Source organism: Poecile atricapillus, chromosome 1, assembly GCF_030490865.1.
Source record: "Poecile atricapillus isolate bPoeAtr1 chromosome 1, bPoeAtr1.hap1, whole genome shotgun sequence".
NCBI lineage: Eukaryota > Metazoa > Chordata > Aves > Passeriformes > Paridae > Poecile > Poecile atricapillus.
This window is the reverse complement of record NC_081249.1, coordinates 48,316,819-48,388,512: the sequence shown is the minus strand read 5'-3', so window position 1 is coordinate 48,388,512 and position 71,694 is coordinate 48,316,819. Positions and strand designations below refer to the sequence as shown.

Below are 71,694 nucleotides of genomic sequence, written 5' to 3'. Positions count from 1 at the left end.
AACTAAACTTGCACATGGTCTTGTTGTGTTTGATAACAAAGGGAAAACAGAGAGAGGGCTCTGGAGGCTCCTATCACACAATTTAAAAAAAAAAAAAAGTAGCAGACAGATGTGCTGAATCTTAAAGTCCAGTGCAAATGCATTTAGGTCAGGAAAAGTATAAAGAAAAAGAAAGAAAAAAAATCCTTAAGATGAACATCAGCAGATTTATAATTTCTTGAGACTGTGAAAAACAACAGCAGTCACTAATTTTTCCCTCTTGTCCATTTCTTCTCACTGTATCTCAATGGTCAATGTAAATAACCATCTATGTGTGCACACAAATACTGTATTTTGGAAACGTGTCTCTTTTTATTCTACTTTGAATTTTTTTTCTTCTTTTCAATCAAAAATAAAATAAAGACAGGCTATTATGCCAAACTGGACAGTATACAAATTAATATTTCCCAAATTCTTCAGCCTGGCTGCTTTTATATCATTTATAGTTTCATTTTTTCTGTGACAATGAACTACGGATTTTGGCTTTCATTCTCAAAACTAAGAGCCTCATTAGTGTAGGCTGCAAATCTTTTCACATCTTAGAAACTTTAGAAACAAAGTAATTTGCTGTTAATTTCACTGATGTTTTTCATTAATTTTGAGTAGTACTTGGCAGGGTGAATTCTGAAAGGATTCTGAAGGGATGGTGATGGCATTTCAACAAATCTTTTCTCAAAACCAGTGACTTTAAAGGTATCTAGAAGAGGTGATTGGCTGGCATAACTTGTAGCCTTCATTTTATTAGAAATGGCCTGTAAAACTACAGTTACCTATACCTCCTCCCTTTTTTCCCACCATAAAAACTGTTTGGAATTTTTCAGTATTTCAGGAGTGTCACCAGAGTATCAGGAGCTCTGACTAGGCTATAGTGACTAATGCCTTAAGTGCTATTAAGAAAATTACCAGAAGAAAAATAAATGTCATGCAGTTTCAAGATTGGCTTCAGTTTTCAGATTTTTCTGGATTTCAATTGTTTAAATTTAGATTTTTTTAGAATTAACAGTGTGTGAGTTTCTTAAATGCTTATAAGATAGTATAGCATTAGAGCAGTATAACACCGCTAGGTGTATTAAGTCACCTTCTTTACTGGGTTTTTTGATTTTGTTGGTTTCTATGTGAGATTGGGGTTTTTTTGTTTTGTTTTGGGTTTTTTGTAGCTGGGATGGCTTTTTAGAATGCATCTTTCTGTCTATCAGCATTTCAGAATCCTAATAGGAGAGAGAAGTTCCCAGAAGAACCTGATTTGCTAGATATCTTCAGTCCGACCTTTAATTGTTTGGGCTCTTCTGAGTATGACATCACTGTGATTCCCAACTATTACACACTAGTCTCGTGGTTAAAACACTTAACCAGGTTATACAATAATTCTGGTCCTAAACTACTCACCCAGGTGTGTAACAGCCAGGTTCTATGTCTACACAAGCCTGTGGTCTCACCCTGAGATCTTCCCCTCTGTAGGTGTATAGTCAGTGTGTGTGCTCACACCTTTCCTCCTGAAGTTGGTCCAAAGGGCACAGTTAGAGCATGCATATCTATAAATTCTTACGAACAGACTGAGAAGGCTGTGGAATACTTGCTTTTCTTCTTTGTGAAGAGCTTTAAACACCCAGTTTTGTTGCTGATTGAAGATCTGATACATTTCTAAGAGAAAGCAATCAGATACATAATTGCCCCTTGTTGCCCCTTTCCTACTGATTGTCGCTGACATCACAGAAATCAGCATGAAGTCTCTCTTGAACCCCTAGATAAGTGTCTCATTATTTTTCTTTGGCCACCGTGCATGCCAGAGTAGGACACCTTACCCAGCCTGCTCGCACTCAAGCTCCTTTTTTTTGACAGACCGACTTTGCTGACTGCCTGTCCTAGTGACACTGCAGATGAGCAGTAGCATTTCTTTTGATGCTGGACTCGGTGCCAGAAACAGAAACATAGAAACAGAAGTGGTATCTCTGGCACTTTAAAGTTCCTGATGGATTTTTCTTCTCTACAATTGCATTGGCTGCACACATACAGGAATGGTCTGACATTAATAAATTAATTTAGAGTGACTCCTTTAAAATGACCATCAGCATGTCATGTGGTGGGAACCAGGCTTTTTTTTTGCAAGGTGAGAGACTTGTCTCTGATTCCTTAGAAGAGAGAGGTTTAGTGAAGAGGAATAGGGACAATAGTAAAACAGTTACAAATAAAATTGTTTTATGAACTTCCCAATGTGCTCCAAGAATCTTTTGGATTTTAATTAAAATGTGACCTAGCAGCATCCCTGAGTACTTCCCAGTTTAAGGGCTAATTGGAACATGAATCTCAGATGCCAGGGCAGGAGGGGAACACCGGCTAACACAGTACTGGCTGCCCCCCCAGGGGTGAGCCAGCTGCTCCAGCACTTCTGAGCCACACCAAGGAGCACACTTGCTGGCTTCTCATTTCTTTACTTCCTTTCTCTTAACATGACTCAATTTGGAATTATTTAAAATGTCTTCTGTGCTTTTACTTTTTAGAAAGGCAGGTAGTGCAGAGAGCTGCTGGCACGTTGAAGCTAAAAAAGGTTATTAACAGCAAGCAGACAAGTACAGAGCCTTTAGGGAGAATTTCCATATCTCTTGCCTCAACCTATCCACATCTCATCCTTAATCTTGCTCTTTCAGTCTGGAAGAGCACACACTAGCTTAGTGTAACCTAATAGTTTTCCTTTCTAGTCCCCTCTTTCTCCTTTGTGCTTTCAATAGAAAGGATCAAGGCCCAGATATTTCTTTTAGCTTGTTGAACTTTAGCGAATAAGAACAAAAATGAACAAAGCCAACAGTTTTTTATAAGTGATAGCCAACAGAAAACTTCCTCTGGCTGAAAAGTTCAAAGACTATTTTCAGAAACAGAGGATCCTAGCTTTCCTATCATGCCTTTCTGGATAAATATTTTGTTCTATTGGGAAAGAAAAAAGTAGCTATGAATGAGTTTGCAGCCAAATCCTCCATTTAAGGAGGATTTTAAGGATTATGCTGGGCAAGTGAGTCTGGAATGCCCGTGGTTGGATAGAGGGATGAGTGCAGGAAGAAAGCAAAAACGGCAGAAGTGAAAGAGAGAAAAAATCAAAAGAAAAGGAAACAGTAAAAGATTAATGGTAGACAGGAAGGAGAGAGAGAGAGAAAGGAGAAAATACAAAACATGAGAAGGTGTTATTTAAGTCTACTTTGTTATATCTTTATGCAAAAATCAATCAAGTCCTCTCTTTTTTCTGAATAACTTCTTCCATCTTCTTTCTGAGGCAAGAAAAACCAGTTGTTTATTTTTTCAGGTGAAAATTTACATCTGGTTCATACTGTGACATGGAAAAGATTTGTCTGGTTGTTTTTTTAAATTATTTTTCAATGTGTTCTACAAGGAAGTCAATATTTATTTTTCTTTTCATTCTCTCTACTGCCTAATGCCAGAATTTTTCAGTGTCCAATGGGTGTTTTCTTGGGCAGGTATTTGTAATTCAGGTCTTGAATTAGCAAGTTCATAGACATAATTTAATGCTCAGATTTACCCCTGAAACTTCCTAGGTCATTTGTTGATAAATGAGAGACACATCTCCATCAGGCATAGTAGAAGTTCAAATTATTCACAACAATATACATAACTTTATATTTCAGCATAGAAACATATATGTTTAAAAAATCAAAGAAAGAAATCCATGATCTTTCTATCAAGAATTAAATTATAATGGAAACTTTTGTTTAACAGGGTATATACTCCTTTTCTTTTGAAATTGCACGGGGAAAATGAGGCATAAAAGACACGTCTGCTGGTACAGATCTGCCCCTTCTTAAGTCTGTGGTAAAATTGACACTGACTTCAGCAAAGCAAAATGTCTTTGAGAATTTTACCTTAAAGGATAGATCTGCAAGGGATTTTAGTTAAATATCATAGTACAGACATAATTTTGCAGCAAAATCCATAGTCCTAAGTTAGAAGCCTGTTTCCTTACAGATTGTACTGAAAAGATGGAATCCACAAAGACATTCTAGGCAAGGAAGCACTCAAGGAAATGTCAATATTTAGCATATGCCTTAAACCTTCTCCCTGTGCTGCAACTTACTTTTGAATTAGAGGATATGCTGTCTTCCACTTGGAATTCCATGATTCTGAAGTCCTGAATTACAGCATTTACTCCCCAATGAAAGGGTGTTCTGTTCCTCTTCTATCTTTTGGATATTAAAAGGACGTAAAAACAGACATTTAGTTTTCCTTGCCACATTGAACTACAATCTCCCACCTCTTAGAGAAGTGCTTGCTCTTCCCAACCACAGCTTTCCTGGATAATTAAGTAATCACTGGAACAGACAGAAAGCATGAAGTACTTGATAGCCAACCCCTACCCCACGAGAAAAAAGAAGCTGGGTTCCAGTTCGTGAACGAGTGTATGTATTTAATACTAAGTAATCATTACAGCAGTGACTGGAATCCAGATCTCCCTTTTTCCCAGGTGACTGCCTTAAGTACCAGACTCTTTCTGTCTTCTGAGAAGCTTGTTCTTTCACTAGCTTAATGAATATTTAATCACTCTCTGTGAAGTGGAACATCACATCTTGCAAGGAGAGGCTGTGAGCAGCCAACCCCAGAAAATCTACTAGCCTGATGCTTAGAACATTTTGGTGAGAGATGCAGTTTCAAATCCTTGACAAAACAGAATGAATTGGATCAGAATTTTCTACCTTTAAATGAAAACAAGTTCACACTAAACTTAAAGCATATGCTCTATTCTACTTTCATGCAACAAATCCTGAAGGGCTTGGCATCCCCCATCCATTTACAGGGCCACAGAACTTGGCAAGGTACATCATGTATTTTTACAGAACTACATATACAATAAAGGTGTTGGATAAAATAATTAAATCCAAAGATTGTATAGGCATGTGTTACATATCTGGAGGACCAGGATTTAGGCAGTTAGCAGATTGTCCAGAAGCAGGTTTTTGACTCTTGGATAATTTCAATAATGAAGTGCTGGCTGCTTGGGCACAGTCTCAAAAGAGTTATATCATCTCCTAATTCCCTTTTAGGAGTTAGGAAAATTAAGAACATTAATTAGGTAGTCACAGACTGCCTAAATTGGGTGCTTAGGCTTCCTAATTGATTAGTGGAGTGAACTATGCACCAAAGAGTTTGCCTACTGGGAGCACACTCGTGTAAAGAGAGCAGTTATTGAACGTCAGCCACAGAATTTGGCTATACCACTGCCTCCCTCTGAAGTTTATACACTTACGTTCAGAGATTCATCCAGTTGCCTATACATAGGTATTTGGAGTTGTAAATGTGTGCAGAGTAGAACTCCAGCTGCCCTTTTGTTGACACCCCAGGTTTACTTAGCTCCCGTGTTATGTCCACCAGCTCTGCAGACAGATAAACGTGGGGTGTTTGAAATAGCACTAGGGGCTTATTCATGGTCAACTGAATTAAACCTCTAGTCTTTTGAAGCTGAAACAAGTCTTGAACCCAATTCTTAAAAAAAGTATCCTAATGATAAGACTTTCTTAGAGAAAACAGGATCAATTTTGGTTGTGTTTTGACAGATACATTTAACAACTGTAAGGCATGAAGGCTCCTTGTTTCCATGGTATGACACCAATACACGTTGGAGCTGGAGATCTAACAACTTATGGTCCTAAATGCTAACTTGGTTACCCAGCTTTTCTATGTAATTCAGGGGAAGAATAGAAATTAGAAACTTAAATATTTTATGGGCCTCCCAGGATGAACTGAGAGTCTGAACAGAAGACTAGAGCAGTACATTTTGGACTTGGATCTCCAAAGCAAAATTCAGCTCACCTAACTTTATTTCTAAATCTTAAATGCCCATGACTGGACGAGTCACTCTACATTCCCTTTATCATTGACAAAGGCAACTTCAAGGGTGCAAGTCATCTCTCCATAAAATCGATGTCTCCTTAGGTCAGTGAGGGACTCCTTTTCCTAAATATAGCATCTAGTGCCATTCCAGACAGCATTAGATATTGCTCCTGGCCCTGTTAAGTATATAGGTCCTGGTTTGTATCTGTCAGTTCAAAACACAATGTAGATATCTTGGTTACCCTACCACCTCTCCAGTGGCACTTGGCACCTCAGCAAGAAACGTAACCAAGATCTTTGAGTCTCCTGATCCAATGAACAGAATCACATCTCACTTGTCTGTCTGAAACTTCCACATCATCACTTATGAAAGTCACTTGAAGGTCTGCAATAGAAAAAATTTTAGTCGTACCATTTAATGTGACTAAAGACCATTCTTATGAAAAATGAAGCCATCTGTATTTCATCAACATCAACAAACCATTTTACAGTTAAACACCTAAAAAGTAAACTACTAAAAACTCTAGTAATTTTCATATGTAGCTATCATATAAAGCTCCTTTAAAGGGGGAACAAAATCATCTGTATACTCATTAATTATTAATACTGAAATGTAAACCATAAAAACACATAGTTTTGTCTTAAGCCAACAATGTTGTACTTCTTCCATCTTTGTGTTAAATATACAACATTATTATGGAGAAACAACTACTATAAATATTCTATCACAAACCAGTTATAAAACAATATCTTTTTAGGTACATTATTTGTTCACACCTTCAAAAATAGGTGGAAATAAAAATGTATATTATTCATTAAAGTGATGTGTAAAGGAACCTCAAGGATAACTAGCTCAATATTAAGGTTTATATGCTGTATCTTTCTTGTTTAATACAATTGTTCATTACACAGGGAAAGCAAAACAAAAGGTACTCCTTATTGCCCTTGTCCCTGTTTTTATGAGCATGGTGTTTATGTATGATGGGTAGGAACATGTTTTTAAACTTGAACTCCTTTTCAAAGTGTTTATTTCTGAAGATATTTTCATTGCTTTCATTGTTAAAACTCTTTCTATCCATACTTCCTAAATATTTTTTACAGTTTGGTTCAACCAATAGTCATAATAACTGCTGTTTACAATAGCAGTCTGTCAGGGGTTAATAAAGGCTCACCCTTAACTACCACCCTCTCCAAACTGTTTCTCAAAAGTCTGAAAAAGTAGCCTTCCCAGCTTCAACAGGGTTAATAAACTGGAAATCTCCAACAGAAGAGGCAGGTTTTGCCTTTACATTTTCTCCACTGGAGCTGTTTCATAGTGTTGCTTCCCTAAATGAAGACCCTGTACTACTCGTGGCTCCTGTAGCCATACGAATGCACAAATATGTATATTGGTGTATGCATAAAACACATCTGTGTTGTACAGTGTGCTCCTGCCTGCCTTTTTTATGGTCAGATGACTATTGAAATCACATAAATATTTTATAGGAGGAAAAGGATTGAGTCTCCCTAGCTGTAACCCTTTAAAAATGAAGAGAAATAGGTACCTCCAAGGAGTGATTCATCTATCCTGCATGAGATACTTGTTCAGAGGTGGACTGAATTCCCACGAGGTGTTATATCTTTACATTGACTCCAAAGAGACCTTGAACAAACAGTTCAGGTTCAATGCCTATTTTTTGAATGTCTAAAGCCAGCTGAAGGGAATCTCACCCTAATTAATTGGTCTGTCCCAAAGGAAGAAATCAGTATTACTGTAACTACACAAAAGGAATTGATGATATCCATGTAGCTAGCATGGTATAACAGAAGATTAATACTGCTCTTACACCCACTCTCTGTTGTTGTTTCCCTGCCACCTCTGTGTGGGAGCTGCTTATCACAGCTGACTATCTCAGTTACTTTTCCTTTCCTATCTGTACCTTTGCCAGATAATCACCTCAAGCTCTCAGGCCCAATGGTGCAGCACCATCCTGACCTGACCAGGACCAGTGCCCTCACACTGGCAGCACATGCACTACACTGTGCTCAGCCACTGATCTTACCAGGCCTTATGCTGGGATCATGCAGCCCTAGATCAAGTTCAGGGATGGGAAGGGGGAGAGGAGAAAAAGGCAGACGGTATTTAAATATCTGAGATATCACAAGGGATGCCCACTACATTAATTTTTAAGAGTAGAAGCAAGTAACAGAAATTAAAAACATCTAAATATACAGTCATACAAAATACATTTTGCTATTGACCCTAGGAGAAGGGCATACTTCCTCTTTTTATCCTACTCTCCATCCCACTTAAGGCAAAGAAATCAAGCTGGATCTCTGAGAAGGCAAGGGAAGTTTCTAGCCCAACCAACCAACCTGCTGTTGCTCCTTCCACATGAATGACTTTGGAGTCATTCTCATGTTCTCACAACTTCAGCCAAAACAAATTCATGACTGAAAAGACTCCCTGTTTCCCCATGCTCATTCTCAGACCTACCTAAAATTCATACAGACCTGGGCCACAAGGACTGAGATGAGGAGGTACAGCTCTCCAAGGCTGGTTAATTGCTGAGGCTGTACATCTGTACTAGTGCCACCGAAAGAATAGGCACCTCCAGAGAGCTGTTCAGTTCAGCTGTCACAGTCAGTTGTTCTCAGGTGAGATAAATCTCCATCCAGAAAAGCCTACCTCTCTATTCATGAGCAGTATCAGAAACCTAACTGTTAGCTTAGACTAGGCAATTTGTCTCTTTTATGGTTAAAAGTAGGTGAGATGAACATACAGCTCATTGACCGTTTTCTTTGGTCACAAGGTTCACTCTGTGATGACTGATAAATACAGGGATGCCACCCGTCATGACAGATGTGCATATGAAATCAGCCAGTACATGAATTTCATCAGATTCACTTTCAAACCATTAATTACAGCAGGTACCTTGGCCTCTGCCCCCTGCAGGTGCCTTGGTACTGGTGGTAATCACATTTATTTTGAGAGTAAGGAATGCCTACAAAGCCACACACAAAGCATAGTGCCAAGTAGTGCCAAACCTAACGGGCACACCACAGAAGAATGGGAAAAGATATAGACAAAATGATGTGTGGGAAGATAGAAAGTACAATGTTTCTTGTATGAAGAAGGGAGAGGTGGGATGGGAAGATTGAGCTCAGGTAAATGGAGTATGCTATGCAGAAAGACATGGCTAGGTGAAGGGACTGACGGTCAGATGGGGAGAGGGAGCATTTTCTTTATATCATATCTCAGCAGTAGCACAGAAATCTTTTTCTTGGGATCAGTGGGCATTCCATGTCCATGTACAGCTTTTAATATGAGTATGGAAGAAAACTACCACTTGGTGGTTGTGATGATAATTGCCCATTAGAGATTGGGTGGAAACCATCAAGCTCATTCCACTTCAGATTATGGAATGAACTAAAACTGGCATCCTCCAATTGAAAAGCTAGGTTTTTATCCACTATACTAAAGAAGTTTGGGGGATTTATATCTATTGAGCAACTGTGAAAGGAAAGATTGTGCAACAACTAGAAGTACACTGTAAATATCAAGGTCACCAAAAGTCACAGAGCAACCTTTCCAGTAATCCGAAGTGGTGATAAGAAGAGTAACACAGAGAATTTTTATTGATGCAGAAATCATTAACCCTATACCCTCACTTGGATTTGCAATAAAGAATCAGCTGACTGTTTTTTCATGCTCATTGCTTCTACCAAAACTGTTTAAGTGGGTCAGCAAGTTTACTGTCTTTGAGTATATGTGTGCATATGTGTGTCCACCTATGTGTCTGTGAAAGTTTGTTGAGAAACATAAAATACCCCGAGTTCCTTATGTTACAAAATAGTGTGCACATATTATTCTAATATTTTAAACATGCACTCTTAAAGACCACTTAAGGTGACTCAATTATGTGAATACAGATTCTGCCAGTTTAGCAGCTGTTAAGGAATATTACTTTGGGCAGACCTACTGAAATATGTAACATATTTCTTGGGAAATGAGGTAGTCATGCAGAATCTGACCCAAACTGTTATTTCCACAGATCATTGTAAACAACCATTTGTGTTCTTAGTCATACTCAGTCTGTTGTCATTCCTGTATACTACAGCTTGTCATATCCTTTATAGATTAGCCCTTGCAAAGCAAGAGTTCATTGGGATGCCTGAGTCCCTTATTCACATAAAACAGCAACTATTCACATTATTTTTCAGTGTCAATGAATTGAAACCCTACAGTGAGCAAGCAATTTTAACTGGAAAACCAGGAAAGGCTATTTAATAGTAAAATAAGTAATCAGGAAGCAAGTAACAGTGAATCATTAGGATGGTTAAGAAAAAATAAACAGAAAAAAGTAACTGAAAAAGCAAGGATAAAATTAAACAGTAATGATGATTTATAGTAAGATACTCTGAGACATGACAGAAGTCTCAGTACACCAAAAGGAAAATCTTGTTTGCTCAAATTATTTGTTTCTTCTGTCTAATGAATGTAATTCTAATATACAAGTGATAACACTGGCATTTCTTTGAAATGTTGATTCAGTTTAATTATGAAAATCACCAAGGTATTTTCTGGCTGCTGCATCACTCCCTGTACTAAGATTAATCACATCAACATCATTCATTTAATCTTCAAAGAGTAAGCAGTTGTCCACAAAAGCCTTCAAATAGCTTCATTAGTGCAATTTTTCAGACTCAAACACTTATCTGGCAGCATATGATTGAGTGTAAGGAAGGTCGTTATATTCATCTGTTTCCTAATCCAGTTTATTTTTTAATGTTTCTACTTTTGTGTGTGTGTGTGTGTGGATAACTTTAAGCTCTACTTTCTTGTCTTTTATTATGGACAACCAAGCCATGTGCAGTTCAAATACCGATAAAATTATTGGGGCCGTCATGATTTACTCTGTTTGGGACAGACAAATTTGAGCCAAAATGTGCTCCTCTCCCAAGCCCAGCACTGACTTAACATACATGTTGTTTTTGTCAATAATCACAAAAAAACTTTAAAATATGTTTACTTAAACATGCAAACAAGGTTAAAAAGGTGAGGCGCACAGTAATGTGCCTAATGTTTTCAATGCCAGACTGAGACTTATTAACAATGTTTTAGAGAATAAAAATAAGTCCAACCTCTCCCTGCTATTAATATTTAACTACATGCTAAGAGCATCATCCTCTTCAGTCTCCCATGGATGCTGAAAAGACATTCCCTTATTACATATTACTTAGAAACTTCTCTAGCATGACCCTGGGTATTTTCAAAAAATCTTGGTGCCCAATGTCCAATTAGCTGATACTGTGATACAATCTTTGAACAGTTAATTTTTTAAACATAGAATTGTAACCAAACATATTAGCTGTGTGACAGCTCACTATCACGATCACAATGACAACCTGGTCAGACACAATTATCTTACCTGCATAGCACTAAAACGGCCACTGATCAAAACATACTTAGTTCTATTATTGAAAACTAAAGCCTCCAGGTTTAGTTTTGAAGCTTTAAAAAACAAAGACTTTATTAAAGTTTCTGCTAACATATTTGCCTGCAGCTGTCAGTGAATTTTGTAAAAAAATCCATCTATCAGAAAAGGGGAAGCCTTGAAAAGCCAGTCAGCAAATGTATTTTTTAAAAATATAGACTATTTAAATAACCATAAACTATAAAAATAACTATTAAAAATTAATTAAAATTGTCTTTTTATTTAATTTTAGGTAAGGAAAAAAATAAATTTTACATTTAACAGAAAAACTTGAACAAAAATTTGCAAAAATTAATCTTAAGACTCTGGTGAATTACTACTGTTGCAAATATGCCAATCATTCAGAAGGTCTCCAAAAGCATGCAAAGATGTGTTTGAACCAGTAAGGTATTTGTTTTATTACCAACTGGATTTAGTTTAGAGAGAGGAGAACAGGATAGTTCTGTAGCTAGAAAGCAATATATTTGTTTCAGTTGTCAGTATATCTCACAGAGAGATTTTCATTCCTTTGCCTGGCACACAAACAGCAGTCATGCCCCTTCCTTGGTTTGCAGTGCTATCTAAAATCAATTGCTATATGAAAAAAACAGCATGAAACACAGACTCCACATAGTTCTCAACCTAGCCACTCAACAACGTAGAGGTGAGGCTTTTCTAACCAAGGGTCCCCTGCAAAAGCAAAGATTTTCTTTATGCTTGTACTTTAAAAAAATAAAAAAAAAATCTGTATTCTCAGAAGCACATGTATAAGCTGATACCTTGATTGCACCTTTTGGTAGATAAGACTTCCCCAGCTTTGATGCAGAAAGGGAAAACATAGGCTGGTGCAATATTTATTCAAGGCAGAGATGATTAAGGCATATCTCAACATGAGTTTACATACAAGCTTTAATTCTTGGGCTGTTTATGAAGTCCAGGGATTTTTCTCCTTTTGAGATCTTTGGCTGCTGAAGTCTCCTGCATGGGGACAGCTCACTTGTGGTAGAAGATTAAGTCATGGAAATAATTTTATTTAGAGCAGGGGTCAGGATGCAAGAAAGTCACAACAGCTGGAATACCTTCTGTAGCTGAAGAGATACAGAAGCCACAAGAATATGTCTCCACTGGTATTTATCAGGCTTTTTTCATCTGGATATTTTAAGCCATGTTGATATCTCACCCTTTTGAGTTTGAGGTGTTAGATGCCATATTTATTTCTACTTTCATATATAAGAGCTTTCCTTTCAAGAACCAAGGGTCTCTGCAAAGGATTATTTGTTGTTGTTGCTGTTGTTAAGAAAAACAGCAAGTCTGAGATTGGAGAACTGTGCTCTTTAAAGTCATTCCGTAAATTACTCTCAGATCTTGTCCCTGGATCTTGGCAGTATGAGGCCACATCATTTCAAACTGTGAACAGAGGGAATGACCATATTCATCCTGCAGTTTGTCCCATTTCTCTGAAATACTTAGAAAGTCTTATGCAAAGTAAGCTTATTTCTGCCTCTACCTTCCCTCTGCAGGACATGGTGGAGTGGTGGGACTGCTATTCTGCACTTTTAGACAGGTATATTTGTGAAAAAGAACAGCTGTATATCCCTGGAATCCTTCCATCCACAGAGTTGTCTGCAGTCATGGTTCAGTACTAAAATCAGTATGTTCCTAATAACTTAGCTTTAAAGGGCTATACTCCTTGGGTGACATTTAAGCTCTCTTTTTCATTTATTCTTTTTATTCGGATAGTGTTATCCTCAGGAGTCCCAAAGCTTCTAGATCTCAATCAGGCCTTAAAAGAAGGAGAATTCTTCAAACAGGTCTTGCTATGACAAATGTGAGTATTATATGCTACTGTTCTTCACTGTTGTCCTCAAATCTCAGTTTCCCTTATTACACATTACTTTTCTGAAAACTATGAATTATATAATGAGTCTAAACAAGATGCATGCTGCATGTACTGCTTCAGTTATCAAGCAAAGATAAGAAAATAAAGCTAATCACAGGGAAAGAATTTTCAATTAATCTGCCTCACTATGTCCATGTATAAGGCATTTATTTATGTTGATTGCTTTTAATTTTAGCAATAAATGAACTTTTATTGTTAAGTAAGAACAGATCCCTGAATAAGTGGCAATATGCAGGGTAAATAATCAATTAAGGGTGTATTTATATAAAAAGCAAGAGAGAAATAACCTGTAACCCCTTAAGACAACCATGAATACAAATTTATTTAGATCATTCACTAAAAGAGAATTCACCTCTCCAACAGTTATGATCTGCCTTTTTTTTTTATTAACAATACACGAGTTTTCAATCAAAATTTGTACCAAGTGAAAAACCTTCTTCATAGAGCATGAAGAAGTAGAGATTCACCTTTCTGACAACCTTCTTTCCTGTCTTCTATATATCCTCATAAAATATTTACTCTGCTTCTGAATGACCACTCTGATTATCCTTAGACTCCTTTTCAGTTTCCCTGATGATGTCATGGAAATGTTAAACCCATTATGCTAAGCTAGGACCTCCATCTACTGTGACCTCTTGGCACTAGCTTCTGAGGACAGCATGACACTTTTACATAAAAGTTAGTCTTCCTTTGGGTCATCAATAGGTGGACTCGTAATACATCAGCACTTCAATCAACACCAGTAAAACTTAACCAAGGCCATGTAAAAAGTCCAAACCCATTCTGTGCTTACAATCAAGTGATTAAAACGTCTGTTAAGAGGTACAATTATTTCCCATTGGAAAACAAGCATTTGTATTATTTCATGGGTCCTCCCCACAGGTAACACATGGCATTCCTTTTCATTAAGCTATTAGGGAAGTGATTAGTGACTAGCACCCTGCTCTAATTATCTTTAATGTAGTGTTTCAAATTGATCATGCATAATGCAATTAGAAATCATAATTAAATTAATTTATATTGATTTAAGCCTTTATAAGTTGTTAATAACCACGACCCGTTACATTAATTCCTACGAGCCAACATTAATATTTCCAATATGCTGAAATATTTCCCTTTTCCCCTCTTCCTTGCATCGGGCGAGGAGCTCGCAGGGGGTGACTGTCTGGGGATGCTCCCGGGCAAGTACCCGGCGGCTCCAGCCTTGGCCTCAGTGGTCCAGCGCCAGTGGGTGCTGGGAACGAATCGATCGCTGCCTTTAATGCGGGAATAATGACCGCTGCCAGGGCTGACAGCCGCCCCTTCGATTTCCATGGAGACGGAAAGACCCCGACAGCCGCCCAAGGGGAAAACCCGAGGGGTGGGAGGCAGAACAGCGGGTTGGTGGGGGGTGCATGCTGAAGAGACCCCCCCAGCCCTCCCCCAGAAGGGCTTCTGCCGGGGGTCCCCGCTGGCCGGGAGAGCGCCCCGGGGCGCTGGGGCTTCCCTGGCTCGGGAGGCAGCGGGACCCCGCGGGGCCGTGCGGGAGGGCCCGGGCTGGGGCTGCCGACAGTCCCCGGGGGCTCCTGGGGTATGTGGCCGTGGAGGCTCCCGAACCTCCTCTCCCCGGACGCTGAACTTGTCCCGCCCCATCCTTCCGTCCCCATCTCCCTCCCCCCAACACAAAAGCTCTCGGGAAAGTTGTGGTTAAACTTGTGCAGCGCGGCCCCCTTTTCGGAAGAAATATGCATATAAACAGGCAGGAAATCATCCAGAGCGGGATGGCAGGGGCCAGGCAGAACTCTCAAACGGGAGTACTTCCACCCCACCCCGTCTGACACCTTTCCACCACATACGAACGCTCCAGGGTCAAAATAAGTTTTCCAGTAAGAAAGAGGCCCGCTATAATAAAATCTTACCGCGGGGGGTGTCACAAATGATTTAAGAAACCATCTTTACTTAAATAATATTTCCTTTAAAATAAATTCGGGGTTTGCAAATCACGATTTGGTTTGAAGAGGCATGAATTCTATTATATGTACAATTTAATCACGGGGTATTTAAAATAGACATTTCCATCTAAAATCCAATCAGAAATCAACACAGTACCTCGAGGCATTAAGATGATCATCTCCATTTTGCATTTGTAAACTGGTAGAAATAAATGTGGCTTGTGGATACCAAGAGGTCAAGTACGGCTGCTCAAATATTTTTCTTACAAAATGACGGATTTATTAGACAAATAAGTGGCCCGGCTGATGCAAAACCCCCAGTGATTGAATTTTGACGTTGAGTCAACAACAACTCGAACTACATCAGTGCTCCAAGATTTAGTTATGATGGTAGAGATTACTGAACAAATAGGAGGCAGAAATGAATACAGATTTCCTAGGATCTGCCCCTGGCACCCTCTTCTTGACATTCCCCTCCATATGCTATCCCTATTCACAGTGTATTCTAATTAAAGGACTGGGCTATGTCTTCTAATTTTACAAGAACTTTTAAATAATTAGTCTGGTGTGTGTTAAAAGGGACAGCTTCAGACATAAGGGGATTTCAGTCCCTTTAGGATCTCTCCTCGGCTTTGCAGTTATCATAGTCCCCTCCATAAGGAAAGGAGGAAAACGCTTCTGATTTGATTGCAGAAAGATGTGAACCCTAATCAAACTGCCGTATGCAAACACAGGCGTCAGCGGTTCATTTCCAGCCCATTCGAAGAGAATGCCTGGGGAGGGGGTGGGGGGGGGAAGGGTTGTGTTTGGGATTTTGGTGTGAGATTGGGCTTTTTTTTTCCCCTTCCCCGTGGAAAAGATGCTGAGTATTCAGCATTCCTGTGAAAATCTGTCCACGGATCCAAATCGTCTCTGAAACCAGGTTGGGCTGTAGCCTGCACTGCATCGATAGCGGAATTTTTACCACTCTGAACCTGCCCTCTCCCTCCTTTTCCCCTCCCTCTCTCCTTCTTCCCCCCTCCCCGCTCCCCACCCTACAGGTGTGTGTATCTAAAGAGTTCCCCGGTCTGGGCGCTGTCAGCCGGCAGGGAGCAAGCCGTGTGCTGGGGAGGCTGCGTGAGCTGGGCGAAAGCGGTGTTATTCTTGCTTCATTTCTTCAGCGCTTTGGAGCGTTACTTTTACTTGCTAATCACGAAGGGGCGCTTAAATAATTGAGAGTACGTTTAAGCATAAAGCAGTCAGTTTCTAATCTTTTCAGGGGAAAAGGGAGTAATCTGCACCTGCTGTGAGAGCCCCTTTTTTATTTATTCTGTATATTACTTCCACTCCAAGCTGGACCTGATGGCTCCAATTACAGTTGAGCCTTGCAGAATCCATACCCTCCCATTCACAGCCCTTTTCTCTTCTCTCCTCCGCAGCAATAAACTTTTCCTTGGCAGAGAAGAGGGACCGGGGTGATCTTAACAGACACCATTTAGACGAGATTATAATTTATTTATTTTTTAAGAGAAGCTCTTCAGAATTCCCAAGCTCTCCAAATTTGCCTTCTTTCATTGCTTCTACTGTTTTGTATGTATATTTGTAGAAAAGAGAAGCACACGCAGGCTGTCACGGTGGTCTGGATTGTTTTTTTAACAGGGAATGGTTCGAGAGGAGTATTTTAAAGTCGATTTTCTCCTATAAGCATTTGGGAAGAAATTGTTTAATAAGCTTTCCCTGCACTACCTACTTTCCCTGTCGTGTTTTTACATTGGGTAGAGGCATCTCAGAGTATTGCCAAAGTTAATTCCAGATTTTTATATCTCTAACCTACTTAGGATGCAAAAAGGGAAAAAAAAAATCCCGTCAAATTAAAGTGAGTCCTCCTGTCTTGCCTTCTCCCAGCAAATAACTTGCAGCACCTAATAAATCCAGATGGAGTTCCTCATATAGCCCGGTGCAGAAATAATTATTGTCCTGGCTTGTTTCATGTCAGAGGCCTCTTTGGCTCATCTGTCATGAAACCAATTTCACTTTATTTACATCCATTTGCTAGTTTAATTACTGTGCTGATGAATAGCCTGAAGGAATTAAGTTACGAGTCTTTGGAAACCTAAAACGACAGATATATGGGTTACCTTTTAAATAGAGGAAGAAAATGATGGGTGGTGTGTGCACCAAAATTTAAAGGTAATAAGAGACTCTTTGCTAGGTGGAAATGCAGAATCAACTGACACTCAGCCCATGCATTTACCTCTGTCTTTATGTAAAGTATTGCTTTGAAAAACACTCATATTTTTGCAGGTTTAATGCAATCTGTATTAAAGCAAAGGTTCTGCAAGATGGGTGCCAGCTTTAGGTCTAAGCACAGATGTACTCATTATTTTCCAGCCACAGAAAGAGGAGAAATGTTAGAAAATAAGTTGAAAGTAAGTCTTAAAGACTGACTTCAATATAACCTATGCACTGTAACATATAATACATATCAATAGGGTTACTATCCTATGGCTGCAATAGCGGAAGTAGTCTCAAGCACCTCTTCCCTCTAACTTGCCCCTCTGTGGTGCTCTGTACCAACAGAGGGAATTTCAACCATCTAGGGGATCTTGTGCTTTTTATTTAAATCTGCAAAACAGCAGAGCTTATCCTTGTGTTAGCTGTAGCCTGCATCCTTTCCTCTTCTTCGGGTGTTTTTCCATCATTTGCATCTCACACATGCGTGTCACTTGACCTGGAGATCAGGAATAGGGAACCTGTCCCATCCACTCGTATGGTGCTGCTGCGGGATCCTGGCACACGGAAATTATCCTGCCCTCCCCTCCTCCACCACTCAGTAACTTTCCTGAGCCATTTTCCTGAGCTGCAGTTTTATAATAATCTAGAATTTCAAAACTTTATGCAGCAGGTACCTGAACGAAAGATCAGTCTCTTTAATACTCCCTCTTGGTCATCGTGAAAGGAAAAAAAAAAAATTAAAAAAAAAATTTAAATAATCCGGTGGCCTCGGAATTAGGTCGGGAATGTCAATTGCCGGGGTTGTGCCCCAGCGCGTCACCTACAGACTGGCAAATGAGGTCCAGGAGGAGCCCGTGTGAGCATGTTCATTCTAGCCTTGAAGACAAAGTCCCCTCAAAACCCTGTCCTCCAAACAAAGAGTGGAAAACAGATCTAAGAGCCCGTGCATCTTCTCGGTCTCTGAGCCTGAGAGGCACAATTTTATGTGGGCACGCTTTGAGGGCTCCATGAAAAATTCACATACACAAGAGCACTCCTCTACACAGACTGCTTCTTCTCCTTCTCCCTGTAATTTTGTGGATCCAATCCTTTTGTGGATCTCACGTGGGATAAACCTTCCTTGAAGAAATGATGTGAGGCAATAGGCAATAGGGCAGATATAAAAGAGGTGAGGATTGCCAGAGCTCTGGCTGCCTGTGGGGGAGACGATGCTTGATTCGCTAGAAAAAGCCTTCTTCTCAGACACACCCTCCACAAGGAGATGGCTGAAGGCGCGGACAGAGACCCCCTTTGTCACAGAAGTTGAGCAGCACTTTAAAACCAAATCCTTTGCCGGGGGAAACGGGACGCATTCCCCCTTCCTGCCTCAAATATCGCTATCCACTAACCCGAGCTGGTTACACGGAGGCTATAAAAGAGCAGATCAAAAGAGAATTACAGCTGCCTATTCGAGGTACTCCGGGTCTTTATATCTGAGAGAAATGAAAGGAGAAAGTGTACAGCAACACAGGCTGGGGTATGAAAAGCTCCCTCCCCCCCCCGTTCCCCGCCTCTCCCCTCTTCTCTCTCTCCCTTTGATTAATAGATCCATGTGGCTAACGGCCTGACATATGGTGTGCGAGGCAGCTTGAGATGGTACCTCGGGCATACCCTACGGCTATTAACATATTACAGGCTTCTGTGCAGCCGCAGACGGACAGAGGGAGAGTCGGGCAGACAGACAGCCTCCCCTCGCCCCGCGCCGCCCGCCGCGGCCCGGCGGAGCTCTCCGTGGTGCTGAAGCGCCGCCGCTCCGCTCCGCTCCGCTCCGCCCGCCGCTCCGCTCCTCCTGCGCGCAGCCCCCTCTCGGCTCCTCCTGCGCGCAGCCCCCTCTCCGCCTGAGCGCAGCCCCCTGTCCGCCTGAGCGCAGCCCCCTCTCCGCCTGAGCGCAGCCCCCTCTCTTCCTGAGCGCAGCCCCCTCTCCGCCTGAGCGCAGCCCCCGCTCCGCCTGAGCGCAGCCCGCCCGCGGCGTCTCCGCCGTGGTACAGTTCAAATAGCAGGCGTGCACGCCCAGGCGGATTTGAAAGTCCTGCGCCTCTTTCAAATGAAGAGGAGGAAAGCAACATCGGCATTACTCCTTGTACATAATCTAGGGAATTTCTCTCCCTCTCTCCATTTTTTTTTTTTTTCCTAGATAAAAAAAGTGTTGCTATGTATACAGCTCCTTTACCACAGAGTACATAAAAATTGCTTTCTGTGGAATCCGGTCGCATATACAATGCAGTGCAAACTTGCAGTGCAGAAAAGACTTTCCTGCCAATGATCCAGAATTTTGGGAACTCGCACCTAATGCACCTGGCGGTGTGGGAGAGAGGTTACTCCCAGCCGTGGTGTTTGGGAGGAGGAATTATATTAGACAAAAGAGTAGCTTCGAATGCAGCAAAACCTGAGGTTTACATTTCAAGGGTTCTGACAGAAATACACATCACTCCCTGCACTTTGCCTTGTAGTCTGCTGTAGATAGCTGCCCCGACTCTTTAACTTTGTTCTGGCTGTTTTGTTGGGAAATAAATGCTAACACCAGATTAAATGTTTCAGGTAGCTTCATCTTCTGATTTCAGTAAAATAGTGTTAATAAGGAGCTTTGATGCCGTTTTACTTTCAGAGCGTATGCCTTAAGGCAGAAAAGCGCATAAAGGTACCTGGGAAAGTAAATTGCCAGAAGCGAAGAGCACCCCCCCTTTCAAAATCCTGTAAGTACTCCTCTGTCTTACATCAAACCGACCCTATGCAGAGCAGTGCTAGCTGTTTGGAGATTTCCTGGCTTTCACAAATATCTCTTCTTTCACTGCACACACGGCGTCGTGTGCCCCTGTGTTTATGTGTGTGCACATTTCAGTATTAGCAGTTGCTAGTGAAACTGAAGATTATGGGGGAAAATGAAAGGGTCATTGCCATAGCTGCTTTTTTATTATAATTATTTTCTTTTTCCCTAATAAGAATACAAAATCCCGTGAGGCAAAGCTTCCTAGAGATTTTCGGTAAGGAGTAAAGCCGGTGAAACGTGAGTAGAGAGCTGTAGGTCTCCCCCACGCTGAAGGAGCCCAGAAAAAAGTTTCGTATCCTGTATGTACGTTTGGGGCTTTCTTAGCTATTTCGCCAGTAGCCTCCTCAATTCTTTCGGGAGCCCAGCACATCAGCATCGCAGATTCCTCACACACAATCAGTACATTTTGCATAACTCTAGTCTCCTTCGCACGCTCTCTTCTTCTCTTGCTCCCTCTCTATTCTGCTTTGCCTCTCGTGGGTGGCCGGGGTTTCTACACGGGGCTTTTCTTTTAAGAAATTAGCGCCGACGATAGAGAGTCTCAAAAGCAAAACCTGCTTGCTCGCGTCGGAAATTTAGCTGGAGCCCACCACAGCAACCTTTCAAGCATGCGGTTCGGTTTCAGACAGACACAGCTTGTCTCTCTCCAGTCTTTCCTCTCCCCCCCTCCCCTTCTATTCCTCTTACAGCAGTGCTTTAATAAAGTCACATAAGTGATTGAAATTAACATAAATCATTATTAGTTATTAGGATTTGCTCTAAATTACTCTGTGAATATAACACCAAACCCCATCTGCCACTCCTGCTCTAGCAGCAATAGATTGCAGATAAAATAAATGTCCTTACCCCATTAGAATGTTCCTGTCTCTGTAGCCAAAAGCCAAACAAAAGCAATAAATACAGAGCTTTTTTCTCTCCACTATTCAGCTGTGACTGTTTTCATCAGCTCTTCCTCTAGAAAAGCTCAATAGCTGCCTGAAAATATTGCATTTTATATCACCAAAGGGCGATTAATATTGCATTAACTGTATTTAACATTTTTTAAGCGCGAGTAATCTGAAATGAGTAAGTTTCTGTTACTAAATACAGGGGATGTCAGAGCTGGTGAAAACAGCTTAAAATATCTGTATAAACAGATTATTTGTTTCATACTTTGTATTTTTATAATGTTATGGTATAGTGTGCTCTGTTTGAAGTAGAAGAAGCCATGCTAATGGTCTGTTTAAAGTATTCTGACACTGTCTGGAGACATCCAAGTCTCTGCCTTCATTAAATGTTTATTGTCAACACTTCAGTGAAAAAAAAGTCTTGTGTAAGTGAATTTCCACTGCTGGATGCTGTCAACACTTTGTTTTATTCTGATCCGCGTGTACAAAAGTTTGTATACATTATGCTGAAGTGAAGAGAGGCAGAGATTTAGTGAGCTATAATTAGTTACCAAACAAACTTTTGTTAGTAATTCGGTTTATATAATGACCATAATCAAGGGCTAAGTTATGTATATCGGCGCCTCGTCTCCTTTCCGCACAGCCCCTAAAAAGATGTGTTCATGTTGACATGCTATCTTCTTGTCAAGGAACACCCTTTTTAAAATAAAGTAAAAAAAGCAACAACAACAACAAAAAAAAAAAAAAAAAAAACAAACCAAAAGCATACACACGGTTCTTACATCTTTTAGCTCTGCCTCACAATTTTACATTTCTTTCTTCCACCCGGGCAAGGGATGAAAAATCCCTCTCCGCACGCCGGTGTTTGCGGTATGAGCCGTCTGTGTGTCTGTCTGCTCCCGCCGCTGGACCCGGGCTCGGGGCGGTTTGTTCCCGTACCGGGACCCGCCCCGTGCTACAGTCCCTGCGAGCGGCTGGGTCGGTCGGCATTCTCACCCGAGGAGGCACTTTGGAGTCTTTTATGGCTCGCCTGTGGAAATCTGTGAGAAGTTACAGTTTATCTTCAACGTACCAGGGCCGAGTGTCTTTTTAAAAATTATTAATTTTTATATAAAGCCTTTTAAATACTTTTAATACAGGCTTTAGAGTGATTAACGTCTTAAGACATCATTTTTTTAAAAGTAATTTCCCCTACCCCCCGACTGCCTGATAAATTTTAATTTTATATTAAAACCAAAAGAGGTGTTTAACCACTTTTCCCTCAGTTAGAGATGTTTGGTGCACTTAGGTAAGAAGGCTGAAGGAGTTAAAAAGCAGTTCAAAGGAGGACGCCTGCTTTCCCAGAGGGGCTGTGACTCCAATTTGGGAAGCAGATTTTGCATGTACAGCTGTCCCTGGACGACCAGCCACGGCGAGCTCCCGAGCGGAGCTTGGCCGGCGACACCGCCATAAATCCGCAGCCGTGCTGAGACCGGGCTCCCTGGCCCCCTCTGCCCGCGGGGACACCGCGCTGAGTCCGCCTCAAAGTTGCATCTTAAACCAGCGGGCGGAAAGGGACTCGGCGGGGGAGGGCGAGCATCCCGCGGCGCCTCCGCCCCCGCGGAGCAGGAGGCGCGGTGGGGGCCCCGCACCGCCTGCCACTGCCATCGCTGCTGCGGAAGAGAAGGCGGAAAGTGCGCGGCTGTGCCCGAGGGCCCTGCCCTGCCCTGCCCTGCCCTGCCCTGCCCTGCCCGGCCCCAGCCGCTGCCCGTCCGCCCGCCGGCGGGGCTGGGGCCCTCCGGTGCAGGCGCTCCCTCTCTGCTACGGCTGCTTCTTCAAAGATTTATATGTGACATCTTATTTTGAATTAACTTTTGAGCCCTGGGTTTCATTCATCCATCCACGCACCCACCCACCCGCCGCTTGCCTATCTATCTCGCTACGATGCGAAGGGACTCGCTTGCAGTTTTACCACCTCGGTCTCATCTCTGGGACCTATATATTCAGCTGACCTATATATTCATCCACTGCTTTTCTCCCAAACCGAGCCTCCTTCAGGTGCGAAGGGGTTGCAAAGGAGAAAAAAAGAAAAAGCTTTCCAAAAGCGGAAGGGGGAAGGAAGGGAAGGGAGGGTGGGGGGAGGGGGGAAGCGTCGTGCAGCACGCCTCCCATCAAGCTGTCTTGACAACAATTACTAAAGTTTTTAATTAGCCTCTTGTTATAATTCATTTTATTAATTTTCTAAATCTCAGCCCATGAATTATTAACGGCGGCCCCGTAATTGTGTTTGCAGCGGCGCACGTGATGGCGGCGGCCCCGCTCTCCCGGCGCGGGTCCCCTCCGCGCCCCGGCTGGGGAAGGGGACCGGGCAGCGCCGGGCCCCGCTATTTTATCAACTCTTAAATAACATAATTACCGATAATCAGACCCTCGTCTGGCAGGTGGAAACAGGTTCCCAAGCGGATTAGAATTCTGCTGCTGATCTTTTAAAAATCAATTAGGCTTGCCTCCGCTTTGGAATCAGCAGGTAAATATAATAAAGCTTTAAAAAAAAAAAAAAATAGCGCCGGCTGAAAAGCGAGATATAAATAACTGGAGGGATTTAAAATCGTTTGGGAAATGCCAGAATAACACAGGGCACCACCGGCGCTATCAAGCTTTATGCGCTCGAGTCCGTCAGAGTTAAAATAATTATCTTTCGACAAATCTATTTCTCTTCGGAGGAAAGGGGAAACACAGGGGGGCGGGGAGGGAGGCACATAAACCATAAAGTCAGTGCTGTAGGACACTTCATTCTCCTTCTGGGGAGCCTTTTTACTTGTTGAACCAGGACCGAATTAGTCTTAATATCACAGGAGAGTAAAAATCAATACGACCGTGGCAGTGGGTGTCTGTTACTCAGTTATGATGGCCTAATCTAAGTTGAAAGCAAGCGGAGAGCAAGTGTTAGGCAGAAATTCCGGGAGCCGAACTGCGTCTAGCAGACTTAGGACTGGAAAACTACACTAGGAAAGCGGCGAGATACCTCGGTTGTGGGGAAAAAAGGCCATTCAGGGGATGACAAGCACCGGAATGATCATCGGCAAAGGGACACGGCTGGAGTGCAGGAGTTGTCAGAGCCGCCGGCCGGCCAGCAGCCTCGGCCCCCTGGCACGTGGGGGGGAATATCTGTATCTTTTTGGTCACAAATGCCTCTTCTCTGGGCGAGAAGCTGCGAACTGTTGGGGAATAAATGCGAACATTTGTTCTGCCTCTTCGTCTTTTATCTTACTTTTTTCCTCGTGTGAAAAAGTTTTAACAGTCCTTAGGTTAAACCTTATAGACTAACTCTTCTTTTCTTTCTTTCTTTCTTTCTTCTTTCTTTCTTTCTTTCTTTCTTTCTTTCTTTCTTTCTTTCTTTCTTTCTTTCTTTCTTTCTTTCTTTCTTTCTTTCTTTCTTTCTTTCTTTCTTTCTTTCTTTCTTTCTTTTCTTTCTTTCTTTCTTTCTTTCTTTCTTTCTTTCTTTCTTCTTCTTTCTTTCTTTCTTTCTTTCTTTCTTTCTTTCTTTCTTTCTCCCTCACTCGATTTTCTTTCTTTCAATATTTTTAATGAGGCATTTATTAAAAAGGCCTCACGAGAATTTTGTGGTTTTATGAACTCTACGGATTCATCTGACAAAAAGCAGGGCGTTTTGGTTTTGCACAGTTTCCTACCATGAAAAATAGGAAACTCTGCAAAGCTTTTATTTTCACCATCTGTTTTATTAAACATACTTTTTTTTTTTTTTTTTCCTTTGTACTCGATAAGGATTGTACTTATTACAAAACAAACTCCTCAACTTTTCAATACATACATCGGTCATTACTGAATGATACAAATGTGGTATCGCTTTCAACATTTCAATCGTTTGGGGCAGATGAAAAAGAAAACCCAACATTTAGTAATTATTTTTATTTGTTCATTCCCTGACTCTCCAAAAAAATGATATCCGTAATACTTTTCTATAAAATAATATTTTAACAATGCATTTATTAAAAATTCTGATGACATTTCAAGTTAATAACAACAGAAAACAAGTCAATTTCCGGTGGACGAGATCTATGGGTTTTTTAAAAAATACCTTTAGTGCTTATTTTTTAACATCAACAGTTGTTTAAAATCACAGCTTTTTTGAACGTATTATTCTTTTCTGAACATCACGTGTCTTGGTTCACAGATTTACCCGGCAAAATTAAAAAGATTTGGCTAAAATATGTCTACAGAAGAAATAATCCCAGCTATTAAGTAACTTTTTTCCCAGCTATTAAGTAACTTTTTACATTTGGCATCTGATCTAGTCACAGGTCATCAGAAAATAGAAAGAGGTTCTTTGATCACTTGAAGCAGTAGGTGGCATCCTATACGTTCCTAATGAACAATTGCATTCACAACATAAGGAGAGATCAGTTTAGGATTTTCATATTTATTAACCCAAAATAAAAATAAAGTATCTTGATACATAATTAAGTGCAATTAGGCCAGTCAGAACAACATATAAACCTGAAACCACCCAAGCTTTTCTTCTTTATACATATTTTGTAGGTGCATAATCCTTTCCAGCACACTGAAAAGAAATACTTCAGAAGTCCTTCTTAAAATTTTACTTTGATTTATATTCTGCAGTTATAGAATAAACTTCAAGAAACACACGCAGCTAATATATAGTTAATTTTATTCAGAGCACCGATTTTCACATAAGAGCTATCTCAAAGTAATGATTTCTGGATTTAGCAGAAAAATACATCTCTCACTATTTTCTTTTTGGTAGAATTAGTTTTATCGTCGAACGGCCATACCTTGAATTTACCAGCCGTGGAAATATTTTTCTTTTTTTTTTTTAAATGCACCCAATAATGATAATAATAACTATTCTGTTTTTACGTTTGTTTTATTTGTAAGTATGCTGGGACACATCTCCCTGTTGTATTTTGGCGTACAGAAATATTTCTGATAGAAATTAAAGTAATAAAGACACAACCAAGGAGAAAGCTCAGCAAACATACATGGACAGGTAGATTATTCAGTGAGACATTTCAGGATCCACACGTGGTTGCAGTTTGTAACCTTTTTGTTGTTGTTGTTTTGTGCATTAAAGAAAATATTTACAATCGTCTTTCTTATTTTTTTTTCCCCTCTTTTTTTTTTCTTTTTTTTTTTTTTGTCCTCTTTTAAATCTAAATACAAGAACGTGACAAGAACGTTTGTGTTTTCGGTGAAAACAGGCAGTTAAACTGTGAAATTACACCATCCACAAAAAGATTCTACCAGAAGCTAGTCTATTTAGTGCTCAGTTTCAAAATGCATAGAATGTTTGCGCTGCAAACAATGATACACAAAATAATAATAATAATAATATTAATAATAAAAGAAATAGATAAATAAATAAATAAATAATATCGAGACTTTATCATGGATCTTTCTATGCCTTTTCCCCCCTCTTTTCCTTTTCTTTGCTTTTTTTTTTTTTTTTCATTTTTTTTTTCTTTTTAGGTCATGTCATGCATAATTTCAGTCTATTGATTGTTTTGATTTAAACTGAATGGTATTTTCTTTTTCAGAAATTCTTTTTTTTGTTTTTTTTTTGTTTTTTTTTTGTTTTTTTGAAAGCCTCAGCAGTCTCTCGGCAAGAGACAGAGTCAGAGATGGCTTCTGTACGTCGCTCCCCTTTTTACCTAACAAGCCCTGATAATTTTGTTTGTTTTCAATCCACGAGACATGTAACACACCTTGACGATTATTAGCAAAACCAGAATAACATCATCGCTTCCAATCCAGGAGACTGTGATAGTGCAAACTGAACCCCACGCACCCCTCCCAAAAGCCTTCCTCCACAAAACGTTTATGATTTACAATAAACGACTTTTAAGCCCAAGTGCTTTTTTGTCGTGTGTTTGTTCCCAACATGCACACCCCTCAGAAACAAATGTCATTTCAAATCATTCACCGGTGATTTCTTTTGCCTACCGGGTGCAATAACCTGCAGCCCTTGGAGGAAACCAAGGGAGGACCTTAAACTAAATCCAGCAGATTTGGTGGGGATGCCGGGGGGCATACTGTTGGGAGCAGCAGGGAGGGAGGAGAAAGAACATAGTTCTCTATCGTTCTCTAGAACGAGCCTTAATGAGTCTGAACATAATCTTTTGGAGAGCATCCCCGCTCTGGCAGGCTTGGCATCTGCCTCCAGATGCATCTCTGCAGAGAGAGGGACCTGTCTTTGGACACAGCTGGAAACGCAAACCGCGCAGGCGAGGGAGGAGAGACAAAGGGGTTGTGGAGTAACTTTTCCCCCCTTGTTTTCCTTGAGCTAGCTAGGATTATTGAGGCAACAACGGAGAGGAAAGAGACTGCTCCCTAGCCTCGGGGGGCCGTCCCCCGTTCCCAGCCCTTGCCCCGCTCTCACCATTCCCCCGGCACAGACAAGACCCATCGCCAAAGCCTCGCACAAAACCGCATTCGAGGGAAAGTAAAAAACAACAGGAAAAAAAAAAACAAAACAAAAAAACAACCAAACCAAAAACCAAAGAAAAATAAAGATCAAAACAAACAAACAAAAAAACAAAATCCAAGCCAACCGAAGAAAAAGTTCCCCCGCACAAACCACCGCTGTCCTCATTCATTATTAAGCCAGGGAACAGAAAGAAAAGCAGAAAGTAATGAAAAGAGACCCAAACCAAACGTAGCATCATCATCACCGACAGTTTCGCCTTCCGGGTTTGTTGGTCGGTTTTGTTTTCCTTCGGGAAGTTGTGACTTAGGTTTCTCGGTTTGTGGCTGTTGCTGTCACGGTATTTATTGGTGTGTGTCTGTGTGTGTTTACGCTTTAAGTTGCTCTTTCTCCCGCTTTCTGTCGGGGGGTGGGAGGGGGCAGAGAGGGGAGAGGGCCGCAGAAGTGACCCCCCCCGAGCTTCTAGAGCGTTTTTACCTCCTCTCTCCTCCTTCTTCTCGTTGATGTCCCGGTGTCTTTTTTGTTTTAATAATTGATAGCGCACCCCCCCACACACGCACGCCCCCCCTCTCCCCGAGTAGTTCGCGTTTAATTTCTACATCGTCCCTTGGTCCCCAGGAGCCTCCCACGGCGTCTCAGGCGACGGTGGCGGTGCGTGGGCGTCCCCCGCGGCCCCGGCCCTGCCCCCCCGGTGCCCCCGATGCCGGGGCCGCCCCTCCCGCCCGCCCCTAGTAGGTGGCGGAAAATTTCATCCGTTTCTGCTTCTGTCTCTGGTTGCAAAACCAAACCCGCACCACGTTCTTTTTGAGGTCCAATTTCTCGGCGATGGCGGCGATCTTCTCGGAAGAGGGCCGGGGCTGGACGGCGAAGTACGCCTCCAGCGAGCGCTTCTCCGGGGCGGCGATGGAAGTCCGCTTGCGCTTCTTCTCGCCCCCATTGAAGAGCTCGGGCTTGTTCATTTTTTCCCGCTGGGCGCCCTCGGCCTCCTCCAGCCAGGCCTGCAGGATGGGCTTGAGGGCGATCATGTTGTTGTGGGAGAGGGTGAGGGACTCGAAGCGGCAGATGGTGCTCTGGCTGAGGGAGCCCACCCCCGGGATCTTCAGGTTGGCCAGCGCCGAGCCCACGTCGGCCTGGGTCACCCCCAGCTTGATGCGGCGCTGCTTGAAGCGCTCGGCGAAGGCCTCCAGCTCTCGCGGGTCCGTGTCCGAGTCGCAGATGGAGGCCAGGCCGGCCGCCCCCACCACCGCCGCCGCCGAGGCCACTTGCCCCGCGGCGCCGTGGTGCGCGGCCACCAGCCCGGGGTGCGGCAGCCCCGACGGCATGTTCATGGCGGCCGGGTGCGAGAGGTGGCCCAGGCCGTGCATGTGCGAGTGCGGGTGGGCCGAAGTGGAGATGAGGCCGCCGCCGCCCCCGCCGCTGCCGCCGCCGCCCCCGCCGCCGCCGGCCCCGCCGCCGCCGCCGCCCGCCCCGTCGTGGCCGCCGCCGCCGCCGCCTCCGCCGCCGCCTCCGCCGGGCATGAGCGCAAGGGAGGGGGAGGTGATGTGGTCGAGGAGGTCGCCGGGCTCCAGCGCCTGGTGATGGTGGTGGTGGTGGTGGTGGTGGTGCGCCAGGGGCACGGTGGAGGTGGAGGTGCAGGGCACGCTGTTCATGGTGTGGTACGTGGCGTCGGGCTTGAACGGGTGGCTCTTGCCCTGCGAGACGGCGATGTCGACGGCGGCCAGAGCCTCGGCCCGCGCCAGCAGGGTCTCATCGAGGCTGGCGAAGATATTGCTCTGCAGCTGCAGGAGACACAAAACAGAGCGGGGTGCGGGGAGAGGAGGGCAAGGGGGCAGAGTGCGAAGGGGAAGGGGACGGGAGGGGGACAGCGTGGGGTTGCGGGAGTGCCGAGGAAGAGGAGGGGGAAAGTCGAGGGAGGGGAGAGAGAGGTGGGTAAAGTTGGGGTGACGGCCGGGGAGCCGGCAGTAGGATCGGCGTGTAAGGGAGTACGGGATCGGGGGGAAGAACCGAGAGATGGGGGGGAAGCGACAGCCCCGGGAAGTGAGGGGAAACGGGGGGATGGGGTAGAATAATGGGGGGATGGAAAGAAGCGAGAAGAGGGAGCAAAACAGGAAAAGAAGCAAAGGTAAGGAAGCAAGCGGGAATCGGAAAAGGAGAGAAGGAAGGAATGAAGGGAACAAATAAATTAATAAATTAAAAGGGAGGGGGGAATGGAACGAAAGGAGAAGAGAAAGGAGGAGAAGAAATGGATCTGTAACTCTCAGCTGGGGAATTGTGTCAAACACAAGAGCACATAAAACGCATTCCTTTTCAGAGGCCGAGTCATAAAAATTAATACAGAAAGTGGATGAAGTCGGAGACTCGTGTGAACACCGCTTTCAAAAAAGATCACAGGCGCTCAGATGATTGCAGAGGAAGACATGAAAAAAACATTAAGCGCCGCTTGTCAAAATGTGCCTCGCAGCGGTTTTTTTATTAATGCACATACACATACATGCAGTATACAGAAAAGAGAGAGAGAGAGAGAAAGAAAGAAAAGTGTGTGCGTGTAAGGGAAAGAAAGAAAGAAAAGAGCTGCAGCTGTCTGTCCCTTACCGGTGGAGTTGGTAGACATGCTCTTCTTATTGCTTCCGAGCTGGAGTGTAGAGAGGGGTATTTGTGCTCAGGTAGGGTGGGATGCATGGCAAAATGAGGCTGTTTGCTGTTCATGGACATCATCTTGAAGGCTTGGCATGTAAATCCACAAACACTCCTAAAGTCGGGAGAAAAGTGCTCTCCGGGCTCTCTCCTCCCGCCGGGGGAAGCCGCTGACAGCGGCGGGTGGCGGAGCCGGTGGTGGCGGCGGTGCCGCAGCGGACCCTGCCCCCGCCGCCGCCGCCGCTGCCGCGGTGGCCGAGGCTGGGCTGGGTAGGCGAGCGGGCGGCAAGGCTCCCTCCGGCCCCCGCCGTCTCCCTCGCTCCCTCCCTCACTCAGTTCTCTGCCTGCCGCTGCCCGGCGCCGGGCGCGCTGCGCTGCGCTCTGCCCGCACCTGAGCCCCGCATCCCGTGGCTACCGCCGGGCGGGCTCTCGCGAGAGCGCCGCGGCTCCGGCTTTGACAGACATCAGCTGTCTCCCCCCCTTCCTCCTCCTCCTCCTCCTCCTCCACCTCCTCCTCCTCCTCCTCCTCCTCCTCCTTCTTTTCCTCCTCCTCCTTTTCCTCCCGCCGCCCCCGGTCCTTGCCTCCCCGCGCCTTGTTGCATCTCCCGCGGCCCTCGCCCGTCTCGCCGGGGCGGCGGCGGCGGGGCCACTCTTATAGCGAGCGGCACCGAGCACCGGGCGGCTGCGGCACCTGTGGCTGCCACACGTGCGCGCTGCGCGGCCGCCAGCGCGGCCCGGGGCGCCCCGATGGGGCGGGGATGGGCGGGGTGCGGGGCCGGGCGCCCCATCCCTGCCCTCGGAGCGGCGCAGGGAACCGGCCCGGCCCTCGGCACTGAAGCACAAAGGTGCGCTGCCCCTCCGCGCAGCGGAGCTCTGCCAACGAAAGGGCCGTCCTCCGGCCGCTCCCCGCTCCTGCCGCGAATTGTACACCGGTTCCTGGAGAAGACCAGCGGCGGCAGACATTTGTTTGAACCATTCAGAGGCTATTGTTTTCCCTGTAATTTAATTTTCCCCCACCCCGTGTAGTTTTATTGCACGTATTGCTGTGCCAGGCGCCGCGGGTGACAGCCGCTGCGCCCACGCGGGGCGTGTGTGTGCGTGTGGGCTCTGCACGGGCAGCGCCGCGGAGGTGACACTCTGCATCTCCTCCTGCTGCCCAGCCTCAACTCCTGCGCCGTGGGAAAACCCAGGTTGCACTGGCGTGGCCTGAACCAGAAAAAAAAATCACAGTTCCTTCCTTCCTTCCTTCCTTCCTTCCTTCCTTCCTTCCTTCCTTCCTTCCTTCCTTCCTTCCTTCCTTCCTTCCTTCCTTCCTTCCTTCCTTCCTTCCTTCCTTCCTTCCTTCCTTCCTTCCTTCCTTCCTTCCTTCCTTCCTTCCTTCCTTCCTTCCTTCCTTCCTTCCTTCCTTCCTTCCTTCCTTCCTTCCTTCCTTCCTTCCTTCCTTCCTTCCTTCCTTCCTTCCTTCCTTCCTTCCTTCCTTCCTTCCTTCCTTCCTTCCTTCCTTCCTTCCTTCCTTCCTTCCTTCCTTCCTTCCTTCCTTCCTTCCTTCCTTCCTTCCTTCCTTCCTTCCTTCCTTCCTTCCTTCCTTCCTTCCTTCCTTCCTTCCTTCCTTCCTTCCTTCCTTCCTTCCTTCCTTCCTTCCTTCCTTCCTTCCTTCCTTCCTTCCTTCCTTCCTTCCTTCCTTCCTTCCTTCCTTCCTTCCTTCCTTCCTGCCTGCCTTCCTGCCTGCCTTCCTGCCTGCCTTCCTTCCTGCCTTCCTGCCTTCCTGCCTTCCTGCCTGCATGCCTGCCTGCATGCCTGCCTGCATGCCTGCCTGCCTGCCTTCCTGCCTGCCTTCCTGCCTTCCTGCCTGCCTGCCTTCCTGCCTTCCTTCCTGCCTGCCTGCCTTCCTGCCTGCCTGCCTGCCTGCCTGCCTTCCTGCCTGCCTTCCTGCCTTCCTGCCTTCCTGCCTGCCTTCCTGCCTTCCTGCCTTCCTGCCTGCCTTCCTGCCTTCCTGCCTGCCTTCCTGCCTTCCTGCCTTCCTGCCTTCCTGCCTTTAAATCAGTTAGGGAGTGACACTGTTCGTATTATTAGTGATTGGGGATTTCTGTCCCGTTTCAGTGTAGATTCTATTTTTTCTTGTAGTTGCTTATGAAGTCGGAGAACTATGGAAAGAGTGAATCTGCTACTGTGCGTGTGAGATTAATACGAATCCTTAGCGAACGGCCCAAGGTGAATCCTGTCCCTTGGGGCACGCTGGAGCCGTCCCTCGGTGACCGATCAGATGCTGCCTTGTTTGTTTCAGCAGGGCTGCAGGCAAGCAGGCAGCGGGGAGAGGCAGCGGGGTGTTTGGATCAGGGATGTGACAGCCTGGGAGTGCATCGGAATTGTTCTGTTTCTCCTGAACGCCTCTTATTTATGCGCATAAACACAGCCGAAAGGTCACGCAGGAAAACACACACGCGCACACAACAGCACACACCACAACCCCAAGTGAAGTCACATTTGTCTTCATAAGCCTTTCCCTAGCTCCCCAGCCAGTCGAGGGGGAAGGAGGGAACGTCTGCCAATTACTTGTGCGAGAGGGAGCCAGGTCTCCATCCATTACCGTGTCCCCTGGGGTGACGAAATGCAACTTCATCTCTGAAGGGGGTGAACTTGAAACCGGGATTGGGATCTCCTTATTTATTGAAATCATTGTATCAGAATCCACAAATCATACTTTATGTGAATTTATTGACTTTTTTTTTTTTTTTGCCATGAATTGTTCTAGTTACTTCTCAGCTACCATCCATTGTAAAGGAAAACCCTCCTGAGAAAGGGATGGGGAGGAGTAAGGAAGTGAGAGACATCAGTTTTTCGCCAAAGTTGCTGAAAAGCGCCCAGGAGGCGCTTCCAGGAGGAAGGCCCGAGCCGAGCAGGCTGCCCTTCCCGACCATGGTGAGATGCAGCCTAGAGCCGCGGTGCTCCTGGGCTGAGCCCGGCAGGGCAGGGAGGCAGATTACCGGGATTACATCCTCGTCCCGTGGAGGAAGGCGTGGGATCTGTTCCTTTTGGGATGCATGAGTGCTTTTCAGTGCGCCTCTGCGTGAACCCCACTCTCCAGGATGCTGTCAGGCCAAGTTCATCAGGTTTCCTGAAGGAAAACACTGAGAGAGGAAAATTGTGCAAGCGGTGGCAAAGGTGGCCGAATGGAGGGTTTCTAGGCTAAGTGGTGTCCTGTCTTCCTGCCCGCATGCCACCGGGCACTTGCTTTGCCTCTGCGGCCGAGTCTTCAACATCTGGGTTGGCAGGGGCTGGGTCGGGGCTGGGTCGGGGCAGGCAGGGAGCGCAGACAGCCGGGGCAGGAAGCCACCAGAGGAACGGGAACATACGGCTATGGCAGGTGCTGTTGGGCGAGACCTTCTCCCTGGCTTCAGGAACATCAACCCCCTCTAGTACCTTTAAAACGACCCCTTCGTTCACTGGCTTACTTTTTAGGCCAGAAAGGCCGATAATTCAGCCCTTCTCTCGCCTCTGCCCCCAGCTCTTTAGCTGGTTGAGGAGGTGAGGACCTTTAGGAGTTCTAAGGGTCCCACCTCCGAGGTGCATTCTGATCGCCGGGATGGGGGTGGGCGCGCCGTATCTGCAGTTTACTGTATACCTCCTACTGTTTCGTCCTCGGGGGGAAGCAGTGCCGCCCGGCTGGAGACACACCCCCCGTCAGGGGCTCCTCGCTTCATCACTGAAACCGCTCGGGTCGCGGCCGCCCGAGGGACCGGGGTGACGGCGTGCGGGGGAGAGAAGCCTCTCGGCCCCGGGGAGGAGGCGGCTGCTGCCGGCCCCCGCCCGCTCCCCCTCCTTCCCCGGAGGCAGATGCCTTCTTAGGGAGTTGGAGCCAACCCTCTGTCTGATCTTTCAGGAGAGGGGAGGAGAAGGACAAGAGGGGTTTTTGTGGAGCACCGTTTGGTCTGTCCCTTATCAAGTCCCGGAGGAAAAACTTTTCTTCTCAATCCTTGGGACTATATATATATATATCGTTTTGTGGGTTTTTTGTTTTGTTTTGGTTTTTATTTATTTAGGTTTGTTGTTTGATTGTTTTTTTAAATTTTTTTTTTAATATGTATTTTAGGAGCTAAAGAGCTTAGGCTAACTTTTAAAGCGACGCTAAAAATTGCAGCCTGACCGTAAGTCCCTCTGCCGAGGTGCAGCAGCCGGTCCCGGCGCCGCCGCTGCCCTGCTGCTCGTTTGGCCGCACCGAAGGCAGGGGCTGTTGCCGGAGGGAGTTCCCCGGGGCCCGCCGGGTACCAGCGCCCCTTGTCACTAGCCCCCGGTGGCCACCCCTCTCCTCGCCACACACTGCCAACTCCCCAGGCAGACGGCTTGAGCCAGGCTCAGAACCGCGCGGGCCTGGTAATAGATTTTATTTTAATGTTAGCTGTTATTTCTATTCCTCGTGGGTACTTCCAGCCTCATGAATACTGATGGCGATAGTCGCAGGCTTTGAGGAGAGAGTTCATTGGTGACACCACCATGCTGTAGCCCTACGTTTTTGGTCCGAGATGCTCAATAAAGCAAGGGAGGCACATATATATACACATTTACTTTTCTCCCGTAGTTTTCTCCGGATTCAAATGCAAGAAATAGGCAGAATTCTTTAATTGACTGAACTGCCTATCTCGAGAAAGCAATAAAGTAACCCCTTATTCCCACAGTGAAACGATTTAGAAATTAATTACTCTAACCCATTGTATTTGATTTCTCTTTTTAGGATTCCCCAAAGATGAATATACTAAAGCTTATGATATTAACCATTAACGTCTGATCATAGTTTGCTATATATCCCGACTTAAAAAAAATAGCTAATGTGGATCTCACCGCTCACTCTAAACCCTCTAGATATTTTCATTTCAGCAAATGTTAGCTTTGCACTTTGTAGTCGTGGTATTTGTCCTACCCTGAGTGTCACTGGGAGCACTGAGACAAAACCTACAGTACATGTGTTATTTGGTGAAGTTCACAGAAAGTCAATATCCCATTTAAAGTAAAAGCTATTTTCCCTTTAAATGATCAAAATTAACCTTCAGGAAAAAAAACAAACCCAAAAACAAAACAAAACCAAAACCCACAACAAAACACAACCAACCCTTTGGGTGAATGCACAAAAAGTATTTCCTTGTCCTAATGAGGACTTTCCTTACATCAGCAAAGACCTGCTAATTACTGATGTGCAAGCCGCAATAATTGCTTTTGCAGCCAAAGTGTAGAATGTTGTCATATTAAAAATTGAAACGCTTGATGGTGATTTAAGTCCCAAGGTAGTTCACAACGTCCCCTTTCGGGAAAGGAAGGAAGACCGGAGCAGCTAGGCAGAGGTCCGGCGGTAAACACTACAGGTCCTGTCGGTAGTAAGTAAAGTTTCTCGCTCCTTCTTTCAAGTGATGCGGAGGAATTAAAAAGCACACCGAGAAGCCCCTCCAGGAGAACATCCCAGACCCCCGCTCCCTTGCAGCTCCGCTCCGTGGGCAAACTGGCTGCTGGCTTTCACCCGCGTTCACGAACGCTCCCGCTGCACGGACGCCTCGTTTCCATGGGTCAGCAGGAAAATGCATCTTTCCGCCCCCGGAGAGAGGCACAAAGAGCGCTCCGAGGGGGCAGGGGTCGGTTCCCAGCCCCGTCTCATCTCGCTCCGGGGTCCGCTCGGCTGCCCAAACGGGGAGCGGAGCGCTCGGCTCCCCCCGCCCCCCCCGCGAATCAAAGCACCTTCCGAGGGGCTGGGAAGTAGCTGCCTTGTCATGTAACACATTGCCCTGATTTATTATAAAATTTTAACGAAATCATGCATATTTTAACAGCCTTTAATCACTGCATGAAAATTTAATTCATGAACTGTAGCGCGTTTAAATAAATGAAGTGTTAATTCATTAGGATTAATTAATTTGTTAAAGGATTGTGTGCAAGGTTAAGGTGGAAGAAAAACTCTTTGTTAGTATCGAGTCTTAATCACCGCGTTTTGTTAACAGTGAAAGTGGGGAAAAAAAACCGCAAGGAGGGTTTGTGTGGGGCGGGGGAGCCCGGGGAGGACAGCACCGGGGGAAGGGACACCTGGGTCTCCCCCGGCCTTTTTTCCGATTACGGGGACCGTAGTCCTGGCTGAGCAGGTGGAGGTCGAGCCCCGGGCGGGAAGGGATGGGGCAGGCGCATCCCCACGACACCTTCTGGGTAGGGTATACTGGCTCCGAGACGCTTTCCTGGCTGGCAGCCAGCGCTAAGAATTCTCTCCCCAAAATCTGGAGACAGCTCTAAGGCGGCCAGGATAAAAAGCACCCCCGACACCGTTTTCTGTGAGATCCGGGTGGCTGCTGAGCCGTCCAACCCTGTGGCTGGTTCATACTGCTTTCCCAGGCATGCTACTAAGCAGAGAGTGACTCGGGAGAGGGACAAGGACTTTTCTCATCCCGTCCCTGGGTTCCCCCGGCACTTTCTGCCGACTTGAAATGGGCACCCGATGGCCCCATAAGCATTATGCAGGAGTAGCTTGGCTACTTGTCTGAGCTTCCCTGAAAGCCAGCGCCCACACAGCCTGTAAGAGCTTTAGGCAGGACATGCTGCTTTCTGCTGAGAAAAGCTGAAAAAACTGGAAGTACTCAACTTCATTTGTTCTACATCCCAGTTTCACTCTCCCGTTCACTCTCACCACATTCACAGCTGTTAAAGCACACATAAGCTTTCCCCTATGCCTGCTGTGCTTTTCCTTCCACCCTTCAGCTAATGAAGATGGCTTTTCCTGTTAGGGCTGAAGGACACTGAGGCAGTATCTCAATGCTGGGCCACAAAGGCAGGATAGCCAGGCCATTCCTTTAGGCCAGGCCTGACAAGCAGACAGCTTGTCACAGCAGTAGAGGACTGCAAGGCACAGGAAGGGCTGGACCTGGATTAGTGGCCATTTAGTTATTTGAATCCTTGGAATAACCATGAACCCCCATATTGAGTTATCTCAGAGCTGCTTTCCCTGGTCCAAACCTGGGCAGGAAGAAGTGTATAAGCCTTAGTCCATTTATGTGGCGATGCTCTTATGCCAAAAATTAGCAAGGAAGGAGTGTCCACAGTTTGCAAAACTTTAGCCATAACCACAGCACAAAAGAGGTGTGTAAGGATATTTCAAGCCTACAGTTACTGGGAGTCAGAGGCATGACTTGGATGCTGTGCAAGAATTAGGATCAGACCCAGTCAGTTTAAACTGCCTTGAAAGGGAATGATTATGTGAGGGAAACAAATGAGAAATGAGGAAGGTTGGAGCATGAGAGACCAAGTTAGCACACCTTGTATTGCATATAGAAACTGTGCATTGTCCCCCTTGCCCCCTTTTTATATGTTCTTCAAGAAGAGACAATAGAGCACATTTAAAACCAAACACAGCCCAAGTCAGTGTCTGGTGCTCGCAGGCAGAGCTGTTCTGGTAGCTCCTTGCCAAGGAAGTAATACCAAGCAGAAAGAGACTCCCAAGGCCTATAAGGAATCGTGGATAAGCAGGTCACTTGCCAGACTTCGCGTAGGTAAAACTGAGGATAATTAAGTAAAAACTTGATCTTGGCACTCCTCCTCTTACAAATTACCCAAAAGATTTCACAAACAACAAATTTAGGCTGGTAGCAAACTCACTTTTCTGAGCTACTTACAGTCTGGGAGAGCATTCTCATGTGTTAAAATCTACAAATTCACTTGTATTTAGTACAGGAGGTACTACTAGATGGAGTAAAAATTTCATGAGCTATTAAATATCATTAGACATCATAGATCTCATCTGTACATCACTTGGAAATGTCTCTTGTCGTAATAAAAATTCTAATAGTTAAGTTGTAGATCTTGTGTATTCCAGTCCTACATTACTACATAACTAGGTAACTACCATAAAAAATTAACAGCAATGAGCTTTAGTTTAGGCCATTTTATCACGTGCAAAAGGAGATTAGGCAAGCAAGGCATTGAAAGAACACAGCCTGGAGAACCGAAAACCCATGTCCAGCTGAGAAATTTATACCTGAAGAAACCCAGTCATTACATATAATTGGAATTTTTGAGTTGATATTGCACTGATCCAAATTTTAAGCCAAGAGGAACACAACCTTTTTAACCTTAGGTTTGGCTCTTCTACCCATTCAAGCTGCAAGACACCTATAGTCAAAACATCTGTACTGAAAACAAGCCTGTATGTAGTGTTCCTGCTCAAAGGACAAGTAACATGAAAAAAACTCCTTTATTCTAGTTTGCTTTCAGGCATGACACCAGTTGTATTCATGCCTCTGTAACTGGAAGTGAAACATGAAAAATCAGAGTATAAGCTCATAAATTCACTCCCCGAACACCACAATGAAACAAACCCAGAACAACAGCACTTACTGTATGTTTCTTATTGCTCTGCAACACAAGGATGTTTTAATAAAGTGTTTGTCTCTTCTCCCAGAGTTGAAGCCGGGCAGCATTTTTCTGACTTTTAGTAAAACTTGTCAAACCAAGTAACAGATAATTTCCATGTGGTTTTGAGAGCTCCCTAATTTCTGAAAAATATATTAAAATTGAACAACTAGATTTTTCTGTGAAGATTAAAAACTCAGGTGGTATACTGAAACCAGTATATGCAAGCACAATGCCATCCTGCCTGTCACCACAAAATGGTCCTTGCATGTATGGCTTGAATGATGATTTTTTTGGTAAAGCCCAAAAAAGAAGTTCCAGTTCAGAATGAACATATCAATTGTACAAATGCATGCTGACATTTCAAAGGAAGGTGTAGTTCTTGTTCAAACAGCTTACAGAACTTATCTCTACAAGATGAGTCCACTGAAATTTTCCAAGTGGCTATCACTCTTTTCAAAGGGACAAAAGGCAGCGTATAGATTTTTCATATCATAGGTATTGATGAAGCAAGGACATCTGTTTCTAAGAAATGCCATCAGAGGCCTATACAGAAAGAAAAAAAGGCCCCTGCATCTTGTAATTAAATATGGCCTTAAAAAAACCTTAAAACACAATAATGCAAAGAAACCAATTTTGCTCTGTTGCTTAATTAGGTCTCCTGCCTGTAGCAGGCCATCACATTATGTTGACCTATGCAATACTTCATGGAAGAGTCACCTCCAGAGAGGCTGAAAGCCATTTCCATCAACTGTATTGATGCTGACACTGGAATGGTAGTATGTCTAACAAGGAGGAGGGAGTTGGGTGTTTTTTTTTTGTTTTCTTGTCTTTTTCTCTCTCTCTTTTTTTTATTTTTTTTATTTTTTTTTTTGTGAATAAGCCCAGGTTTATGTTTTACAAAACTTAGATATGTATTTTCCAAATTAGGGAAAAAAAAAGTTTCTCCTTTTTTCTTTTTTTTTTTTTCTAATTCAATATTTGAGGCAACATCAAGGATTACAGTGCTTATAACATGTTTTATTCAATTCACATAGAAAAGCATGCAGTATTAATGTAAAATGGTACAGTATTAATGTAAGATGTTCAGTGCACATTAGGTAAACAAATCATTAGCATACAAACCCATTTTTATGGTCTATACAGGCATACTAAACACATTTAGAATAACAATGATTTTTGGGAACTAAATTAAAAATTGTGCTTAAGTTCAAAAAGAGACAAGATATAATTGCAGTGTTTAAAGCGATACTTTCTAACTGAAGTGCTGTGACCCTGAAAAGAAAGGGCCTGCTACGTTACACCCACTTAAAACAAGAGTTTCAGTACAGTACAGTGAAACAGTCTATGAAACAGTCTAAGCAGGAACATTTCCTCTGGGAGGCAAGTTTTATGGCAAAACTGACATTAATTTATAGCCATTTCAGGAATCCATAGGATATATGGCCAGTAGCTGCCTTACATGCACAAAATGTAATCTTTAGGAATGGGAAATGTAACCTTTGAAACTAATTCTTACATAAATGACTAATTTGACAAGACCACTTAGAACTGTCAGGGAGCCATTAGCTGTGCTCACAATTGGAAGAGCATGTAATCTGAAAACTTAAAGAGCATCAAAAACTCCCAAGCCCCCAGGTAAATAAAATGCCCAGTCAAAGAAAAGAATCTGGAATGGTTCTTCCTTGGGAAAAAGCTTGCAATGGGCAGGTGAATGTTCAGTTTTTTCATAGTCAAAAACAACAGGATCAGATTGCATGGAGGTCATAAACAATTAAGTTCACCTGTAAATATTAAACATTTGCAGGTTTACAACTTTGAGTCACGTTTGATTCCAAGCAGAATCAATTTTTGGTGGTTTTTGATGGACTAGCACTGGAAAGGCTGTTTTGAATTTTCCTCTTGGTTGACTGACTGACACTTTTATTTTTTCTTTCAGTGGTAAAGGAAGACACCCAAGGAGGATTAATCTGACTTTGCAGATCAGATGACATCTTTAAAAAACATGAACCAAACTTCTGTTCCTCAAACAACCTTTGTGAGTTACTGAACAGTACATTTGGAGAAAAGTCCCTCTGAAATAAAGAGTTTGGAGGTTTGGCATCATTAGCCACTACATTTTGGCCTGTAAACAGTGGAAAGTGGTCATTCATATCTACGTCAGATGGGGAGAGGTTGGAAAACATAGCAGTTTTCCAGCCCGTTCTGTCAGCTACCAGATCTCTCGTCTCTGGACACTTCATACTCTGCTCCTCATTCATCTCTTCCAGATTCTTCTCAGTTCCATTCAGAAGTTTAGCACACTCTGTTGACTTTAAAGAACCATCATGATCAGAGGACTTGAAATTATAGCATGGACTCTTGCTGTTGTCTGACTCAGACATCATTGAGTCCAATTCAGAAATTTTATCGAGGTAGGCAGCATCCATAGAGGCCTCGCTGGAGGTTCTTGTGCGGTTCATTTCGGAAGAGCAGAGAGTATGCAACCTCTTAGGTAAGCAAGAACTTATTTTATCACTGGACTTTGCTGTTGTCTCATCTGACTCACCAGCTACTGAATTTTGCTCCGATCCATCAAAATCTAAGTTCTCAGCAAAATTTGTTGGGCAGGTGCCCCAAACCCCTGATTTTCCTGTAGTAAAACAGTTTAGCTTCTTTTTGCTATTACAGCTGCTTGTGCTGTGCTCGGAAGAATCTTTGCTGCAATCATCAGAAGTGTCATGAAACTCTTCAAATTTCAGTTTTCTCAGGAATGTCGATGGTTTTCTCACATTTTCTTTTCCATCAGGAGTGTTCAATCGAAGGCGACTGAGAGACAGAAAAGGAGTGCATGGTGGTGGAAGATCATAAAGTTCTTCATCTTTGTATGGAGTACATTCCTCAATTTTATTCCACTGGTCTTCTAAGCAGGCATCCATATTTGTACTATTTTCATCTAGGAGAACCCTGTGACATCCTGGAAACAGTTCTTTCTTTGGGGCACACTGGGTATTTGAGCTATTCAAGCCATCTTGACTAGAAGAGCTTATGGAAGTTCTGCCACTTGTCAGCTGCTCCAGACTGTCAGTACTTTGACTGGTATTCAAAGCTTTTTTCTCCTCAGCTTGGGTTTTCAGACATGTTGTATCTTGACTGCTCTTACCCTCTTCAGCACCTGTGGAAAGCACTCTCTCACTAACAGCACTCACTGTCTGGCTTCCTTTGCCTGCCTTTTTCAGCTGTAAAAGCTGACACTCTATTTCTTCTATGTATTTATCACTTCTTTCCAGTGCCTTTTTCAGACGGTTCATTTCACGTTCACTTTGTTCCACTTTGGAGTGAAGTGCAGCTACTGTAAACCTACCAAACCTGCAATAAGTAAAAGAGAAATAAAACGTTAAGCTGGAAAAGGACATTCTTATGAAGGTTTGCAAGCTCATTTCAAGACAGAATGAAGCTATTAAACACTCTGTTAATTTGAAAACAAAAGTCAGAACTTCTCTCTGCTAGTTATGAAAAAAAAATACTAAAATCACTAATAACATACAGGTGGAGGTGATACATGAAAAGACAAAATTGAAGTATTAGTGGTAGCAAGGCAATAACAAGCAGATTACCCTTCCAGGGGCTGGTTCTATCAATTCAACTCAAATATGCATGAAGAATTATCCCCTAAAACAATGGCAAAGATTTATGATAACATTTGAACAGTGGTCCACATCTTGAAATATTTACATTCAATCATTTTCCTAGAGTACAGCAGTGTTTTACAATACATTTCTTTCACAATGTCACCTTGTCAAAAACAAAATGCTGATATGAAATGCCGAAATTGCATTAGTCCTCTGAGGTGGTTTAAATACTTATATAGACCATTTCAATTATGTTCCCGTTAGATATACAGCTTTTCCTCACCCATCCTGTGGATGGTATATCCACTTTGAGTTACTTGTTTTTATGAGCTTTACAAAAAGAACAATCTGATTTCTATCTTGACTCCAATACAAAAACCTGCTGCTTGTGGTTTGTGAAAGTTGTGTGTTCGTGGCGTTTCCAGCTTGAGCACATTTTCAACTGCCAAGATATGGACTCACCTTCCCCTTATCCTCCACCAGCTTTCAAGACTGACCTTCCCCAGAGGGCAAGTGAAGGTTTCAGTTATATGCCCTGACTAATACTAACCTGTCACTGACAGGTGAGCACCAGGGAATTTCCTGCTCCATCCAAGGCTTTCAATTTACAGAAAGAAAAAACAATTAAAGTTCTGATATCATTAGAAAGGAGGGAAGGACCTGCAGCCACCCTACAATTCTGACAAATAAGGTTTTACATCACAAATAAAGGACAATTCTGTATGTGGGCTGACACTGAATTTCCATTTTCCATCTTGCAGCTCCATGTTACAGCACAGGTTTATATTTACTGTTTCAGCACAAACACTGCCTGAAATGTCTACATTTTTCTTTGTCTGCCTGTTCCTCCCTCAGAGTCACACTGAATTTACATTCCTTTTCCCCCATTCCATCAGCTCACCTCTTCACAAAGTGCTCCCACTGCAACCCTTGGATCAGTGAAATCTGAAGGTGGTGTATCTGCAGCCTGCAACTATGCTGGCAAAACAGCCATGGATCCATGCATGCATGCATTTGCAGCAAACAATCAAAGCATATTCTGCTTGTTCAAGTCATGAGCCTGAAGTAGCAGGAAGCTGCTGTATACTCACAACTGCAAGACAATTAACTGGACAGCTGGGGAAAGCAATAAGGGCTACCATAAGCCCAAAAAAACCTGGGCAGGAGTGACCAGATCTACTGATGTATTTCTGTTCAACTGCTTCTGCATATCTAAAGAACTCCAAAGACTTTGGTGTAGATGGTTCAGTGATGGATAAGATTTACACAACAATATAAGTCCCTTCTGTCACAGCTTGCAGACCACTTTTTAAATCAGATCAGCCTAAGCTTCACACAGTTTTGGTGTGTGCCACTCCCTTCCTTGTAGACAAGAAATGGACATGTAGAAGTTTTGTATTTAGTAAGATTTCTTTTTTTTCCCCAAAAGAAGCTAGCTGGACTGCAACTCGATGGATGCAAGGACCCCTTCACCTCCACAGTACCTCTACCCATAAAAAAAGAAGACAGACCATTTTTCATTTGCTTACTCTCTGGAAAACAAGTTTTTCCAACTGCTTATAGCAGTTGGTCCATTTCTAGCTGCACAGAAGAGGGAAGCAGGAAAAAAGGCACAGGACACTTTCTCCCCATGAAACCAGGTAAAAGCAGAATCGCAGCATACAAGAATGTTTCCATTATATTTTTAGGGGAAGGGAGTTACATGAAATATGAATCCTTATATATGACATATTTTGACTTATTTTCTCCTTCAGTTAAAGGAACACAGATTTTGGTTTCAATACAGGAGTCACTGTAGCACAGGAGTACCCAAGCAAGAGCTTTCTCACTTCCTAAGGTGGTGCAAAAGTATTTATTTTGCCTTTCTCTAACAGACTTATTCACACAGTCGTACAGAAACAAACCCCACATTCCTTAATAAAATACAGAAAGATGATGCAAAAATACAATTTAGCTGAATAGCCAAGTGAGAGAAAGGGAAGAATGCTTCTGTAAAACAAGCAAGATTTTCTGGAGCCTCCTGTAACAGACATGCTGACATAAAAATTAAAACATGTTTACATTTATATGCATACCTGGTAATTCCTTTTTAATGGAAGAATGGTGTAATATGTTTATTTAATGCAAATAGCATTAGTGACAGCCTGAGATTTGCTTATGAGGAAGCACTGTATTCTCAAGTGTAACTTTTATAACAAGTGTCCTCAGGTTAAAAAAATACAGTATGTTGTTCAAAGGCAAATAGCATCACTAATATGTTAATTGTTGCAGAGGGATGTGCTTGGGAATTTTGGTTTTCAGAAATGTAACATATGACAAGCTGCCTACAAAGTTACTTCTGCAGTTACGCATTAGAACAGCAGTTGCTTTCTGTTCCTGCTTTAAGACTTGAATACATTTATTTCCCATTTTCAAGGACATAGATTTTTTTAAGACAGCCAATTACTCCAGGTGCTTTAGTGATTGACCTAGCAAGTCAAAAGAGAGTCTGAAAACATTAATATTTTGGTTAAAGAAACCAGAACCCTCCCCATCTCCCCAAACCAAACCGCTCATAAGAGATTTTTTCTTTTCTTTCCCTCAGATGTACAGTGAGCCCTGCTATAGCCAAAAAATTACTGTCTTATGATAATAACAGACTGCAATACAAGTGCTTGAAAATAAATCTAAGTTTCACCTGACAATCTAGATAAATTGTATTCCATGAAGTATTTGAATTATTTTACATTTGGTAACAAGGTGATGAATTCTTCAGTAGAAGTTAAGCTATTCAGTAAATGTGGTAAATACCACATTTATATATATATCACATATACCAAAAGGAAAGCCATATCCCCCCACATGGACAGACTTTTAAGTGTTAGAGTCTTGTTCTCTAGTTGTATCACTGAAACTGTGACTTTGGATCTCACTGCATTTCAAGTACATCCTTTGTATAGAAAACTGCAAGCCCTGAAAAACAAATCATCACTCATAAAGTGAAGAGGAACACATTTCAGGTGGGATTTGGATCCTTCAACACAGACATCTAACATCATTTTACATCACCTGGACATTTTACATTCACTCAAACATACAGAGTGATATCTGGCCCCCAGATATCACTCTGGAAGGATGAAGTTATGTATCACAGCTACGAGCCCCAGGAATGTGTAGTGGATATGTTATAGTGTCTGAAGTGACACTGGATGTCTAGATGAACATTTCAAGCTCATATTTCAGGACCTTTCCTCAGTCAGAGTTCCATTTCTTGTCCTAGCGAGATTCTAATTTGACACCAATCAGAAAGCTGCAGTCATCTCTCACCTACAGTGAGCAAGAAGAACTAAAATTGCTGGAGTCACCCTCCTTTGCATTATTTCACAACTGCTCCCTCAGTTATGTTTGAGTACTCCTATCCTGCTTTTATCTGTGATACAGTTACTTTTCTTCACAGTAGGTACTATGGGACTATGTTTTGGATATATGATGGAGACAACGCTGGTAACACAGATATGTTTTAGTTTCTTCTGTGCAGTTCTTAAACAGGGTCAAGGCATCTTCTGCCTCTCAACTCACCAGTGAAGAGGCTGGGGATGCACAAGAAGTTGGGGAGGGACACAACTGGGGCAGCTGATCCCAGCACACCAAAGGGATATTCCAGACCATTAACTCATTATGCTCAGAATAAAAAGCTGGGAAAGGAAGAAGTAAAGGTGGGATATTCTGAGTGACCATGTTTGTTTCCTGAAGTCACTGTTAGGCACAGATTTGCTTTCCTGGACACCTGTCTGTCTGTGGGAAGGGATGAATGAATTCCTTGGTTTGCTTTGCTTGTGCACAACTTTTCTTTCCCTACTTAACTGTCTTTATCTCAATACATGTGTTTTTTCACTTTTGCTTCTCCACTTCTCTACCCCAGGAGGGGAGTGAATGAGAGGCTGTGTGGGGCTTAGCTGCTGCCTGGGGTTAAACCACAACAGCATCTGAAGACTGACGAAGTCCATTTAGAAATTCTTTTTTTTTTTCAGTTTCTTCCTTCTCTTCTTATCTAACAGTTGTGCAAATTCAGCTTTAGGGTTTTATTTTACACATCAGTGACCACTAACTGCAGCATGTCTGTCTGGTTGAGCCCTTTAGTCAGTTTAAAACCACACAACCTCATACAAACTCTTCTCTTTCTGGATAGCAAGCAGCTGCAAGAAACAGTTTTCTTGTATAACCACTCCCCAAAGACTGCATCTGCAGGGGTGCTATGGAAATTGACTCTCCAATTCTAATCACCTGATGGCCCAGGCCAAGAACCACCCTGCAGTTCAGGATGCATGAACATGATCCATCCTCCAAAGGAAACGAAGAGTGAAAAGCGGAAAATGACAAGGTACACTAATGGGCTTATTACAATTTGAGATAAGGGCAATGCCAGAGTGTACAACCAAATCCAGTCCCATCATTCAGATACACATTTTCCCCTGGATTCTGCAGACAGATGGGAAGAAAAGCAGGAAATTCAAGAACAAACCAGCTGAAAGACTTACTGGTTTCTAAAGCTCCTCAGTGATATCATATACCAGCTGTACCAGTTCTGCAATTCCCCTCTATATCACCTGTGAAAGGTGGTCTACAGAAACATCTTGGCAACATCCCAGGTTTTATACAACTGTCTTAGAAGTGTGTCATATTTGCATAGACATCAGAAATAAAAAAAAAAAAAGTTACTGCCAGATGAGAGCCTATTCCTAGCAAGCAAAAAAACCCTCAAAACCCACTAAAAGTCAAGACATACTGTCCACTGGGAACAGACAAGTCAGGTACACTCTTTGAAGTCAGTTCCCACTTTCATGTAGGGAATTGGCTGAATTTAGACAAAGATGCAAAGCCTCTCCAAGCATTTTAACATCTATCAGTGAATCATCACTGGTTTTCCATGCAAGAAAGGCAGATTATCACCAGGGACAGCAAACAGCAAAAGCTAGAAAGAATTACTTCAGAACTAATAAAAAAACAACCTCTACTGGAAAACCCACAAAACCAGAGTGTGATCTGACCATCCTTATCCATCTGCCTAAGGTTTAGATCTTTATGCCTGAAGTGGGCACTTTCTCAGGGTTTAATGACTCAAGAACTCAGAGTTCATTTGAAAGCTATTATATGTTACTTTCCTCTACTTTACTTTTAAGGCCACACTGCAGCTAGTATTTGAAAATTATTTCCTCTGAACCAGCAAACTTGCAGAGAGGTGAGACCGTAGCCCAGTTTTCTAGCAGGGAAGACAGCAAATGCTCTTACCCTGTGCACCCTGGGCACAGGTTTGTAGGTCCAGTGAAACGCAAATTGAATTTAACAGTCTGGTATGTGCAGATATTTGAGTTAGGTAAAAATTGAATGTTATAAAGAATGACCTAGAAAGTCAACAGGTTTAGATTTCAGTGTACCTGAAGTCACAAATCTCGACAAGATAAACAGTAAAACTGAAGAGGAGCTGCTCTTCCTTTCCCTAAACTGCAATAATAAAATAACTCGCAACCAGAGAAAAGAGATAATGCAACAATTTTATGCATGTTACAGATAGTTTTTCAGACTGGGACTTTAACTGGCAGAAGGAATTAAATATTTAGGGAAAAGACTCCTAGGAAGCCTAGAAGTCTGGTTCACACTGATTTGAATCAAACCATTCATAAAATACACTATACCCTGGAGTAGATGGACTTGCTAGTTATTTTCCTTCAGGTAAAAGGCAAACATCCCTTTGCCAAAAATGCTTTTAGATCCACTATGCCCTGCCAATACACCTAATGGTTTTCTACTTGAAGTAGAGATGGAAGCAATAGGGCTTTATTATCCTGTAAAACTGAAATTTTAGAAGTTTTTTTGTTCTGTATTGGGAAAGTGGAAATCACTGAAAATTCATCAAGAGAAAAGGTAAAGAAAGAACAAACAACAACCACAAATCAGTCTGATTTGCCTGAGAAATGGAAGACTAATGCAGGTCTTCGGTAAGAATCAGAGCAAGAAACTTACTCTCATCTGCCTTTCAGACCTGTGTCCCAACTATATGATGGTATAGTATTCTGGTGAAGGTCCAGTCTCAAAAATGTTTTGAGGAAAAAAATAAAAAGCTAATAAATAAATCAGCACCATGAGTTTAAAAAATGTATAAAAATTCCTGATATGGCTGAAATATCGATTTTATTGACATACATGACATTTTTCAGCAGGTTTTAATGGATAAGAACAAAGAAAAAACAATCCAAGCCTATGATAAAAGGAAAGTTTTTATTGACCACTGAAGAAGGCTAATTATACTTTTCCCTGTGATGTAAGAGGTAGAGTCTGTATTACAAAGAGATTATTCACCTGCCATTAGTGTTCCTTCTTCTGTAAAGCAAAGTCCACTAAAACAATTTATGTTGTGCTATTTAGCTCCAATGTCATCATGCACAAAATGAACTACACTTGGGATACAGGGACTGAATACTGGCAAAACCTTTACAAAATACTTTGAAACCAGTTTTATTTAGTTACTTTAGTTATTTGTTTAAACATGAATCCATACCTGAGAATCTGAAGCTAAGGAACATATGAAAAATGAAACAACAGTGGTGGCACTAAAATACAAAAATCCAATTCAGTAGCTATTTTAAATTATGTTAAAGACCTATTCAGAAACTTTTCCCAAAATTACCTTCTGAAAACTTCTGAATAAAGCACACAGGAACAACTATACCGTCAAATCCATGTACTTGTATGGAAACTTAATTCTAGTGACATTGTTGGGCTCTGATACTTATGCCTTCAATTCTGATTTTATAGGCAAAAAACCCATTAATTGCAAGCCCTATTCAAAGTGTGAAGCCTAGCTGAAAGACCCTTTAAATATTATCAGAGTTGGCCATCAGAGCTGAAAGAATATTTAAAAAATGTCTTGATGTTAGGTTTGATCTGGACATTGATCAGACTAATGACCACAAGCATGAAAGTTAATTTAAAAATTCTGCTTAACAACATTAAGATAGGAGAGACTTCTCACCATCTGAAGGATGTACGTGGGATTTGAAAGAATGGAGTTGGATATGCATCAAAACATCAACCTGAAGAAAGCCAATGAGTGGTTTAATTCCCACACTTTGAAAGGGAACATTAAAAGCACAAATGCAAAATGAGGTAGGAAGGTAACATTTTAAATACCAATTTGGCAGAACTGGTACTGGCCATTGTGCTAGCAGTGTCAGGTAAAAGGAAACAACTAAAAAGGTATTGCAAGATATTGATGTAAGATGTTGTAGAAGACAGAAGACAGTTTTTCTGCTCTAGTTTGTGCTACCAAGACTTCATTTGTAGTCTAGTACCAGTTCTACACATTATGACTTCAGAAAACCACAGACACTGCAGATTCTTGAGTGCAGAGTAAAACCAAATAAACACAACTTTACTTGTTCTCTCAAGTTGTAAGTATCTAGAAGACCTGGACAAATTCAGTCTTTAAGATGTGACAAGGAATGAATGGGTATAGGCTGGATGAATCAAAATTGCTAAATTTAATGTGCTGAAGGTTTTCTTTCAGGACAAGTTTTTCCTTGCATGTACTTAAATTCTTGTATCACATCACTGAGCTCAAAGGAAAGGCAAGACTCAATAGAGCAGAATCATGGTACAGAAATACAAACTCCTGAAGTATTTGAACTGTTCCTAGCCTAGTTTAAACCTGATTCAATTAATGTCCTAAATCCAAACCATCAATTGGCACCAAATGCCAAACTATCACAATCCCATGCACAGCTCCAGAGTTAGCATGGGCCAAAGATAACTCCCAATAGACAGGCAGGATGTGATATTTGTTCAGGAGACTAAAAAAATAATAATAAAAAAATAATAGCAGAGACACAGGCCAACCAATCTAGTGGCCATCTGGATTCCAAGACAGACCCTGACAATGCAATTTGTAATAACATTTGGCTATATCTGGGCTTCTAAAGCAGAAAGTGTCAGGCTATTGTTTTAGATAACCATGGCAAAGCGTGCACAAGCTAGAAGAAAGGGAAATTGTCTCCACTGGGGAGTTTACCTGGTATCAGAAAAGTAAAACCAGTTGAGATTATCTGGTCTCTTCCAGCATTTATTTAGTTATGTCTATTTACTTTTTAAGTTTGCCAGCCTTGCCAACTCACTCCTGAGTCTCAGGGGAAAAGATATTCCATGCCATAAAAGCCATTGCCAAGGCCTTAAACAGGGCTATGTCTTACAAGGGGTCTTCAGGGCAGAATGTGCTTTCATGTATCCACAGCACAATGATCATGCATCTTCTTTCCTGTTGTCTCTAATGACAAGCAGTCTGGCAAGTAAACTCTTCTACTGGGATGAATTTTATCTTTCAGCAGGTGTGCTGCCAGACCTAGAACAAAATCCAGAAAGCTTTCTTCTCATATTACACAGGTGCCTCCTAATTCCCTTCCTCAAAAGCTCTGTATAAACCTTTGGCCAATATTGCTATTAGCTTTTGAAAATCTAAACAAATGAGAGAAGAAAGGTAGAAAACCAGTGAAAGAAAGGAAAAGAACTTTAAAAATATAAATATATTGCTGCACAAAGTACTCCCAAGAAGAGGCACCTTAAAACACAGCTCTAATGAGTAAAACAATGTTTTTGGTTTTTGAGGGTATTGTCATTGGTGTTTTAACTGTTTAAAATAGAGTATTAAACACAGATGTCAGTTCTGGGAATGGTGGTCCCATGCTGCAGAAGCTCAATTCTACATATGTTGCCCATACACAAAACTATCAGGAGCCTTCCTTGAACAAGGAGCCCAAGCCCACAAAATAAACCTTGAAGGCAGCAAAAGGAAGAACAAAACAAACACAAACAACTAAAACATCTGCACTTAGTAAGAGACCTTCTACTTTGACCACGTACCAGATTCAGAAATGTCCCTATAACAACTGCACAATTCCACTAATGAATCCAATACTTCAATACTGGCCACGTAACAAAAGGAACAGCACTTGTAGTCAAGTCATATTCCTTCACTGTGGACTTGCAGCAATTTTCTAAGTCACATTTCTCACCCACTTGCTGCTATTTTATAAGTTTTGTTTTTCACCTAAGTCCATGAGGATAAAAATTCTCAAGTCTACCTGGAGACACCTACGCAACACCATGTACACCACCACAGTTTTAGGTTAAACAGGCTTACAACAGTTAAACAGTCTATAAATAAAAGATAGTAGCTTTTAAAATATTCACATACTTTTGGGGTGATCTACTATCAACTTCAGCTTTTAGTCGCAAATTCTCTCTTAAAAGGCTATTGTTCTCCATGCTCAGTTTCTTATTTGCCTAAGGAAAAGAAAAGGAAAAAAATAAGTATACAGTGAAACAGAAATGACTTCTAATATTTATAGGACAAGCTGTTTCTCCTTTTTAAAGAGACAGAACTAGAAATGTACAGGCAGGAAATAGCCTTCAGACAGGGACACCACTTAAAAATCACCATGGGAAATGGTTTGCAAAACTGAATAGCGAACAGACATTTTTTATTTATATTCCCAAAATACATTGCAAGTGTCCTATCTAGGGAAATAAACACAGCTATGTTAGTTAGCACAGAAAATCATTAAGGAGATGTACTAATGGCAATTCCATGTTTTTTTTTTTCCACATGACTAAATACGTTAAGTACATTAACATTACAATGTGCAGGTATCAGCAAAACTAATGTTGAACAGCTTCCCCCATTCCAAATTAAAGCAAGATTACTTTGTGGGTTTTTGGCTTGTTTTTAAAGCATAGTTGTCCCATGGATGTAAATCCTTTACGACAAGCTATTTGCAGTCTTTCCTCACTTTCTTCCAGGACATTATGATTAAGATTCCTGATTCACAACACTTCTTACTCCTTGAATTGAGGTCAATTCCTTCCTCCCAGTTCAGTGGACACCCTTGTTAACAAGACACTTCATATGAAGAGAAGTTTTCCTGCCACCATATTTCAGAACAATGAATGCTACTATCCTAACAAGCAGAATATACACTTTGCACTTCCTAGAGTCTGCTCAATCTCCCTATGCTAAAAACAGCACCACAAGTCCAGGACTTGTAATTCATCGCCTCAATTAGATAACGCTTCTGCTGCATAATAAAAGTATGATCTAGAGCTAGATCTGAAGAAAGAGCTATGCAGCTGGGCTCAGAAGTGAAACATACTTTTTCAGAAGCATCAAACAGTGCAAGAAGAGAGGCAGAGAACTTTAAATGCTCATACAAATAACCCTAGCAACCTTTCAAGGTAAGGGGGAGAATAAATGGAGCAAAAAAATATAAACGAACATCTCCCCCCATCCCCAACACCACAATACTCCTAAGGACAGAAAGAATAACTGAGACTTGTGGCAAAGAAGAGAAGGGTGAGCCCAAGGCTGAGTGTCAACTACTCGGTATTTAAAAAATAAAAGCAAAAAAAGCTATCCTGAAAGCAATGAATGAGAGTTCAGGGGTGCTCACTTCCAAAGCATCTTCAAGCCATTTGACAACCTGGCCAAGCCCATTCTCTCTTTCCAAAAACACAGCTCTCCCAGCTACATAATCAAGTAAAAATTTTCATTACTTGTGTAGCACTGATAGGCAAGGCATCCACCTGAAACACAGCAAGGCTGAACCTCTCTGTTGTCCTCCTTCCTGAGAGTGCTCTACTCTCCAAGCCAGTAATCTGCAAGGGACCCCCACTTGCAGCACAATGTCTACATTAATGAGTTCATGTAACTGCATTTTTAAGTAGGGTACTTAGCCTAGGTTTTCTCTATGGAGTTTGTTTCACCACTCCCATAGCTTTTATGACTCCACTCAAAGTAATAATGCCTACTTTGGGCATTCCTGTATTTGTTCTAGAACATCAAATGATAAAGGTGGTTGCTATCTCCTGATTCAGTCTGGTTTTGAAAAAGGAAGTTATGACAACCACATTTGTTGAGGGATCTTATTTAACTGGGAAGTGCTGTCTGGTTGGAACTCTTGGGTCAGGTACTTTCAGAGATGAGAAGGTTTCTGGTTCCAGATATTGTGTGGATGGGAAAGAGGTCTTACTGTTCAGAATGAGGATGGGCAGTGCATGCTGACAAATGAGACAAGGTCTGCCAGAGCCAACTGACCTTAGGTACATATGGAACTGAGCAGCTGTTGAACAGTGAACAGATGGGGGAAAAAAGTGTTGGACTCAAAGATCTTAAAGGTCTTTTCCAACCTAAATTATTCTATGACAACAGTTGAAGAATTCTTCCCTAAGACCTATCTAAGCCTCTATTTTTTTCTAATTTCACCAAATTCAGAGATTTTATACGCTTAAACCTCTTTTCTTGGCTAAATTTATACTGAAAAACACCCAAGCAAACCGTTTCTTCAGTTCCTGTTACAGTGTACAGTTACGTAGAGAAAAGGTTAAAAATCTTAAGTCATCAAAAAAGAAAGGAAAAAAAAAGAAAAAAAAAGAGGCAGTACGGTTTAACATCATGAAAAAAAAAACCCCAACAAAAATATAGTCAGATAAGAACTTCTCAATGTGAATCCTCTTTTGCCATCTACAAGGGAATCTGAAGTTTCTGGGGTCCTAGAAGTGTCCCATTAACAAAATGCCAGAACAGTACAATGGGCGCCTCCAAGTTTATAGCACAGAAAACGTGTGAGCTAAAAACTTTTAAAAGAAGTCCTAAATGCACCACACTTCAGTTTTGCAGGAAGTAACCCAATATTGTTAATAGAAGAAATCAAGACAGTATTTTGAATAAATACAAGTCCATTTTTTTCACCTTGATTTCAAATTAATCTGAAATTTCTTCTTCAATGTTTAAGGTGATCTTGTGCCTGCAGCTATATTTTGCAAGACTCTTTTATTTAGATGCATTTTCAAATGTCTATCTCCTTTATCCTTGCTTCTGCAGTATCATATTTACTTCTATGTTACATCAAGATATATATAAAAATGTATAAAAAGGCCACAGGTTTCCAGTAAAGGATATTCTGGTCATAAAATGCTGAAGCTTGTCTATTTTCAGTCAAAGGGTCAAGTTACTCTGTCTCAGCAAATTGCACCAAAAATATCGGTTAGCAGGGAGGGCAATAGTGCAAAATCTGCCTCAGCCAACTGTACTGTGTTTGCCCACTGAATGTTGCAAAATAGATATATTATATAGATTATTGCAAGCCTGAAAAATCTGGTCATCAATACTGTCGACAAGTGCTACTATAATGCAATTACTCAGTCACAGAGTGACAAAGGAGTTGAAGAAGACTCATATACAGGACTCACTAGAACAAGCAATAACATCTGACACTTGCAAGGGCTATATGGAAATACTATGATACACCTACAGTCACTGGAATTCAATTTTTTTCCTCCTTCTTCTAGATCTATGAAGTACCAGAAGGTCATGGTAGCTCTTACCCCCATTTAACTAACACAAAACAGTTAAACTACAAAATGGCCAAAGAAATGTGTTTGTTACATTTATTACCTCCCTTAGCTTTTCTGCATTATCCATCAGTTTTTCGCACATATCATTGGCAGTTTTCAGCTTTTTGCTCCACTCCTCTGGGGCTTCTGGGCCACTGGTACTTGCTTCATTTGCTGACTGGCTAGTTTCCTCATTTTGGCAAGACAAAGCTGATGCTGCAGGGTCCAGAAGAGATTTCAGCTGTATCTGTAAACTGAGGTTTTTACCTCTCAGATCTTCTACTTCTTTTTGCAGGGACTCTATTTCATCCTGAAAGAGTCAGAAATTCAGAGGAATTAAAATAATTTGTGAAATTAATTTGTGAAATTAATTAAATAATACTGGCAAGTTCCCACAGCACTTTAGAAACATGGGTTCTGGCAAGCCCAGATGCATGCCTTCATTTACACATATATCTAAGTATGCTTATGTACTGTGCTTTAGGCAGGATTTTAATCAACCTGCACACTCAAGCACACTGAAGGTTTTAGTACAGGGAATCCCTTGACGACATAAAGGACCCTGAACAAACTGTCGGGCAGACCAAAAGCTTCAAAGCATTCAGCAACATGAATCTATTATTAGGGCACTCTGTGCAAGGATTTCCTGTATCAAGAGTGTTCTTAAGGTCATCCTCTGCTGACTCATTTGTTATTATTTAAGAGTGTTTCTCTCGTATCATTCTGAAATGTCACATGTTAGGATGCTGAAAGTTGCCAAATTCAAAATGGACAGAACACTGCCCAGAAAAGGCTGCTCCAGCTACACCAAAAAGGCAACATCTTAGGGAAGACTCCCAAAATGCAAACAACAAAGCTCTTAGCTGTATCAGCCTGAAGCCACAGGGAAGCAAAAACCTTCCAAAACCTGTTGTTAAAGGCATAAAAGAAATAATTTATCTTGAAAACATGTCTTCAGCACTGTTTACCAATTCAAGTGTATGAGTTGTTCATGGCCACACTACTTAAGGAGGCCATGTACAGCAATTACATAAATCCAAGGCATATTTTCACAAATAATCATGCCCACCCCTGCCCTCAGCATGGAAACAACCATTTTGAACTAAACGGTTTTTAAAAAGAAATTTATCCTATGGCTAGCTGTATGAATTTCGAGTTGATTCAACAGAAGAGCAGGCAGCATCTTTTTCCTGACTCCTCTTAGAGAGACTGAAAGAACCTGAGCTATGGGCAAGCTTGTCATAAAAGACAGCTCTTACTTCCCCGTGTTAAGGATACAGAGAGAGTCCATTTCCTTTCTCTCATTCTCCTCCCCACGACAGGTTTCCTTCAAAAGCATGTGATGTCTTCACACTGCTGCTATTGAGGAAACAACAGCTGAAAAAACAAACTAAGGACATTCCTTATTAACATATTTTCATCTTCTTCCCAAGAGAATATTTTTCCAGCAGGAGATTGAAGTGTTCAGCTTTACTTTCAAACATTTATTCACTTTCAGAAAACAATAAAACAATAATGCTAAAAATTAATCTATGCCAGAAGGTTACAGTGGGCAATATTCTTTAAAAAGGAATTTAGTCTCTCTGAGCAACAGGAAGAAACATTTCAGAAAATATGTTTGTATTGAAGACAAAACAAAAAGCTTCCTACACCTAATATGCATAAAGAAAATGTTCCCATACCACCTGGGGGTGGAATTCCCAGAAAACTAAAGAATTTGCTGTATTTGGCTACCTGTCATTTCGAAACACTATTACCGTGACTTCAGTGGGATCACTTCAAGCACCAGCAAAAGCTCTCTTGTAACCTCAGTCAAAAGGTGGCATTTTAATGTGACTTTGTTTCATGTAGATACACTATACACCTTTACTCAAATTAAAAACAGCAGGATTCAAAGCAAAAGGGCCATTTGTATGTCATAATTTAACAGCTGCAGTTCATCTGGAAAGTCACAACATTCCCCCTGTCCTTACCTCATATTCTTTGTGGAGCAATTCAAGCCTTGTTTTACGTAGGTGTTTTCTGACTGCTGGACTAAATATAGGATCACTTTCACTTGCTCCTCCTAAAGCAACAATAGGATGAAAGAAGCACTGATATTGTTTCCTTTTCAGTCAATTCAATACCTTATATCATTTTTCATATTATCAACTACAAATGCAGCTAATATTGGACCAATTGGCTACCATGGAAAATTTAAAGTCCTCTCACTTTCAAAATAGGTTCAACTTGAGATTATTCAGATAAATTTTTCTCTTAGAATGAAATAGCATCAATGATATTTTACATGAAATAAAGACTGCAGTATTTCCTAGCTCTGGGGAAGTAAAGATCCTCATGCAGTTGCTGCAGCTTTGTCTTATTTCTGTGCTTAGAGTAATTTCCTTTTAAAAAGAGAAAAAAAAAGAAAATAAAAAAAAAGGAGGAAGTGATGAACAAAAATAAACAAATAAACAACCAGTAAAAAATACCACATACTCATTCAAGATTCTGGATTGAAGTACACTATTTCTCAGCTCATGCTGGTCTCTTAGGTGAACAGGTTGCAATGCATAGGTGAGAATACATTTTTAATACATTTTTTGCAGTTAAAGGCACATCCAAACAAGATTTAAAAACAATCATTAGAGTCATTGGGTACTGATTCTGCTTGGATAATCTCACCATTAATATACACAATGTCTTTGGAACTTTCCAGTAACATCCCTAATAGCTACAAGGTTAAAGATTTAGTTAATTCTTCCTTAGATGCTGGTAAAAACACACAGAAGAAAAGGTATCCAAGCATCTCTGGACTCAAAGCAATCTCCTCCAGCAGTAAATACCAGAAAGCTATTTCAAAGCCTAAACTTGTCCTTACCTATAATTTCCTTGCAGGGATTTTCAGGCGTGATGGGAATCCTGCAAGCTGGGCACTGATTATTGTTCTTCAGCCACACTTCAATACAAATGGAACAGAAAACATGGTTGTTCACACAGATAACTGGTTGACGGACCTTTTAGCATTAAAGAGGAAATAAAAAGAAAAAAAAAAACAACAGACTCTATGAATACCTTAAAACTCCTTCAAATAACAAAATACAAAAATATACAACTCCATCTCTCAGTGCAATTCTGGCCTTGCAGGAAAATGACACTGCTGTTTCTAAGGGAAACAGCTAGGAGCAACCTCCTACTCACAATACCACATTTCCTCCTTATTGAAGGCACCAAAGCTATAACAGTTTCTGCAGAACTAAGGTACTTGTTTCCAAGAGCTCATTAATAACCAGAGCAGCAGCACCTTTCCTTTACCCCACAACTTCCAAGAACTACAGCCAGCCACTCCAGTGAAATGCATTCACCTCCCAAGGTAGAACACAACCAAAGTAAGTGCGTTTTCAAAAGTGAAGCACGGAGGGATCTCTACTGGCACCATCCAACACTTTGCTGTGGAAGAGGTATCACTGGAACATAAAGTGTTACAGATTAACTTTAGCCTGCGGATAATCAGCTTCATGGAAATCAGCTTTTAAAAGGATCAGGGCCAAAACCACAGAGCTGAAATGTGAACCAGCAATCACTAATTCAAGTCTCCTGCTAGATATGCATTGCTACTAAATAAGTCATTACCCAAGAATGGGGCAGCTAACTGAAGGATTAAATATTCCAATCAGACACAGACTCTTTCAAGCTTTCCCTCCCCTTCCAAAACGGCAGGGTAAACAAACTTTTAGAAAATATTAATGACAATGCACTATTCTCTCTTGTCATTTAACTATAAATCGTGTTTGAAAGTAAATCTGCATAGAGGCACCAAATATAATGAAGAAAAATACTTTATGCCTTATTGCAGCTTGCTACAGCTTACTGTAATGCATACTCTCCAATCTCTTACTTGTTAACATTAGTATTTGTGTTAGGGATCTTCAAATACTTATTTGCTTTTCCTCCACTCCTGTCTTTTTCCAAGAAATGTATTTTTAGACACAGAAGTGTCACAATATATATTAAATTCTATTGTACTGCACTTAAAACCCAAGTTCAAGAGAATCTTCATCTTTAAATGAAGTTCCTCATAACCTCCAAGATATTCCTCTTTCATTCTATCAGTAAACTAGTCAAACTGAAAAGGAAAAATTAAATGTTGACAGGGAGAAGCAAGCACCTGGAAAGGACCACTTGGGCCAACAGATCAGATGCGTCCTGTAGCAATCGTATCCATATGATCAGCACTGCACGAGCTAAAATCCAAGTGTTTTACCACTGAAATATTTATGGATATGAATTAAGGCATAGATCTGTCACCTTCTTTGCCAATTCACTCTCTATGTATTACCTTACAGGATTCATAATATTTTTAAGACCTCAAATATGACAGTCCTGGGAGTCAAACAAATTATCTATACATAAACAGAAACTCAAGTTACTGAAGGTATGAACAGAGAGACAATGAACTTTCACCTCTAATCAAGGAGGCTTTTTTGTGATTATTGCAAGCATTAGCACACCAATGCTTTGGAAACATTTAAATATTAAAATTTCCATTATTTCTAATTTCAAAAATCTTGTTACTTATTGCTTTCTTTTACAAGAAGAAGAGCTTTCTCATCTGCAGCTAGCAGGGAAAAAGAAAAAAAGACTTTTTCTCTAGTCATACTTCTTTCTTACTCTGAAGCAGCCTGAAAATAGTTATATGGATGGTGATGATACGATACAGAACAGAATAACATAAAATAATCCAAACAGGAAAAGATGTTTCATGAGTGCAAGGTTTCCCTCTGGGGAGAAAGAGACCCTCAGCTACCCCAAACCTGACATAGAAGCACACTTCTTGTATATGAATGATTACTCTGTATCTCTAACAAAATAGTAAGTCACATTTATTACTCTCCAGGGTACAGTGCTCCTGATTTACACACCTTTACGAGTTTCATTTCAGGGCTGGGGTTTTATACTTTAGTTGGCTCAGGATCCACACAAAGCAACGCACACCAGAACAGCAAAAGTCGCTATTGAAATGTCACATAATGGCTGGTGGTGCCACTGCCCTTCCCACCAACTGTGACAAGCCCAGAGGGTGCAGGATCAGGACATATCTATTACTAAAAAAGCACTTTACTTGAATTACAGCACAGTTCTAGTTCATTCATTGACCATTATGTCTAGAAAGACTATGGTTTATTTCAGAAAGCTTGATCAGCTAGGTGATTTTGAGCAATTTCCTAATTTTTCCCCTCTAACATCATGCCGTTCCTATGCAAATCAAGATCCAATCCTGTACACATCAACTTCACTTTGAAGGCACTTCTGGGCCGTCAAGCAGCACTAACAGAGGAGCAGGCACATGGAAAATCAGACACACACCAGTGAACCAATCCCTAGACATCCTACACATTTCAGCCAACACAAAACTGTGTCTCCAGTCCAAGCAACCTGTCTACACCAAAACCAACAAGAGAGACCTTCAGACATCCTGGGACAAGTAAACCTAACAGTCCAAAGCAGATGACTTCTGATCTGGTGTCTAATTAAAAAGTACGTATGTATGGTAAAAAAAAAGTATGTATGTATGGTAAAAGACAGCCCAGACTGTATCAAAAGAATATTCAGGTAACAAACATGAAATTGATCCAAGTAATTCACTCTTATTTTAAATGGTTATTTGCACATATTGCCAATATACTTTCTAACATTGTTCACATTAACAAAATGGGCTAACATGTCCCTGCTGCCCAAGGTCTCTGCTTTAAAAACAATGAATGGCCAAATAATTGAAAGCATTTCTCTGCACTATCTCCTTTTTTATCCTCTTGCCATTATGCACAATTAACCATTTCTATCTTGCAGTCAGACCTTTGCAAATTTTGCAGGGATAGCAAGATACACATTCTGGGTTTAGGGTGGGCCTTCTACTTGATTTGAAGTCTATGCTACAAACTGTGGAAGTACCAGATTATGTCAACCCTCCATGACACTCTGTGCTCCTCCCTAAAAGGTGGTAAAAACTGAGAAGACTTTTTCTTTAATTCAGGCTAAACAAATTCCTTCCTCCAACCATAAACTTGAGAAGAAGAGTTTTTCTGGTTAAGTTTTCAATGGAGTTCCAAGCTAGAGACAAAGATGTGTATTAAAAAGAAAAGGCAGCCACAGCTGTCAGCTTTGCCAAAATTTGAACAGATTTACATGTCAAAAAATGAAAGCATTCAAATATCTTTATTACATGTATCACCAATAGATTCACTTATATAATGCTAATGCGCTATCTCAGTGCAAGAGAGCAAGAAAGAGTATGGAAGTCTTTTCCAGTACAAATTCAGGAACATCTAGAAAGGAAATGAAACTACAAAATAGTGGCTTGGAATAACCCAGTGGCTTTATATCAAGACATGAATGAGTACCTAACCAAACTGTTAAGTGCTTAGATCAGAAACTAACTAGGAATGGACACAAATAGGAAATATCAGTTTGATTTCACTCTCCTCTTGTCATTCTTTCCACTGTTTGCAGAGTGGAGGGTATCCACGCTGCATTACATACAGAGTACACTTGGGTTCTCCTCCATTTTCACTAGACAGATAAACAGAAGAAAAAAAAAAAAGTAATAGGACAAGAGCCAGGAAGTCTTACTCAGCTTCCACAAAAATAGACAAGAAATGAGTAAACACGGTTGCTAAAAGTAATCCACTGTCAGAATTATGAGACTTCAGAAAAGGCAGATGTCTGACTACTTTCACTAGACGTGAAATTACTTTCATACTTTCAGATGTCACACCTACTTCACATATCAAATGTGCCTGCTCTTTTGTTATAACCCAACAGAGGTCTGGGAGTAAAGGCCAGGTGAGGCAGAAATAAACAGACACTAAATGCCAGAGTACCAACATAAAAGGCTATTTCTCCTCTTGTAATTATTATTGTGCTTTAAGAAAAGAAAGCGAATAAAAAAAGAAAAAAGAAGAAGAAATGAGTAGTAGAAGGAATGAGCAAAGAATTTGAGAAGCAATTAGTGACAGCTATGAAATTAGCTCTGGGGCTTTTAGAGAAGAACAGACTAGCAAGAGCCCTCCGCTTCCCGAGGGAGAAGAAAAAGGAACTGAGAAAGGGTCAGAGAGAGGAAACGGAAACTTTTTCTCCAGACTGCTGCAGTTTTGCTCAGTACTTTTAAAATATACTTGGTTACACACTCCCCTCTTTGTTTCACTTGTCCTCCGCGACACAGCACCGAGCTCCCTGAGCATTTTAGAACGGAATACCGTACTGGTACCGGGAGAAAACCCCCAAACCTCAACACCTGCGCCTCGGGAGCTGCATAGGCGCGTTTCAGCCACCTGGGACCCCCTGGTCCATCCCACACCTCCCGGAACGCTCCCGCCAGGACATCGCACGCTTCACAACATTCCCAAAGGTGCCAGCGAGGCTCGGCCACTGCCGGGAACGGCCCACACCTCAATTTCCTTCCCCGCACGGAGCCTTAAAAGACACAACCCCGGTGGGGGTCGGAGCGTCGAGCCGCGGCGGGGCCCCTGAGCTGCCGCCACCGGCCGGACCTCCCCGCTCCCCGCAGCCCCCCCGGCCCGCGGGGGCCGGGCAGCGGCGGCGCCGTTACCTTGCCCAGGCAGATGTGGCAGGTGATGGGCAGCGTGAGGGACAGCGTGACGCTGGGGCCGTGCTGCGCCATGGCGGGCCCCGAGCGGCGCGGCCCGGCGCCAGCAGCACGGAAGTCCCGCGGGCGGCCCCGGCCCCGCCAGCCCCGCTACGGCAGCCGGCGAGGCCAAGCCGCCGCCCGGCGGAGGGGAGCGCTCCGCGCTCTGGCAGCGCTCCCCTGGAGGGCGGGCGGGAGCCGCTGCCCCTCACGGCTCTGCTCTGCTGCTGCTGCCCCCCGAGGAGCTAGCCCGGGAGTTCATGGAGGTCTCAGCCTACGCACGGCATTTCTGGGGGGAAGCACAGCGCCGTGGGGAGCGCAGGCACGGTGCCTGTGCAGGAGGAGGCCGACGCGGTAGCGAGGGTGGTCTGCTTTCCCCGATAAACCTATGCTGTGCTCAGGTTTCTTCATGCTGAATTAAATAAACGGCTGTTTTAATTCTGTTAATTGCTCCGAATCACAGGATCATAGAATTATGCAGTTACAGAATTACAGGATCATAGAATGGCTCGGGATAAGAAGGGACCTTAAAGATGGTCTTGGTCCAACCCCTGTGCCATGGGCAGGGGCACCTTTCGCTAGACCAGGTTGCTCAGAGCTCCATCCAGCCTGGCCTTGAACAGAGATGTGGCATCCACAACTCTGGACAACCCGTTCCAGTGCCTCACCACTCGATATCTAATCTAAATCTACTCTCTTTCAATTTGAATCTGTTCCTCCTTTTCCTGTCACTACGTGCCCTTGTAAATAGTATTGCGCCATCTTTCCTGTAAGGCCTCTTCAGGTTCTGGAAGGTCACAATTAGGTCACCCTGAAGTCTCCTAGCCTGAGCAATCCCAGTTCTCTTAGCCTTAGGAGAGGTGCTCCATCCCTCTGACCAACTCGGTGGCCTCCTCTGGTCTCACTCCCACAAGCCATTGTCCTTCCTGGGATATGGGAACATGTTCTCATGGCACATGTCCTAGGGGAAGCTCCCAGGGCATGAGCTCCCCTTCCTCATTCCCTCCAGTCTGTCTGCAGGAGCCCACGCTCAGCTACAGTCTCACACCTGGCATCACCCCTGGGTTCCCACACAGCCCTCCCGCTGCATGGGCAGCTTGGGCCAGCCTTTGCTTCTTGGCCCACCACATTGCCGGTCAGCTCAGGTGGGATTTCCACAGCCCATATAGCTTTGGGGGCAACAATAAAATGAGGACTAGGATAAGCCCTTGTGCCCTGCAAGATGTTGCATGTGATGGTGCCATGGAGAAGATTCTGATCCATGGAAACCAAGGGGCCAAAATTCTGCATCTGTTGCTCAGCTTGTGCCAACGACTCTCCAAAGCATGGAGCTTTTGTGTTGCACTTTCTGGGCTGCTGGAGAGCAGCTGGGAAGCAGTGCTGGGGGGATATGGGGCTCCTAGGAGTCTACTCGCTTGACCTCAGTCCCAGGATTCCTGTAGTTTCTTGTAAATGTGCCACAGCATGCTGAAAATTATATGCTGAGTGATTTAACATTGCACCACAAGATAAATGCTTATAATGCTGAGCAGCTAATTCAAACAAGCGTAAAGTTGTGGATGCAATGATTAACAAGGAAAGTATCTTAGACTGACATAGCAGAGTTGCACGGATGCATTTCAATTTGGTATAGGTAAGTCACTGCAAGTAAAGCGAGGAAACTAATCCATGGTGACATTCCAGCATAGACAAGACCTAGCGGATTTGGCGGGAATGCAATGCTTGGGTAGGAGAGGATGGGTTTGAATAAAGTGTTCTTGATAAAAATTGAGTGCTTACATGTTACAACACTTTTTAGTAAACTTCAGGAAAAAATACTTTTTGTCAAATAAGAAAAGAACCATTGAACAACATAATGCACATACCATCAATTAATATAGGTTGGAGTGAGTGAACATCCACTCTGAGAAGATTCTTTTAGCCTTGGCACCGCTGACATGCTGCTTAGGTAGAATGATGCTCAGAGAAGTTTTTTCAAAAGAAATATAAAATTTTTGAGATTTTTGAGCTTGAAAGAGAACCACTGGAGCCTGAAATTCATTGAGTGAGTTTGTTGTGCAGCCAGCAAACTACACAGGAATGCAATGAATCCTTCTTATTTATCTTTCTTTATTTTTATATTGACTTCTATTGAAAAAATGTGAATAGACAATATAGAGAGTAGAAAGGGTAAATGCATGAAAGAGAAATCAAAAGCAAGGAAATACATCTTACATTTGACATGTGAAACTCTTTTAAATGAATCTGGGATAAAGCAGGAACCCTTTCAAAGACATGACTTCCACTGCTTCAAAAAAGTGTATGTAGCTGGAAAGTGACCTGTTAGAGAACAAGCTCTGTTGGGATGAATATATTTTCTCTCAACCAAAAATAACTTGTAAAGGGGTTTGTTTTTCTGAATAAGCTGCTAAAAGGAACATGTTTTCTCTTAAGGAGGTTAAACGTATTTGTTTAGTGGATTTCTTCTGAAGTTGTATGCCTAGTCTGTGAAGGAATACTTAAAAAATTATTTGTGATCTAGTAGCGCCTCAGGTTTTGTTGAAATTTATGGGTTGATGTTACCAACTCTTCAGGGGTATGGAAAATACTTAATTCTGTAGTACTGAAAGAAAGACCTCAGAGAGCAAGGAGAAAGGAGCTGGAGGGGTAACAATCTGCTACAGCTGAGGGGAGCTGAGAAATACCATGTAAATGCAGGAGGTAACAAATGTTTAACAGGTCCAGGCTATTGAACACCATAATCCATGTATCATGAAGGATACTTTCGCAGGAGGGCTGGAGCCAGGATGAAACAGATAAAAAAATTTGTGGAATGCCTGGCATGCCTCTGCTGAGGCACTGGGGCATAAGGATCAAACAGTCAGGCAATTTTCCAACAATCTGGCCACTGCTGGTAAATCTATAGAGAAAGGATGGGTTAAAAGCTGAGAGTCTAACCATGAATGATCTCCTAGGATTAGGGCCTCGTTTGTGAAACGCTTCAGCAACTTCACTGCCTACTCCTGAAATCTCAGAAACCTGAGAGGATTAATAGTGGAAATATGAAAATAGCATGTGTCACAAAATGTGAAAGGTTCTTTGATGAGAGCTTGAAAAGAACCAATACAGGACAAGACAGACTGGTCAGAGTACTAAACTGAGACAATTCAGTCTTTTCTGCTTGAGACATATATTATTTTATTCATAAAGGTTGATAATGTTACCATATTTTTGGCTTAGATTCCTGTATTTTGCATCTGTGCGTGTTTCCTAGCAGTGTGCAGAGAGAGGAAGGAACAGGTAAAGGTATGAAATGTCTGTCTTGGCTGATTAGCCCAGTGATAAATAATGCAGTTACATTGCTTCCAATAATTTGGAATGTGGGGCTTTATGCCTTGAAAACCTAACTTAAAGGTCATTTTTTGTACCAACACAAGTAGATATAAACCACTGATAGCCAAACTATGCACTCTCAGTGGCCACTTCTGCAACAGTGAAGTCTGTTCAAATTTGAAGTTTCCTCTTCAGGAACAAGATTGGATGGATCTTCAGCTTTTATAAAAGGGTTTCCCAGGTGGTTTTGCATGATTTAGGGGAATATAGTGTGAAATTTGCCTAAAACTGAGCAAAGAAACATTGGATTTTAGGTGCCTTATTCAGACCTGTGGTCATTAAAGGCTGTAAACAGGTTCCTCCTGCTCAGGATTTTACTGCTGAGGAGCCCTGCAGAATAATGGCCTCACTGGCTCCTATTGTGAGACACCATCTGGGGATTCACCAGCTGCCATTCAGAGGCCATTCAGTGGAAATATGTAGCTCTCAGATACCCCTGTCTATGCTGCCTGAGGACTGTAGGCTGCTCTTGCCACCTGCTCTTTGAGAGCTCCCATGTGGCTTTCATTTTAAAATGTAGCAAGTTTCATCTCTCTATTTAAAACAGTGTTTTGGGGTTTGGCTGTGGAAAAAATTTGGTATTTCCAGAAAGAGAATAAAGTTAATGCTAGAGAAGATTAATCTTTGGCCAGTAAGAAAACTGGGACAGAGAAAGAGAATAACTTTGTTGATTTAATAATATTTGAGATTGACAATCTTGTGTAAGCTTGGTGCATTGTCTTCTTTGCAAGAAATAGTAAAAGATGACAAATCACTTTAAAAGATAAAGTTTTCATTTTAAGTTTAACCTCTTTAACTTTATTATTTTAAAGATGAATATTCCTACTCTCAGGTTCCATGACCCATGAAGGAATTCAAAGTGACTAGCTCAGATGCAGACATCTTGCTCCTAGGCATCCAAAGTTCAGTAAGAAAAACCCCATTCTTCATGGTCTCTTTTAGATTTTTTGATCTTGCACTTCTGATGTTTTCCACTTTTCTTGATGTGTCAGCAAGGAGCCAGACTAGTAAATAGATAATGCTGGGTTATACCTGAAGTCGGTGCAGCTTTCATACTTAGGACTCTAGGCTGTGCCCTTCTTTCTTTCTGAGAGTCATGCAAGAGGCTGATTTCCTTTAGACCCTTGTTCAGATATTTTATCTAGCCAAACTGTATTATACTAGAATGACACCTGAGGGCAGGGAGAAGCTCCACAAGTATTGTCTGTGCAGGCACTCTATCCTACTCATATGCCTCAGCCTTAGGATGTCTCCATGGACTTTTCACCAGACAGGAGACTGTCTGGATGAAGGCTGATTGCAGTGGGCCACAGATGTACTAGGTGAGGTGCTGACCATTGAGAGGTATGGATAAATAGACTTTTTAATCTTATTTGCTTATTTTATTTTCTAGTATATACAGAGCCTTTGTGAAATAGGCAATATAACAGTGAAGAGGGATGAATTTTAGCTACCTTCTATGCATAGAAGGTCTCTCACTAACCCACCTGCATAGATTTAACTGATTTAGGAGATTGCTTCTGCAGGGAATATCTTCAAGTTTGGGCAATTATTCTGCAAGTTTTGGTTGCTACCTTATCTCTGGCATTGCTCCAAGTGTTTGATGGTTTGATGCAACAGGCCTTGACATAAATCGTACTTATGAAAGCCTTTCAGAACACCTTGTGGTGCCTGCTGCGGCAGAGGATCTGTCCCTGAGGATGTAGTGAAGAATGAGGCAAAACATTGCAAAACATCATAAAAGTTTGATAAAGTTACAGAGATTATGGAAATCATCCCTTCCCTTCCCTTCCCTTCCCTTCCCTTCCCTTCCCTTCCCTTCCCTTCCCTTCCCTTCCCTTCCCTTCCCTTCCCTTCCCTTCCCTTCCCTTCCCTTCCCTTCCCTTCCCTTCCCTTCCCTTCCCTTCCCTTCCCTTCCCTTCCCTTCCCTTCCCTTCCCTTCCCTTCCCTTCCCTTCCCTTCCCTTCCCTTCCCTTCCCTTCCCTTCCCTTCCCTTCCCTTCCCTTCCCTTCCCTTCCCTTCCCTTCCCTTCCCTTCCCTTCCCTTCCCTTCCCTTCCCTTCCCTTCCCTTCCCTTCCCTTCCCTTCCCTTCCCTTCCCTTCCCTTCCCTTCCCTTCCCTTCCCTTCCCTTCCCTTCCCTTCCCCTCCCCAAGGGGAGGCTGGAATTAACAGTGTAAAATCTTAATGAGTAGGCTGTGCTGAGCAGTGCAGTTCACCTCCGTTATTCTCCCAGTCACAAAGGTTTACCAGCCAATCAGAGCATTCCTTAAAACCAGAGATTTATAGTGAAAAGTCAGCCCTAATTGAATTTCTTCATTAAGAACACCATCAAACAGATACAGAACACCTTACACCACCTTGTTTAAATTAGATTCATTTTTCTGATTAATTATTAAAAGGAAAGTTTAAAAAATCATAAAATCTTAAGTGCTATTAAAAATTGATTAGGAATGCATTTTTTCATTGACCCAGTTTGTATTTTTTTTAATTTTTTTTTTGTCAAAGCTAATACATTTGAGTAGCTGCCTCAGACAGAAGTTTGTAATCATTTGGTCATCAGTCAATTAATCACAGGTTCATAAATATTGATCTCAGATTACATTTATTCTTCATTCTTGAAAGATAGTTTTTTATTAATTTAGACTCACTCACATACATTGTGGTTTACACTGAAATTATTTTTAAAAGTTCTATTAAAATTTAATTGGAGCAGCCAGCCAACAGTGCAGCCACTGCACATTGTGCCACCTTTTGGCAGGTTTGTCACCTTCTGAAAGGTCCTGAGTGCCCATGGGTCATCTTGTAGGCCTTTCTGACTGTCACCCATAAACCTCTTCATGTGGAAGATACACATCACTCATCCCAGGTAGCAGTAATTTGTGACTAAGTGTGTTATTTTTTTCTAAGAGGAGCAAAGACAGCTCTGATGTCACCTCAGTGGCCATGTCCTGATTGCTGGTAGTCCATCACAGATGGTGGCGTCTTTCTGATTGTCATCCAGGACATGGCTGTCCCTTGGCCTCTATCAGACATCCCACAAGCCACGTGAGTGGTGTGTTTGTGGGTACATAGGCTAAATGTCCCCAGTCCTGCTGCAGTCCCTGTCATGGAGGTCATACATGACCTTGTGACTCATTCTAGGATGGTGAGGATACCTGGGAATGCTCTTGCAGAGTCTGCTACTGCCTCTCTTCTGCCTAGGAGAAAACGCAGTACTTGCTTTTGTGAAAGTTGCATCTGTAAACATAAATTCTAGGAATTTTTGAAGTGCCGCAAGGAAGAGGAAGGACTCTTTGATCCCGAGCATTTGGAGGGAACACTGTCCTTCTCATAGCATGTTTATCACGCCTGAAGCAGTACTGAAGTAATGTGAGCAATCTTTATTAACATTTCTGGTCAAGTTGCACCTAATAATCTCCATCTTGACAATTAATTATCTTTTTTTTGGTGTGTGTGTTTGTGGTTATGCTTGATCTTGTAGTTTAAGAAACAGATACGTGGATATATCAGGGGTAAGAGCACACATCTGAAGAGTGATCTGAAGCATTCCTCAAGCAGGATGCATCCTTTTCTGCCCCATACTTTGTATTTTACTTTGAATGCTGTACTTCATGCTGAGAATGACAAATTTATTCGTTGGCTTCTGCAGTACATTTGGTTCTTTGTCCTATGCTCTGGTAGAAAAAAGCATGTCAAAGTCAATGTTCCCTAAAATCTCACTTGTCTGAGGACTTTGGAGTAATGGGATCATGTAGTGACTATTATCTTTTACAGCCTTGAAAAATTCTATGATTCATCTTTAATGTCTGTCATCAAAACTGGTTGCCCATTGTTGTCACTCCACAACTCTTATTTATTCTGGCACAGCTCTTCTGAGAGGCTCTGAAATACAGCTTCAAATCATGAGCAGCAGAGTGTCCTGGTGTGTTCTTCAGCATTAGTCTGGAGTCATGAGGACCCCTGTTAACATTCCTTATTTCTGCTGATGGAGAATGGATCATTTTTGTGACTATCCATTTATCTAAAGTTGCAGAAAGCTGATGTAATTTCCAGAGTCCTATTCCCCAATCAAATATACCACTCATTTACCATAAAAAATTAAATAACACTGCAGCAAGTTATCAGACCCCTTCCTTTAAATCTGTCACACACAGTGCTTTTCTGCACTTTCAGAAAAGTCAGCCTGTAAGGATCATGTCAGAAGCATGTGTAGAGGGCATTCAGATAACCCATTTGTTTTATGAATTGCTGTGAAGATTTAAGATATTGTCACGTCTGAGGTGTTTGCTACTTCTCTTATGTTTGCTACAAAGTCAGACTTGTTTTTTTGCTTTCATTATTCTTGGACTATGATTATGCTGGACATAATTAGTTTGTTTTGCATTATGGCAAATCTAGAAGGGCACTGTCTGCTATGGCACAGCCATTTCCAGCAGAGAAATGCTAGCAATGGTATGCAATCGGGAACATGTTAAATTGCTCCAGCTGTAACCTTAAAAAATGCTTGTCTATTCTCTGTGCTGTGTAATCAGAAGTGGATTCGGAGGCCAGTTGCAGCTAACATCTTCAAACAGGAGGGATGCCAAGGAGATCCAGGAAATATGTCACCCTCTGACCAGTTCTTTGCAATAGTGTGATGGCTGGAACCAGGTTATCCAGTTTATCCAGTGGTTTTACAGATGCTACTGTGAATTTGAGAAGTGTTTGTGTTGTACTGAGTTCGGTAATCCCAGGCAATCTTTCCTGGCAGAAAAAAAGAAAAAGAAAAGCTGCAAAGCAATAGAGATGATTGTAACAGTGCCCCAACTTTTCCTGGCTTTTTGCTGCAGACACCTGCAAAATGGCCCAACTGGTGTTTTCCCACTGAAGTATTTTGTCACTAATTCACCACTCAACAACTTCAGCACTTCTGAGAATGAATATGGTAGTTTAATATAAGGTACTAGCTTATGAAAATGCTTTTTTATTTTTTACTTCAATCTTTCCCTAAACATGCAGAATTCTTTAAGTCCAGAATTTGCAAAATTGTATTTTAATTAATTTTTTTGTACTTCAGAATAATGTAAGAGAAAACCAATGCATTTCCTTTGAGTATATGCAGCAGATACATCTGTTTCTTTCAGGTTTGCATTAATTGCATTGAATTGATTAAATTCAGCTGACATTTGAAAACCTTTCTTGTTAGGAATGTGAAAAGGTGATTTTGCATTTTGTTTATATATATATGTATATATATATATAAATATATATGTATGATATCCTTGGCTCAAAATCAGAGACCTCTGGAGTGAAGTAGCAACCAAGGCGTTGTACATGGCTCCTTGCAGGACCAGGTATTTGCCAGAAACATATAAAAGATGCTATAGATCCGAATCAGTCCCAGATCTTTCTTGATTTACCTCTGAAATCTGTAATCCCAGTTTCTCCAGCTCTTCATTACAAGAATGTCTAGCAAAGATGTTCAATAATCAAGTAATTTTTCTTCTTGTCTGTCATTGTAATGTCATCAGATTAAAACAAAAGCCTCCTGCCCTGTTTTAGTACTTTATAATAGCTTGTCAGATGTGACTTCAGTGACTTTAGAGTGCTTCTGGGTATTAGAAAGCTGTTTCAATTCGATTGACAAAAAAAGTGAAGTCTTACCAGTAAATAAAGATCTTGATTTCAGTGAAATTCCTGCAACTGTATCCTAAAGGCAGCGGGTTTTAGATCCAGCCTTCTATTTTCTGGGGTGACACTAAGGCAGACTCACAATTCTGTTTTCCTGAAATGAACCCGAGTCTTGCTTACTGACAAGTCTATAAATGAACCATTTTGTCAGATATCCTGGTAACTTTTCTTTTGGTAACTGTAAAGAGTATAATAAAGTTAGGAATAGTTGAGGAATACATTAATTTGTTTAAAGTCCTTGTAGGAAAGCTGGACTGCTGTATCATCTGTGCTGAAATATATGGGTAATTAATTTGCTAAGTGCAATGAAGAAAAATCAAGGACTATTTATATCTGGCCTTGGTTTTGATTTACTTGTAAATGTTCATTGTAGAAAGTGAAGTAAGAACTTTGATCTTACAGTGTTCTCCTGAATAAAAAAAAAAATAAAAATCCCAGCTTTCACTGGATTTGAAGACTAAGGAGGCAGCCTCCAGTGTCAGTATCTGA

The 71,694-nt window shown here is 42.2% G+C and overlaps 2 protein-coding genes across 4 annotated transcripts; both read right to left on the bottom strand.

The window, feature by feature from the left end:
* Positions 1-28,232: 28,232 nt before the first annotated feature.
* POU4F1 (POU class 4 homeobox 1) lies at positions 28,233-30,219 on the bottom strand. 3 transcript variants are annotated; one of them, XM_058858987.1, is made up of 3 exons: positions 30,097-30,219; positions 29,020-29,282; positions 28,233-28,920 (listed from the first exon to the last, which is right to left on the bottom strand). In XM_058858987.1, the coding sequence occupies exons 1-3, from the start codon at positions 30,217-30,219 to the stop codon at positions 28,233-28,235; spliced, it is 1,074 nt and encodes a 357-aa protein (XP_058714970.1). The 3 variants fall into 3 exon arrangements, with proteins under 3 accessions (XP_058714970.1, XP_058714960.1, XP_058714950.1); XM_058858977.1 differs by having other exon boundaries at positions 28,233-28,927; positions 29,021-29,282; XM_058858967.1 differs by having other exon boundaries at positions 28,233-29,282.
* A 9,291-nt stretch (positions 30,220-39,510) lies between these two features.
* On the bottom strand, positions 39,511-62,290 carry OBI1 (ORC ubiquitin ligase 1). The gene is made up of 6 exons (XM_058827250.1): positions 62,128-62,290; positions 57,400-57,535; positions 56,513-56,604; positions 54,601-54,849; positions 51,346-51,434; positions 39,511-41,859 (listed from the first exon to the last, which is right to left on the bottom strand). The coding sequence occupies exons 1-6, from the start codon at positions 62,197-62,199 to the stop codon at positions 40,356-40,358; spliced, it is 2,142 nt and encodes a 713-aa protein (XP_058683233.1). The 5' UTR covers positions 62,200-62,290; the 3' UTR covers positions 39,511-40,355.
* Positions 62,291-71,694: the final 9,404 nt, after the last annotated feature.

Excerpts from the sequence above, each read along its gene's own strand:
- POU4F1 (XM_058858967.1), bottom strand. The coding sequence starts at position 30,219 with ATGATGTCCATGAACAGCAAACAGCCTCATTTTGCCATGCATCCCACC. Across the intron at positions 29,283-30,096 it reads CATGTCTACCAACTCCACCG|CTGCAGAGCAATATCTTCGC; the intron begins GTAAGGGACAGA and ends TGTCTCCTGCAG.
- OBI1 (XM_058827250.1), bottom strand. The coding sequence starts at position 62,199 with ATGGCGCAGCACGGCCCCAGCGTCACGCTGTCCCTCACGCTGCCCATC. Across the intron at positions 57,536-62,127 it reads GCCACATCTGCCTGGGCAAG|GTCCGTCAACCAGTTATCTG; the intron begins GTAACGGCGCCG and ends TAATGCTAAAAG. Across the intron at positions 41,860-51,345 it reads GATAGTAGATCACCCCAAAA|GTTTGGTAGGTTTACAGTAG; the intron begins GTATGTGAATAT and ends TACTTATTGCAG.